At 46.7% G+C, this 70,062-nt stretch overlaps 5 protein-coding genes and 2 pseudogenes across 6 annotated transcripts; 4 read left to right on the forward strand and 3 right to left on the reverse strand.

Annotated features, from left to right (window-relative positions):
* LOC101765604 overlaps positions 1-7,709 on the forward strand; it is a 13,807-nt pseudogene extending 6,098 nt beyond the window's left edge.
* A 1,331-nt stretch (positions 7,710-9,040) lies between these two features.
* LOC101760872 (65-kDa microtubule-associated protein 8) lies at positions 9,041-14,070 on the forward strand. 2 transcript variants are annotated; one of them, XM_004973942.4, is made up of 11 exons: positions 9,042-9,284; positions 9,364-9,567; positions 9,654-9,899; positions 9,994-10,212; positions 10,538-10,693; positions 10,791-10,950; positions 11,055-11,206; positions 11,296-11,383; positions 11,448-11,521; positions 13,280-13,354; positions 13,570-14,070. In XM_004973942.4, the coding sequence occupies exons 1-11, from the start codon at positions 9,201-9,203 to the stop codon at positions 13,597-13,599; spliced, it is 1,488 nt and encodes a 495-aa protein (XP_004973999.1). In that variant the 5' UTR covers positions 9,042-9,200; the 3' UTR covers positions 13,600-14,070. The 2 variants fall into 2 exon arrangements, with proteins under 2 accessions (XP_022683379.1, XP_004973999.1); XM_022827644.1 differs by lacking the exon at positions 13,570-14,070 and having other exon boundaries at positions 9,041-9,284; positions 13,280-13,482.
* On the reverse strand, positions 13,267-23,956 carry LOC101766015. Its single transcript, XM_012846894.2, has 21 exons — positions 23,536-23,956; positions 22,654-22,902; positions 22,434-22,539; positions 22,216-22,348; positions 21,851-22,140; positions 21,095-21,316; positions 20,842-20,969; positions 19,758-19,832; positions 18,632-18,703; positions 18,055-18,120; positions 17,850-17,961; positions 17,237-17,333; positions 16,703-16,862; positions 16,580-16,628; positions 16,410-16,492; positions 16,003-16,211; positions 14,957-15,043; positions 14,802-14,877; positions 14,655-14,711; positions 14,135-14,247; positions 13,267-13,749 (listed from the first exon to the last, which is right to left on the reverse strand). The coding sequence occupies exons 1-20, from the start codon at positions 23,890-23,892 to the stop codon at positions 14,173-14,175; spliced, it is 2,703 nt and encodes a 900-aa protein (XP_012702348.1). The 5' UTR covers positions 23,893-23,956; the 3' UTR covers positions 13,267-13,749; positions 14,135-14,172.
* A 1,395-nt stretch (positions 23,957-25,351) lies between these two features.
* Positions 25,352-31,613, reverse strand: LOC101766423 (annotated as a pseudogene).
* A 1,957-nt stretch (positions 31,614-33,570) lies between these two features.
* Positions 33,571-38,676, reverse strand: LOC101761275 (serine/threonine-protein kinase RIO1). The gene is made up of 12 exons (XM_004973943.4): positions 38,185-38,676; positions 37,752-37,880; positions 37,111-37,203; positions 36,827-36,906; positions 36,545-36,658; positions 36,190-36,263; positions 35,939-36,015; positions 35,258-35,341; positions 35,055-35,147; positions 34,863-34,970; positions 34,649-34,723; positions 33,571-34,419 (listed from the first exon to the last, which is right to left on the reverse strand). The coding sequence occupies exons 1-12, from the start codon at positions 38,515-38,517 to the stop codon at positions 33,949-33,951; spliced, it is 1,731 nt and encodes a 576-aa protein (XP_004974000.1). The 5' UTR covers positions 38,518-38,676; the 3' UTR covers positions 33,571-33,948.
* A 142-nt stretch (positions 38,677-38,818) lies between these two features.
* Positions 38,819-42,056, forward strand: LOC101761666 (uncharacterized protein YciO). The gene is made up of 9 exons (XM_004973944.3): positions 38,819-39,101; positions 39,233-39,354; positions 39,667-39,720; positions 39,842-39,866; positions 39,992-40,114; positions 40,199-40,362; positions 40,774-40,843; positions 41,395-41,493; positions 41,777-42,056. Exons 1-9 carry the CDS (start codon positions 38,907-38,909, stop codon positions 41,846-41,848), a joined length of 924 nt encoding a protein of 307 aa, XP_004974001.1. The 5' UTR covers positions 38,819-38,906; the 3' UTR covers positions 41,849-42,056.
* Positions 42,057-63,880: 21,824 nt separating this feature from the next.
* Positions 63,881-68,753, forward strand: LOC101762082 (teosinte glume architecture 1). Its single transcript, XM_004973945.3, has 3 exons — positions 63,881-64,510; positions 66,968-67,098; positions 67,855-68,753. The coding sequence occupies exons 1-3, from the start codon at positions 64,011-64,013 to the stop codon at positions 68,556-68,558; spliced, it is 1,335 nt and encodes a 444-aa protein (XP_004974002.1). The 5' UTR covers positions 63,881-64,010; the 3' UTR covers positions 68,559-68,753.
* Positions 68,754-70,062: the final 1,309 nt, after the last annotated feature.

Here is a 70,062-nt window from a genome sequence, read left to right on the forward strand (position 1 = left end):
CGGCGTCCAAGCGTGCGGCGGAATTCCGTCGAGGCAGAGCCGCACCCTGTAGAAGATGCGGAAGCCGAGGGCGTGCGTGAGGCTCCTCCATGTGCGCAGGCAGATGTCGATGCCGGCTCCGGTGAATCGCCCTCGACGACGTGCCTCCGCCGCGTGTTCCGCGTGCTCGAACTTGATGAGGTATGGCTCAGGTTGATGAAGCGTGACGGTGACGTCGCCCGGGCGCAGGCGGAGCTCGCGGATGAGGAGGTTGGCGATGTCTCTGGCTCCGGCGTCGGAAGGCAGGTGCAGTGCCCATGGCACTAGTGCGCAGGCTTCCCAATCTCTCGCATCATGTTCAAGGTGGAAGGAGCTGGAGACGAAAACGGTTTCAACATCTGGCCGTGTGTGCGGATCTCCGATAGCCATTGTGGATGTGGTAGTTCTTGGTGCAGGTGGATTTTGTTTTCCAGCGGTGGCTACGCGGCGCGGGGTTGCAGGGTGGTGGCGGCGTGTGGAGGATTGGGGATGTCTGGCCGATGGATGGCTGGCGCGGGCTCTGGATCTGTGCAGAGGAGCGGCGGCTGTTGGCGTGGCACGGTGGTGCTTATCGCGTCTCGCCGTCCGGCAGTCGCGTTCCCGGTGGCCGAAGCGTCGGCACCGGAAGCAACGCACGGGGTCTCGGCACGCGGAGGCGGAGTGGTCAGTGGCGAGGCATCGGAAGCACCTACCTGCGGTCTCCCGTTTGAAGGCGAGCAGCGCCATGGTTGGTGCTCGCCTTGAATTGCTTCTGGCTCGCCGGTCACTTCCGCCATCGCGTCGCCGTGCCTCGGGGCGCGCCTGCCGCCGCGTCCTGCGGCTCGTCACCGGCTGCCAGGCATGGCACTCCGAATTGTGCTGCTGTATCGTCTTTACTTCGCCGTACCGTGACTTGATGCGTAGCGTCGCTGACGTCGGGTCTTCAATGCGCCGCGTGGCCGTCCTGTCGTCGGGGTAATGCCGGCTTCCATGAGCTGGAGGACGCGCTTCACCGTGGTGTCGCTGGGTCGTTGGGGGTGTGAAGCGCCCCTCCCTGACGACTGCGGCATAGGACCGCGTCTTGTCCGTGTGGGCGTAGTTGGAGGCGGAGCGTCCAGGGAGCAGATCTTGCAGTGGATTCCGCAGATCCGGCGAAAGGACCGGCGGATTCGGCGAATCCGGCACCCAATCGGCCTCGGGCGGCGGCGAGTAGTGGATCCGTGGGGGCGGCGGCGGGGAGGCGGTGATGAACTGCTCCCAGGCTCTCCTCGTGAGCGGGGATTGTGGGAGTGGCAGGCTATGGGTCGGGTTTGGTAGCAGGTTCGCAAGGGGTCTTCGGTTGGGGAGGAGGTGGTGGCTGGTCGGTGGCGGCGGCGGCGGCGGGTGGGAGAGGAAGGGGGCTGGGGGAGGAGAGCGTGGAGCTCTCATTTTCGGCATTTAACTGTGCATGCACTGTATAATCTTTAGTTTTTACTGTCAGATGTGGCCAACTGTTTTCTTTAGGAAGTGAAAACCAAAAAAAAAAAAAAAATCATTCACATCTTGGTACCACTCAGACGTGGTTGCAAGAAATCTTCTTGGGGAAAAAAAAAACTAAAGACTACCATGCAATCTGGCCCAGCACTGCCATGGGAGGATCCGGCCGGCAGCAAAAGTGAGGCAAGACGGCCGGTGACGGCGGCAGCCGGCCTGGTGGTGGTGCTGTGCGCTGCCGCAGCCATGTTGCCGGAGATGGCGGCGGGGGCGTCGTCGCCGGCGGAAGGGTTCGAGCCGCTGTCCAAGATCGCCATCCACAAGGCCACCGTCGAGCTGCAGCCGTCGGCGTTCGTGCAGGCGACGCCGTCGTTGCTCGGGGACAAGGTGAGCACCCATCCTTGAACCGTCGTTGCTCGGGGACAAGGTGAGCACCCATCCTTGAACCGTGGCTGTATCGTCTCTTGCACTGCATGTCCTTGTTGCTTCTTCTTCCGTTCTTTATCCGATCCCAGGCAAAGCTTTGGACTGTTCTTTCTTCTCATCGAAAGACAGTCATCCTGCAATTTTTTTCCTTTTAAATACGTGATTTCGAATCATTGTGTTCGAGTTTGAAACTGGAAGTAGGACGAGGATTCATCAAGAAATGGGCGTGTTAGTTGTAGCAAGTTCCCAAAAATTCAAAAGAAAAGATGACAAAGAAAAGCTAGATTCAGAACACTTGAACGATTACCCCCCCAAACAAAAACGACTACCCAAAAGAGGCAGCTGCAATCTGGAATTGCAGGCACGTGAGGGGGCCCGGCAAGGGCGCATGGGCATGACTAGAGTCTCCGAAATGGGCAGCATATATTCAGTTATTCACCATGAAATATTCTTCGACAGCGCGATTTTTTGGCTCCTCTTGCTTGTTCCCTGATCGGACTTGGCAGAATGGCAGCAGCCACAAGTTGCAACAATCATGCCCCTTCTAGATCGGGCAAATAAGGACTTTATGTACTCCCTTCGTTCCAAATTATATATTTTTTTAATTTTTTATAGATGCATAGTATTATACATCTAGACATAGGGTATATCTAAGTGCATAACAAAATCTATGAATCTAATAAAATCAAAATAATCTATAATTGGGACGGAGGAAGTATTCTGTTTCTCCTGGTCGCCTAACTTTCCCATCTTCTTTACTGATCGCGCAATCATGGCGTCGCCTCAATCGTCTCATGCTTCAGATTCCAGTTCATAAAAACAACGATCATGCTCATGCTTCAGATTCCAGTTCGTAAGCCAACTATCATGATTGTCTTTGCACGAACTGTAATCAGGGGAATTTGGGCAATTTATCGCTTTTTATTGAAATTTCCTTTTGGAAGTACCGAGGCAAACTCTGCAGATAAAATGTGCGCAAAGAGGAACGAATCGGGGGGTTGTAATCACATTGAACTTTGGGGTTTGGCGCACATGCGTAGTACTACTTGCCTCTCAAAATTTGCAGTCGCTGACAGGGAGAAGACACTGACAGGGTGACCGTGAAATACGGCCGGACAAAACGGTCTGTCGACGACTGGATCGCCGTTTTCTCCCCAGCTGATTTCAAGTAAGCTCCAACGGTAGTTCTTCATCTCTTGTACATTTCAAACTCTAATGGTTGACGCTTGCATCCTGGTCACACTGTGGTAGCTCGGGTAAGTGCCCCAACCCTGCGAGTTACCCCGGAGAACCGCTGCTCTGCACGGCTCCGATGAAGGTAATCCTTTGGATGAAGTTCAGAGTAAAAATCTTGGTCATTTTCATCTTTACTCGCATAAGTTATAAGTATAGATAGTACGTTCTGGAATGCTACGGCATGTGACTCCTGAAAGTGAAACATTATCTGGCGTTGCATGCTTGGATGCAGTATCAGTACGCCAACTACTCGGCGCGCTACACCAACCCCGGCGACGGCAGCATCCGGTTCCAGCTCATCGACCAGCGCGCTGACTTCGCCTTCGCCCTCTTCACCGGCGGCCTCGAGAACGTACGTGAGCTGACCTCCCTGAGCACGACGCCGACCGCCAACAAACCAGCCAGTGCAGCTGCGCAGGATGGCCTTTTCTAACGGTTAATTTTAATTTGCAATGTCCATGCAGGCGAGGCTGGTGGCGGTGTCGAAGCCGGTGGCGTTCCGGAACCCCAAGGCGCCCGTGTTCCCGCGCCTCGCCCATGGCAAGATCCATGACGAGATAGCGGTGACGTGGACCAGTGGCTACGACATCGCACCAGTAGAGAAGAGCAGGGCCGAGCCGGCAAATATCGAGGTCATGTACCGAATTCATACTTTCTAGACCGGTTTGCAGAAGATATGATTATAATCTTAGAACACTAGATAATTTAGAACCAAAACAAAGATAACTGAACCCCTAGATGGATCAATATTATATTAGTCATCACCCATCAAAATTGATTAAAATATTGAAAATTAACTGGACCTGATTAGTATACCTGGAGACTCGATCGATCACAATTCACAAAGTGTTAAATCCGGACGTTCCATTCTTCTAAATTGCCAGACCGATTGCCCCTCACCCTGTGCCAGCGCTTCAATGTCGCTGGGGCTGCGCAATCGGCCAGCGAAAATCGAAAAGCAAGTTGGCGCAATCGGCCGGGGCTGCGCCTGACGCCCTGTCGCCCTGACGTGGTGGCGCCTCGTTCGCTCGTCGCTTCGATCCCAGTGCCACGTCAAGGGCTGAAGCCTGAAGGGCGCGTGCGCACGCCTGATGCGGTGAGTCGGTGACGCGTCGATCCCGCTGCAGCGCTGCCGCGTACATGGCTGAACCGCTGAAGCCTGAAGGATCAAAAGCCGCTGCTGAGTGCTGAGTGCTGATGGATGGACTGAATGATGGATGGATCATGATGGAGGACAACCAGTCTGGTGGACCCCTAAAATTTGGAGGCCCTGTGCCATCGCACAGGCCGCACTCCCCTGCGCTCGGCCTGGAGAAGAGACCTTCCGTCCAACATTTTTAGTCCCGATCGTTTTTAACCCGGGACTAAAGGGCTTTTAGTCCCGAGTCAAATGGCCATCACCGACGGCCACCAACGAGGGGAGTTTTAGTCCCAGTTGTAACGGCCAGTGGGACGAGGGAATCTGGTGGAGCATTTAGTCCCGTTGGAATTACCAACTGGGACTAAAAACTAATCTTTAGTCCCAGTTTGGTGGCTCCAACCGGGACTAAAAGGCCTATTTCCACGCGCTCCCCTCTCTCTCCATCTTATCTTCTCCTCCTCCCCCTTTCTCCCTTATCTTCTCCTCCTCTCCCTTTCTCCCTTATCTTCTTCTTTATCTTCTCTCCTCCTACTCTCCCTTTCTTCCAGGCGGGCGGGCGGCGTGGGCGAGCGGCGCGGGGCTAGCATGGGGCTGACGGGTGGCGTGGGCGAGCGGTGCGGGGCCAGCATGGGACCGACATGGGCGGCTGGCACTTTTTTTATTTTATAAGTACCAATCGGGACTAAAAAGAGAGGTCCTTAGTCTCGAAAGATTATTCCTGTTGTGTCGGCGAGACATACCCGTTCGTGGAGCGGGGCGCGGTGGGCTGCGGCACCCAGCCCTCGCTCGCGGCCGCCCGCGGGACGCTCACCTTCAACCGCGGCAGCATGTGCGGCGAGCCGGCGCGCACGGTCGGGTGGAGGGACCCCGGCTTCATCCACACTGCGTTCATGAAGGGCCTGTGGCCCAACAAGGAGTGAGTACTGCTCGCATATGCCTTGTGCTTTGCAGTGTTTGTAGAATTGTAGCAGCAGTATAGTGTCAGCTTTACGCATTGTTTTCTATCAAGATAACCTGCTGTTCACGGCCAGCGTGCTAGCACGTGTCACAAAGTGTTCTCTGTCCGTTGGGCCTGTGTGATCCAGGTACTACTACAAGATCGGGCACGAGCTGCAGGACGGGTCTGTCGTGTGGGGCAAGCCCTACACGTTCCGTGCTCCGCCGTCGACGGGGCAGAACTCGCTGCAGCGCGTCATCGTCTTCGGCGACATGGGAAAGGTACGGTGAGTTTCCGATGATGAAGGCTTGAATGGTTGATCCACTGCTGGTAACACCAAAGCGAAATGGTAATGGAAAACCTTTGGCAGGCGGAGAGGGACGGATCGAACGAGTTCGCGAACTACCAGCCGGGATCACTGAACACGACGGACGCGCTGGTCAGGGATCTGGACAACTACGCCCACGGCTACATTTCACAGTGGGACCAGTTCACTGCGCAGGTCGCGCCCATCACCGCTACGAACTGCATGATCGCAAGCACCGGTAGAAAATCGAGCATTAGTATTAGTCTTATTGGGAATCCTCATATGTTTCGATTTTCTCAACCGGAACTAATTATTCACCTAGAACAAAAGTCATACTAACCGAGACTAAAGGGTTTTATGCTAAAAATATATCAGAAATTTCTAGAAGACCCCTCACACATGCCGTCTAAATCACGTGATTTTTCACGCAAAATATGCGCATGCGCGGTGCGTGAAATTCTAACCCACGACCTCAAACCTTACGCGTAGCTTCCTTACCATCTCACCTACACAGCACATCTAACTAAGTAGAGGATGCAATCCTTTTGTGATAACTCATGGGAGGATCCTTTTGTTGCGGTGGGTAACCAAGCAGGATTAAAGCTCTCGGAGGCTTTAGTCCGGATTTGTAACACTAACCGGGACTAAAGGATCATCTTTAGTTCTGGTTAGTGTTACCAATCAGGATTAAAGGTGTCTCCATTGATGAGTTTCTTTATTGAGGATTATCTTTAGTCCTGGGTAAAAATAACTAAGATTTTTTTAGGATGAAAAGTCGTTTTTCTACTTACATGCTGACTGAATGCCAAAGTCTCCACATTCTTCTTCTCTGAACTCGCATCTCAATCTGTCGTCATCACGTCCAGTGGTAACCACGAGAGGGACTGGCCCAACACCGGCGGGTTCTTCGACGTCAAGGACTCCAGCGGCGAGTGCGGCGTGCTGGCCGGGCCGAGACCATGTACTACTACCCGGCAGAGAACAGAGCCAACTTCTGGTAGCAACAACATCTATGCTCTTCCAGATGAATCAATCATCAGTCTGATGAATCGATACTACAGAAGAACACTTGTTCAGGACATGAAATTCATCGATGACGGCATGTGTGCGGGTACAAGGTGGACTACGGGATGTTTCGGTTCTGCATCACCGACTCAGAGCACGATTGGCGGGAGGGCACGGAGCAGTACAAGTTCATCAAGCACTGCCTCTTGACGGTGGACCGGAAGCACCAGCCTTGGCTCATCTTCGCGGCGCACCGCGTCCTGGGCTACTCCTCCAACGCCCGGTACGCCATGAAGGGCTCCTCGAAGGAGCCCGAGGACAGCGAGAGCATGCAGAAGCTGCGGTAGAAGTACCGCGTCGACATCACTTTCTTCGGCCACGTCCATAACTATGAGCGGATTTGTCCTATCTAGTACTTCCTCCGTTCTTGAATACATAACATCTCAAGCTTTGAATAATAGTTTTTATTTATGAATTAGTTAAACAAAGTAAAATGATACCACTATGTCTATTTAAAAAAATTCTTAACATTTAACTGATAGATTTATCTATTTATATAAATATTTGTAGAAAAAGTAAATCTATTTATATAAATATTTGTAGAAAAAGATGAATAATAAGGAAAAAAGTCAATGATATTATATATTATCTAGAATCCATGGAAATTTCTCGATTATTTATATACCTATACCCTGCAACGAGCAGAGCCAGTGCATGACCAACGAAAAGAGCCACTACTCGGGGCACGATGAACGGCACCATCTTCGTGGTGGCCGGCGGCGGTGGCAGCCACCTGTCGGACTACACGACGGCGATCCCCAAGTAGAGCATCTTCCGCGACCGGGACTTCGGGTTCGTGAAGCTCACGGCGTTCAACCACTCGTCGCTGCTGTTCGAGTACAAGAAGAGCAGCGACGGCAAGGTCTACGACTCCTTCACCATCGACAGGGACTACCGGGACGTCCTCAGCTGCGTGCACGACAGCTGCTTCCCCACCACGCTGGCCACGTAAGGGGATGATTGCTAGCAGGAGCTGAGCGTGAGAAATTGTGTTAGGTGCAGAGACGTGCAGGAACTTGTGCGGTCACGGCAGACCAATCAGCCATGTTCTTGTGCGCCCTAACCTGTGTTTGGTACCTTCGATTTTCGTGTATTGCGCAATAAAATGCTCCGAAAATGGCAGGTCATTCAAATGTTTACATTGTCAGATGCTTGAAAAATGCGGACGTTTTGCAACGGACGGCTTCTTCATCATTGGCAACTCGTCAGGGTTTGAGACAGAAGGAACGCCAGTGCGAACGTGTGACTGATTCCTGTGACGATTCCTGGGCGTCGGAGGGAAATTGGGGGAGCCGACCATTTACTGCCGTTTTCACCACGGTTTCGGTAGGAGAAATTGCCCTGCATTTTGGCTCCAAATCACAGATCGGTCAGTGCCGGCTAGCACAAGTCAGTCTCGACCTGTTGTTGTCATGGCAGTATAGGGCAGTTAGGTGTCAGCTGAAAAAACTTTCACCGGCAGGCAGGGAGAGGTACGGCGGCAATGCATAAGGATTAATGGATATTGGCCTTCCACTAACAAATGGTAGACTAATTTTCTCCCATCTGAGCTTATGCCTGGGGTAAAAAAAAAAAAAACCAGAAGATGCCCTGGAGCACTAGAGCTCAATCTGGTTGGTGAAAGACCTGGACCAATGCATACGGCACCGGCAACCTTCTTCCTGCTTGTTTGACGTTCCGGATGGCCAGTCTCTAACTCCCTTGCAAGTTGCAACGTGCGATGCGATCCCTGAACTGGGACCTGGTGTTGCGGCAAGATGGGAGGTGGCTGTACCTCTCGCTGACCGCAAGTTCCGCAAAAGTGACATGCCAACGCAAGCACCGCGTGATAAGATGCCGAATTACCATATTGAATTCACTTAAACAACTTCGATGCCCAAAAAAGCACAACCAGCTAAAAATAGCCTGCTTTGAGTTCAGCAAAACTGCAGGTCGTTGATAGCCTGAAAAGATATCTCGTGGTTAGAAACAAATAAGAGCGGCAAAATTTTAAGCTCAGTTAACTGAAGTCTGCAGCTAATCGTCAGCAAGCAAGCAAGCAATTGTTCAGTTGCTTTCTGATCTACCATCCAGTGGCCACAAAAGTGACATTTCGCTCTCCAAAGGGTGCACATGTCCAACAAAGTTAAAGCAGCAACCACTAATGTGGGGCTTCAGCTGTAAGCTCTGCTCACATATGAAGCCTCCAGAATTCAATCAAATGAAGATGCAGCGCAGCTATCAACGTGATATAACACACTCATCTTTTTGTTTCATTAGACGATCATGAAAAGGAGAAACGTCAGAATAGACGAGGCTTTCTCAACTTTTTGAATTTTTTTAGAAGGCTACTCTTAATAAAATTTTAAAAGGCCACCAGATCAGCTAGGACCCTTCTTCCTAAAGCTTCAGGCTCGTTTGCAGCTCTCATGGCGACACCAACCACACCACAAATATGCTACGTGTCTTGCAAGCAAAACCAGCATCTAAAGCCACTCACAGCAGCCACCACTGTGTTTCACAGCTTTTCTGTCATACACTTGCTAAATCTGTGCCCTCCAGGGCCAGCTCAAAGCATGCACCGCGCAAAACTGAATTCATCCCAGCAGTATCTGCTCTGAGTTTGTCAGATCCTTGAGATGGGATCACTCAAGATGACTGAAAAAGCTCCTGGTGCTGCACTGCCTGAGTCTTCATGTGCCTACTTGCTTCAAGAACTCAAGGTACACAGATTTCTTTCAACAAAGCATCTATATATGTTACATTCCAGCTAAAATGCTTACTGAACTCTATGGTACTTAGATGATATGGGATGAAGTTGGGCAAGACAAAAATGAGAGGGAACGAATACTGGAAGAGCTCGAGCAGGAGTGCCAAGAAGTTTACAGAAGAAAAGTTAATAGTGCAAATATGTCTCGGATTCAGCTGCATCAAGCATTAGCTGAATCTGAAGCTGAATTTACCAACCTGCTCCTATCCCTTGGAGAAAGATCATTCCCAGGCCGAGTAAACATCTGCTTTTTACACATGTCATCATTTAACCATATCAAACAAGAAACCGTTGGAGGCTAACCTGAAATCCTTTTATGAAGCCTGAGAAAATGGCAGGCACTCTAAAGGAGCAGCTGAATTCCATTACACCAGCCCTACAGGAAATGCAGATGAGAAAAGAAGCCAGAGTAAAGCAGTTCATGGAGGTTCAAACTGAAATACAAAGAATTGCTTCTGAAATTGCAGGACGCTTGGGGAACGAAGCTGTCACTCTGAATGAAGAAGATCTGTCACTGAAGAAACTCGAGGAATTCCAAAGCGAATTGCAAAGACTGAAAAGAGAAAAGGTAGACATGTATCCTTGACTTGATGAGAAATCTATACTATAATAAATGTATTATAACAGGCCTGGATCTGATTTTGGAATTTTATTTTCTCCAGAGTGATCGTCTCTGCAAAGTTGAAGAATACAAAGTTCTAATTCACAATTTTGCAAAAGTCATGGGAATGGATCCTTCAAAGATACTTGCTAATGTTCACCCAAGGTTGCTAGATGGACCAAATGAGCAACAGACAAAGAATATCAGTGATGACATCCTCAAAAAGCTCAACATGACTGTTCAGCAGCTTAAAGAAGAGAAGAACAATAGGAGGGAGAAGGTGATCTATCATACTTCTGGTACCAACCAATGTAGCCACACTTTGCTTGGTTAGGTTAATACATTCAGGCTCTCAGGGAGTGATACATATAAAAATAATTATTATACTTAGTTCAAGAATACCAGAAAGCAAACTGGCTTAATGCATTAACCAGACACTCCATTAGTCTTCTTACAAAATATCACCTTTGAAGTTATAAACAACTTTAGCATTACCAAGTTATTGCTGTTGCTAGTTCCAACAGGAAATATACTGTGAGAATATTAAAGAGAGAAACTTGGAACTGCATACATTTTTGCCTACTGATGCAGGTATTGTTTTGTAGCTCCAAAACCTTGTAAAAGCATTAACAAACTTATGGGATACTCTCGATACTACCATGGAGGAGCGCCAACCATATGGGCAAATTAAGATACTCGCAATGACTTCAGTAAATGGTATGTTAGGTCCTGGAAGCCTCACACTTGAGACAATTCAACAGGTAAAGCCCAGATATGAAACTAAAATAAAAACATGAAGTACATCAGTAACTTCTTGAAGCTGATAAGTAATTAATTTTACCATATTGAATGAAATAGGTTGAATCTGAAGTCCAGCGACTGAATCAGTTGAAGGCAAGCAAAATGAAAGAGTTATTCCTAAAAAAGAGAGCAGAAGTCGACGAAATTTGCAAGAGATCACACATGGACATGCCTTACCAAAAAGAAATGGACAAAATAATGAATCTGATAATGTCAGGTGAGTCCAGCCATTAGATGCCATAATCTTGTTTCAGTGCTGGGGTATAATTTCCAGTTTCCATTGCATTGACTAATATGGCTATTTGGGGAATAAATGAACAGGAGATGTTGTCCACGATGATCTATTAAAGACAATGGATGAATATATATACAAAGCAAAAGAGGAGGCCACAAGCCGGAAAGACATAATGGACAAGGTTGAGAAATGGATGGCTTCATGTGATGAAGAGCGATGGCTAGAAGAATACAGCAGGGTGCGATGGCTGCTTGATGACCATAGCCATAGACATATGCCTTCTGTACAAGTTTAATTTTTATTAAGGTGATTATAATTTTTCTACAGGATGAGAGAAGGTATTCAATAAGCAGAGGAGCCCACAAGCACTTGAAAAGGGCAGAGCGTGCCAGAATCATAGTTAACAAAATTCCAGGTATGTATGCTACAGAGTAACATGGAAATTGAAATGCGACATATATTTACTAGAAATGGTGCAGGCTTGGTAGAACAGTTAATAGCCAAGACACAATTCTGGGAAGAGGAGAGAAACAAGATCTTCTACTATGATGAGGTGCGACCTCATGAACTCCAAACAGAATTGTCTGATCTAAAATCATTCATTCAAAATTTGGAGTTCAGAACAAAAGCATTCATAGTTCATAAAATATTTGGATTTAAAAAGATACTTATCCCAGACTGACCTAGATGGCCTAAATGTATAGTTCGGTATGTTATTTTTACTGTAATTAGTAACTTCTCGGCTTGCTTCAGCCCATCTTTGAACTATGATGAACAAGATTTATAAAGCTCACAAAGCGTCAAACTTTCATACTTGAACAAAGCCAAAATACTGAACAAATGTGGCATGCGCACTATACAATTTTGGTATTGTAGTGGCACAGCATTGACGCCATTTTGAATTGGCACCTTTACAATTTATGGAAAGTGAGGCTAGGTATCTTTGGTAGTTTGGATAAGGTGGGCAACAAGTAAATGTTACCTTAATCAACTCATAGCCTTCACCTATTTAAGCAACCTTGTGAATGTGCTTATTTGTAACAGCAAGCTAAATAATAGCATAAGTTTGTGCATGCGACGTTGAATAGATGCAATAAAGTAAAATTAAAAACTCACAACCCAGCACACCACTCAAGAGAGTATTAATTAGCATGCAAAATACTAGTGCTTTTTACCCAAAGAAAAAAGCATAGGCAGCAAAATACCTGAAGGGAGGCTCTATGCTCGATTTTTTTAGTTTGTAATTATGCTACAGCATCTGTGACGGGGGCATTCTTCCAAGACCATCATTTGAGAAAACTCAGTGCAATAAAGAATAGGCCAGTTAGTCTTGAAAGTAAAAATGACTATGAAGCGAGCATACGTGTATGCTGGTGCTAAGAAGTATGAAGTGTCTTGTGCAGACAACAAGGCATGAAAGGAACTCTATCATATCCAAACAGGCAAAGCCACATATGCAATGCCTGTACATAGAGAAAGCAAAAGGCGGTTTACTTGGAGAAACCTATTCCTTAGCATTAAAACCTGCGACGATATTAAAAGAAAATCAGAAGTTCTTGGAGGGGAATGCATGAGGGATATAGGTGCCCACCGCAAGTCAAGATGAATAGGAATGTGCACTCAACTATGGAAAACCAACCAATACCAGGGCAAAGCCTACACCAATATTGAGAAAGAGATTCAATAAACAAAATAATTGGGATTCTCATAGGAAAGTGCAAAAATCTGTCCATAAAATCTAAGCATTCTTTGTGTTAAAGAGTCAAATTGTGCAAATTTTGACCAAAGATTACTCAAATATGTGTGTTTAGTCTACAAAGGTTGCAGGAATAGATTTGTATTGAAATTAATTTTCCAATGATATTGATTTTGTTCCAACTGACGATATATAGTTTCCGAGAAATCAATGGTCAATATCTACATTTGAATACTTTCTTCTTTTAAAATATGCCCTGCATTGATGTATAGAGGGAGCCCTCCACAACCAAAAGGACCTTATGTTACCTTAAACCAAGAAGTTATTCGCCAAATGATTGTTCTATAATTATTGGCAAATTAACATATACAGTTTATATTCAGAAGTAAATGTTATAGAAACAACCTTGCAAAAAATACCATTGCCTGCATTTGAATGGCTAACTCTTACCTATAAAAATAACATTAACAACAAATTTCTTGTATTAAATTATTAATTGAAAGATTTTATTAAAAAATCCAAACAACCATGCATTTTCAGCTAGACTGATTGTCATGTAATGATAGAAAGTCTTAATAATTTCTTGAACAGAAATGCTAATATAAGCTTTTGCAGCTTCCGCTTCTGGCAATGCTGAAAGACTACATGTTGACACTCAAAGAAAAAGAAGAAGAGAAATACAGGGAACGGGTGAGTTCTCAACTGGTTGATGGTATTGGTACAGGGAATCACCTAACCTGGCTCATACAGGGGTGGTTGGATAAGGGGGTTGCTCTAGGAATTTAGTTTAAACTTCGAACTAGATCCTAAGGGTTTGGATTCCAACCCCCCTATCCAAACAGGATCTACGAATTTCACCTATTACCAGTCGAGATAATGTTGGTTTCATAAACATTTCTTTACAGGAGAATAAAAAGATACAGACTCTACTGTAAAGAGGCATGAGAATACATTAATGTTAAGGCCTAACACAAGCTTCAGTCGTCCATCAAGCAGAGGCTTCAATAGTCATGGCTCCACATCCATGTGGAGCAGCCAAGTTTCTGCCAAAGTTCAACTACTACCTGACTCAGAGAACTCACCAGCTGAAAAAGATATGCATGCAAAAAGAATTAGGAACAGAGTTATGCAGAGTGCGTTGGGGAATAACAGAAGCTGTTCAATCCCTCAAGAAGATAAAACATCAGTCTCCAAAGTGAAGCAAGGCCTTTCACCAATATGATTTTCCTTCTTTTTTTACCCCTTTAAATGTCTACAGCAGGTTCTCTGTCCGATATGTGAAGTTACAGCTATTGCCTAATGCTATTAGAAAAAAATGAATAGCAGCATGTTTGTATGCACCTTACACCATATTCATATATTTATTGACATATCATCAGGAAAGTATGCTATTTTAGCTTTATGTATGCTGAACAGCTGGTAGTTCATGAGATTGTATTGCACGGAAGCACAGAAGAAAAGGTGACTTACCACATTAGTGGAACAATTCTATGATTTCTGGCAGCATATCAATCATTCCCTTGCAGAGGATGAGAGAGACGCCAATTAAGATGTGTGCGCCCACTTCTATTATGGTATAAAACCTGTCCAGTAGTAAAGAAGAAGACTAGCTAAACATAAAAAGTTACGGCAAAGAATCACGGTACTGCCCAAAGCCATAATGGGAATAATTTAACATACATCGGTCACAGTCATTCCCTCTTCGGAGACCACATTAGTCAGTTGTGTACATCAAGGCGAAAACTCATACACATGTTATGATGAATAGAAGTATGGCGATAGCATCTTCAAACCATGCTAAATTCAAGTAAAATACTAGCTAAGTTATTTTACTTTCCTAATTGTTACTATTCAGTAGACCACAAGAATATGATTGTATTGCCTTTCTATTCATTTCTGTTGTTGTAGAACGACAAAACAATCCAAACAATAATCTTCCAAGGCAACATAAAGCAACATAAGAAACTAAAAGGCCAAATAAGCAACTCACAACTTTCTGATCACTTCCTCCTGTGGAGATGTATTCGTCATTCGGGGCTACAGCAACCTGGAATTTATTCCACGAAAAAAAAAATCAATGCATCAAAAGAGGTAAGCTAAAGGACCAATTGAGTATAATATCACAATATAGGCTCACCGCATTAGCACATCGAGTATGAGTGACGATATGTCTGACGCAAGGTTGACCTAGAGTAACATCCCACATTCCAACGCTGCAGGCAGAGTACTAGTAGTTAAGCACTTTTGTAATAACTTAAATACAGATTGATGAATGACACCTTGTGTACTCACCTGCCATCTCCACTTACAGTAACAAGTACAGGTTCACCATGCAGCCACTGTGTGGCATTTACCCCCTGATCACCCTCGTCAACATGACTGGAACAGAGAATCTACTCAAAAGTCTATACAAAGTTGGGAAACAAAACAAACAAGAAAAGCTAATGCCTAATGATACATTGGAAGATTCGAACATAGAGTATTATTTAATATTTACAGCCTTAATCTGCAAATCATATGTTATAGCTCAAGGATTCAAGTTGGCAGGACATGTCTATCACCGTATTAGCAGGGGTTATCTAGTGGCTAAAGAACATAATCTTTTAGTCACGAGCAGGGTATTAGCAGGGTGGGATAGGATAGAGATGAAACCCAACAAAAGCCACGGGTACAAAAGTAAAAGTTATTGGTAATAGTAAAAGTAGCAATAGTTATCATAGTAAAAGGGGATATACGCATCCAACCTTTCTAAACTTTGCCTAGTGATACTTTTTTGAATATTTAGATTTGACATGTAAAATCAATATGAAAAGATTTGTCTCGAGAAGTACTTTCATAACATTACAAATTTTTTGGTTTGTATAAAAACATCACATAATCAACTTGAGCACAGGAATGAGGAACATCTAACAGAATGGAACGTCATTAGCCTACTAGTGATATGCCTTAATGCTGTCATTAATGTTTCTCCTAAAGAGAGAAGTTTGAATACAAGTATAAAACTCTGCCATTATGTTTTCTACTTGTGAAGATTATACTTCAACAACAACAACAACATAGCCTTTCAGTCCCAAGCAAGTTGGGGTAGGCTAGAGGTGAAACCCAACAGGAGCCACAAAGAAGATTATACTTCATTAGACTAAATAAAACAGACGACAACAATCTATGTCAGATAACTAGAAGCAGCACATCATGAATCCAGTGAAAAACTAAATTTCAATTCATAATATAAATGACTTCCACTAGGTTCGCCATTAAAGTTCCTAAATTTCCACCAACATTTCAGGCATAGAACTAATCACTAGATGCAATATTGATCAGTGCAACATTCACATTACCCTGGCAGTTGGCTTGTAAATTCTGCAGTAGGCATCTGATTCCCATGGCTCAGGCAATGTAAAGGCCGAAAAAACCGCATGTCTCTGCTTTGCGAAACATCCTTGCTTTGATTTATTGGGACTAATCTTGTATCCCAAACCAAAGTATTATTTGATGTGCTAGAAGCAGAAAAATAGGTGCCACAGTTGCTAAATGAAACAGATGTAACCTGTCGAGAAACAACATATCTACTATCAGTTCTCAGAGAAAGAATAACTAAGAGATCAGAGTTAATAAAGAAAGTTTCACTATCAGAAGGTGGATGCACCCTTCATTCTTAGATGACAATCAACACAAGAAATCACATAACATAATCAATCAAACTACAGCCCTTAATCCAAACATCTATGGGAAAAAAAAACAATACCTCACAACCAGATCCCACTGACAAATGGTTAGTTGCAGAACAAGTACGGATGTCAAATATGCCAATAGTACCATCACCAGAACCTGCATATTGGAGGTAACAATAACTATACAGTCTTTACTACGGCTGCAATTGCAAGGGATTCCATGAGACAGAAAAGGGTAAATAACCTGTAATGATAGTGTTGCCAGCAGGGTTGACTTTAAGGGAAGTAATATACTGTGGCAGAGATAAGTTAGTGCTTCGTTAACCTCTAAAAGTCTCACATAGAAACAAAAGGAGAAGGTACATACAGAATCACTTGCAGAGAAAGATAAGTAAGACTCTGGAGAATCAATATCCCATAATTGTACCACAGCTGAGCCACCATAGTCACAGTCACTTCCACATGCCAGATGATTTTCACTATAGAACTCCATTGTATCAACTGAAGGATAAACCATATCCTGGGACCTACATTAACATGGATTCACAGGGTTTGAGGATGATTCAAGAATATTGGGATTTTGCAGCTTTAAGTGACAATATAAAATAGATGCCAACAAAGCACTAATAAACTTGCACCATATATCCTACAAATTAACAGATTGCATAGTTGACATAGTTTTAAACATAGACTGTTTAGATTGGAGACCGTGTCGATGTACTAATGGACCTATATTTGTGATCAGAGGAAGTACATAATTTACGAGGGATGCATATGCAGCACGGCAAAATATAAGACATGTAACCTCTAGTTTGGTCATGCAGTCCATTTTATGATACAATATGTTGCTTAATTTTTTTAACACTGTTGTAACATTTCAGTTACCAAAAGCGGGTGGTACCTCAAATTCGAATTTAGATCAGAAGCAAGTTCGCCTCTTAAAGCATTCCATAGTAGAAGCTTCCCATCACCTTTCGCTCCGCTAGTGACAACAAGACCTGTAAATGAACACTATGTTGAGATCAAATAATAAAGATAAATGAAGTACAAAATAGAGATAATATATTATTGATTTAAGAGAAGCAGAAGATTATGCAAATGAGCAAACCAATAGAGTTAACATAATTACAGTAAACAGACTACAATAAACGGATGAATAAAAAAGCTATTCACTGGCCATCCATTGTACTGATCTTTCAAAACACAGCGATCCCCATCCCCATTATCTGCAATAACTATATCCTAATATTCTGTAGAGGTTCCACACATCAACAACAAAATCGCTATTCTAAAGAGAGATAAGCACAAAATCTTGAACATGGTGAATCACTCAATCAGCACAGAAATAGAAACAATCATGAGGTTGCTGTCTGTTCTTTGCTCTGGAAAATCTGCCTCATTCAGCATCAAATGAAAGCTTGCAACTCAAAAAAGGTTAAAAAAAAAGGACACCCAGAAATATAACAGATGTAGGAATTTGTGTGCATAAAAAGATAAGGTAAGAGCAAACGTACAGGATTGCCATTTATTCACTGCCATAGCACTAATTTTTTGAGTATGCCCCACTGAATTTTGGTTATCACCACCCAGCGTATAGAGGCAAGACCCTGTAATGCAGTCCCATACCTATCCTCCAATTACAGGAAGAGAAGCGATGAATAGTGTTGTTCTCACAATAGTTGCAGTAATCAGCACAGAACAAAAAAAAAAGCCAGGTACCTTCAATAAATTAGAAGCACAAGATACGATACTTGCTCCTTTGACTGCAAACCCGACAGACTGGATCTGAGAACATTAAGTAGAACCAAGTAAAAATACTAATCAGCGTTATAAAAGCAAGCGTAAGCATGTCAAATAATAGAAACCAAAGCATAATAGCCAAAAATCACAGAATTCTAATATAATGTGTAATTCAGATTGGTTATTACTTGCGCAACAAAGACTCGTAACTGGCAGTATCACAATTCAAAATTACCAAAAATATGCTTATGAAAGCGGTCAGTTTCTCATTGTATAGGGCATGCTTAGAACGTAGAAGCAATGTGTCAAAGAATTGAGCGTGAAGCATGAAACAGAAATATTGCAAGAGAAAGGCTCAAGCATGCTGCATCCACATGATTATCTTTATCATTATTTCCATCTCACATACTCACATCACATGATAGTGAGCATTTTATCCAGCTAGGAATGGGTACCATCATGCAATCAACAAAGGAAAGGGACGAAGGGGTTATGGATGAACTAGCTCAAAACGTACTGAATGTGTAGATGCAACAAGAAAACTTATTTGGCATACCTTGGTATTGTGGCCTCTGAGCTGAATTGCCCTTCCAGAAAGAAGATTGAAAAGCAATAACTCGTTGGGTGCCTGAATTAATGAAATATTAAATAATATTACATAAATAAAAAAAGACGTACCCACTACTAAAAGCACCAAACAAGGTACAATATATTAAAATATGGAGATCTAAATTGATGAAAGCCGAGCAGGAGTAAATAGGAAACTGGAGTTGTGGCGGGAGACCCTAGAGTCAAAAGGTTTTAGTCCCAGCAGAACTAAAACTGAATATATGAGATGTGACTTCGGCACTACTACACATGAGGAGGGAGATGTCAGTTCGGAAAGCCAAGTAGTGCTCAGGAAGGATACATTTCGATATTTGGGATCAATGCTACAACGAGATGGGGATATTGATGAGGATGTTAGTCATAGAATCAAAGCGGGGTGGATGAAGTGGCGCCAAGCATCGGGAGTTTTATATGACGAGGGTACCATTGAAGCTAAAAGGCAAGTTTTATAGGACGACGATTAGACTTGCAATGTTGTATGGTGCAGAATGTTGGCCTACAAAAAGACGACATGTCCAGTAGATAAGTGTTGCGAAAATGTGTATGCTGCGTTGGATTGTGGTCATACGAGAAGGGATCGAGTCCGGAACGAGGATATACATGATAGGTTAGGGGTAGCACCAATTGAAGAAAAGCTTATCCAACACCGGATGAGATGGTTTGGACATGTCCAACGAAAGCCTCCAGAGGCACCGGTACATAGTGGAACCCTAAGGCGTGACAGTAATGTGAAGAGAGGTTGAGGAAGACCAAAATTGACATGGGAAGAGGCAATAAAAGGAGATTTGAAGGGATGGAATATAACTAAAGATTTAGCCCTGGATAGGGTGCTTGGAAAACAGCTATTCATGTGCTCGAACCCTGATTTGTGGCTCTTGTTGGGTTTCTACTCTAGCCTACCCCAACTTGCTTGGGACTGAAAGGCTATGTTGTTGTTGTTGTTGATGGAGATCTAAATTCTTACACAAAGATAAAGGAACTTTAAGACATTGCAATGATGATTTTTACAGTACCAGGAAAAGACAAGGTATTATTGAATAGAAAATGTAATGTGAATCATAAACAGCACTAACCTCATTAGAGCTAGAAACAAGCTGAGGCAACCCTTCTGGATGAAATTTTACATCAAGAACTTTGCGGACACCTTGCTGGGGCAACGCAACAGTAAAAACATCAGATAGGAGTGCATAGATGCAACAATAACAAAAAAGACAACGCAAAACCTTCTTGTCCCAAGCTTCTTTTTTTTTGAGAAATCGTCCCAAGAAAATTGCGTAGGCTAAATGAAACTTTGAGCCGCTCCCAAGAAGGGGGGGAAGTTTATAAAAAAATATGAAATGCATCAATAATAGTGATATTTCTGGAAACATTCAAGTTTTGTCCTTTAAGACCTCTACCAACAATTTGTCAATCCAGTCCTCCCTCTTGCTGATTGACTTTTGGATAAAAATTCCTTAGAGAAATAGTTATGGTTGCCTGGTGGACCATGTGGTGTCACAGCAGTAACAACATTTTTGAATCTGGAATTCTTTCTTTAGCTACATGGGAAGGTATGTTCAGAGAGGATTTGGCTCTATTCTTGCATAGAGCAAAACCTACCCTAAGGGTATTGTTAGAAAAGTGGTCGTTTAATTTCTAACAGTCGACTGGGTGGGGTTTACTTTGGGCTTACAGCTGATGTAACAAATTGTACAGACTCCCTCCAGTTCACAATGTTTGTCCATAGCACACCATGTGCACTAACCAAGGAAGTATGATCCAAGAAAAGGTCATAGTGATTGATCATTGATGCCCCAATTAAATAACATCAAACAACCACTTCTCTTCTTTCAAAGCATTTAATTAGGGGAATGCAGTGGAAATATTGCAATAACTACACTCTCAATATCCTCAATGGACAAACATTGTAAAATTTATTCTCCCAAGGCCATGGACAAACATAGTTAAACAGAATAGTTAAATTTATTTTACTTGAGACAGGAACCAAATATGTATGGGTTTCAGTTACAAGCAGAAACAAGTGTGAACGTAATAAAAAAATGTACACGAGAAGAGTGCTTAACATTGCATAAAGAGATGATAGTCAAAGCAAACCATCAGATATCAAAAATATGAACTTGCACAAATTCCACTGTCAAATGCGTAAGAGATCCATACCCTGTCATGGGGCTGAGCAGAAGGAGCGCTTGATGTATAAGCACATGAAGTTGGACACCAAGACAGGTAATTTTTTCTCACAAGAGGTACTGCAGGCCCTTCAAATTGGACTGCAGGTGAATTCCATCCTAATTGAAAATCAAGAAATAACTCATTACAAATTCACAAAAAATGAAAAAGGTAGACAGAATTGTTTAGGAAGGGGGAAAAAGCAACTGAGCAGTGAGCACTAATCTTTAGAGAACAAACTTGCCTTCAAGAAATGGAGTCCATCTTTCAGAATTTCGTCCAGCATAACCTCCACAAGAAGAAGCTTGAGACCAACTGGCACCAGTTTCACGTCCCTCAAGACAGAACAATATATTCTTCTTATTATCTCTATGTGAGAACAGTGGATTAGCATGTCCTTTCCAAATATTGAAATTTCTTGCAGTGTCACTATTTGAACTAGAATTTTGTTCATTCCGCACGGTTTCTGCATGGTGTCACCACACTTGGTCAGTTGATACAGATCTGTTGAACATATTTGCAATTTATAATAGCTTAAAAAGCAATATTTAATTAAAAATCGGATAATTATGGATTAACATTATTATTTTTTTTAAAACAAAGTGTAACACGCCAGCATTCCTGGGTGCATCTCAGCATGCTTAGAACATTGTAGCCTAATCTACAAACTACATTAAAATATCCAAGATTGACAGGAATCATAACTATCTTACAAAGTCGATGTCATTTTGTAAGGTGAGCAGTCAACCTTGCAAAAAGTTAAGACAGACATAAACGAAGATTTTCATTTATGGATCGATGATGTTATGGATTTTTCACCAAAAGTACCTCCAAAATATAGTAGAAAGCTGAAAAAGTACTGCTCAAAGGCTTGCATATAAAAAACAACTATTTTGGAACAGAAACAGCATGAATGAGGCAAACCAAAAAGGGTGTATTTAAGATCAACTTGCACCGGCTATAACAGATGATTAATCCTACATCAGGCAAAATGACAAACCTGTCGATGCTTCACTATAACACCATGCAGGTGTAACAATGATAGGGTTTCTCTTCCTCTTTTGCCCAAGTTCACTTTCTGTGGCTCCTGCTGGTATTGACTTTTCATTGACAAAAACCTCTGTTGCCTCTGAAGGGGCTGATGGACTTGCAATAGTGGCACCTTCTTGTACAGTCATGTTAGCCTCTGGATTTTGAAATTCCACATATGATGAATCTGCTTCTTTAATGGCAACGGTACGGCATTGCTTTAACAGCACAGCAGTCAATTGGTTCTGCAAGTCTGTCAAACTGAAACACATAAAAGAATATGTGAGCAAGAACTATTTACAACTTAACAGACATAGTTCAGAGTTAGCTGCCTACAGTTCATATTTGAGCAAAGCTTCTTTCTTTTTGGACAATGATGTCTTCTTGTCCCTAAGAGTTGCATTTCCACCTTGAAATCTGCCTGTGGCACCACTGTGTTGTCTGCCTGCACTGCTACTTGGTATCCTACCTGCAATTTGCCAGAATACTAACTTATTATGGAGACACTTAAAGTATCACTTCAAAAAAAATATGCAAAAATATCAAAAGTATACCTGTTACTGGAGGTGTTGTTTTCTGCAATGGCGCTATGTTTTCTACTGGAGCGACTGGAGCAGCACTCGGTTGAGCTGTGGCTCTAGCCGCAGAAAGCTGTAGTGTCTGCAAATCAAGAATCAGCTTTTGTACTCCTTGGCAGTTTAGCTCTTACAAAGAATAGGGAGAGAAAACATTTCTTGCAGCAATCGATCAAACAGTTAAGAAATCCCAATGTACCTTTGGCAACTTCCCCTTCTTTTTTAGCATCTTCAAATGCATCCTCTGGGTATAATGAATCAAATGGTATTTTGAATGCTTCTCAACCAGCCTGTCCATTATCTTCGGGTTCGATGTAAGCCAGTCAGATATTTGCTGTGTTGCAACTAGTGAGTCCATCTCAAGAGATTCCAACCACTGGTACACAGGCTTCCATAGATCAGTTCGCTGGAACCTGTAGGGGAATGCACTCTGGTCTGCATCTAAAACCTGACAAAAAGGACAAAACAAAAGTTAACTGTGACTCAGTTTTGTTGAACGATTATGGGGAATCTAAAAGACAGGATTTGTATCCAACAGATATGGAGAAGGATAGTTCCATCAAAGCTATTGCGCAGAAGCAGCAGACAGAATATGGGGAATATAGAAGACAGGCAGATATGGAGAAGGATTGTTCCATTGGAATTACCACACAGAAGCAGCAGACTACATGAAATACAGAGAGCTGATAAAACATTTCAGTTAAGGGACCAATGTGCTCAATGAGCTCCGAACTGAACTGATCGCCACAGTAGTTCAACCATTCCCACAAACTCTGCATAATCAGGAAACCAAACTAACCATACTAACACAGAGCAACTCCAAATTCCAAGGTCTGGTAGCCTTTCTATTAAAAACCCATAGAAACTAAACAAGCTCAACATCTACAACAGAGCATTAGAGTAAACCCAGCTCAGTGGTCATTGGATTGATTCAGAAATAAACCACATCCATACTCATCAGATTCGATGCCCAAAAAATGACACAGACGAAGCACGCCACCCAATCAATCCCATCAACTGGACAATCTGGGAGTCACATAATGATTCGCAAGCAGGTGAGGCGTAGTCGGGGTTGGTTTACCTGGTCACCGCGGAGGGCGAGGAGGCGCTGGTGTAGCTGGGAGCGGGGGAGGGATGGGAGCTCGGGGCGGTGGGCGTCGATGTAGACGTCGACCTCGGGCTCGGTGGGCGGCCGTCCGTCGGGGAAGGACTCGAGCCAGGCGCGGGCGGCGATCTCCCATGGGTGCGGAGGTCGCGTCGAGGAGGGAGGCGGCGCGGCGGGGGTCTGGGGTTGGGGAGGGGTCGGGTTCGGGGGCGTGGCCGGGGCGGCCGACGCGGGGGTAGGGGTTTGGGGGTGGAACGGCGCGGGGACGGGGAGGGGGAGCGGCGCGTCCGGCGGGAGCGCGCGGAGCGGGAGGATGGCCTGCGGCTCCGGCATTCGTGGCGGAGTCGGAGGCCGGAGACGAAGAGGGGGACGCGACGGGGCCTGCCGACCTGGTATGGTGGGTTTTGGGGGGTTTGCTTGTGCTTGTGCTCGATGGCACGTTAAAGTAGGAAACTAGGAAATGAGGAGAATTAGGGTGCGCTTAGTGATTCAATGTGAGAATTTGATTATCCGGTGAAAGTGATTTTCTATCAAATTGTTTGGAGACATATGACAAATTGTGCATTTAAAATATTTGTAGAGTTTATCAAAGTCCATGATCTCTTTTACATTATTATAGCCTACAACCAAAACTTTAAATGAGAGCAAAAGATGCCCGGATATGCATAAATTCAGAAATCTTTCTAGCAAAGTCATCATGAAACATATCTATGTTCTTATCACTTGAATGTAAAGGTAGGTGTATTGGGTATTGGTATGGAGGCTATGTAACCTATATCCTAATCATATCGTTGGGAAAAAATCCTGTGATCTCACCAGCCCGTGTGATCTCTCCTCTAACATGGAACATGGTACCTACCCTTGTATGGTGCCAAATAATCTGGCTTATTAAAATATTCAGAATCAACAATATAACTTTTCCTTAGCACTTTGCACATAACTTGCATGGAAAGCATAAATGAAAAATAGTGGAGCAAGATCTACCTAGGTGAGGATGTGGAAAGATCTTATTATCCGCAATAATAGTGCGATAGAGTACGATAGTATTATGCATGGAGCTTAGCTGACCGATAGATATATATAGTTCAAACACATATCAACATATACCATTTCTATCACATTTTGGCTTGATTTACCTGATTTACCAGTACATGTGAGAGAATCCTTTGGAGGTGGCGTTGCACCGATACGACTCCTATCAATAGCTCCAATGCAATTTTTAAAGTATGGATACATTCATGTGCCATTTCTAATCCTTGCATGTTGTATATGTAAGCTTGATCCTTTGGCTGAATCTAGTCTAAAAAATTCTAGTAATTGTCTCTCCAATCCGATCGATTGCTAACCTTCACTTGCTCAGCAAACAACTCATGAACCATCCTAAGGTTTCAACACTCAAATCCGCACTATCGATCATTGTGTTGTCCAAGAAATATATCATGAATTCCAGAATATACAACAAACAAGCAAGATTTATACAACAATATAATCAATTTGCATAGGAACAAACTTGAGGGGAAAGTGTGAAACTTGTTGACTGAGAATTAGCTTTCAGAGCTGGGGGAGCAGTTTTTATTTTTGGATTCACAAGTTCAGTACAAAAATGGTGAATTGCTCCCATAAACCCAAAAACCCGTTTGGTACTGCCATCCAAACATACCCTTAGAATTGAAGCATTTCAGCAAACGCGTCACACAATAAAATGCTCGCATAAAATTTCAACGAAGCAAATATTTGGAGATTATTATTTCAAAGAAAAATCCAACATGTTTGGCACATTTTTTTTCAGTTTTCAATATGCCAGAATGCTAGGTTTATTTGTATGATTAGTCACAATAAGTTCTGATTCCATGTCCAAGGTCAATAACACGTCAACATGGTACTTCTCGTAAATTTGAGCAATTAAGAAAGAAATCTCAACAAAAGTAAATATCCACATGACCGATATCCGCTTCTGAGCATAGGAGCATCCGTGTGTCTCATGCCTACATTCAGGCATTCTGGCTCTTTGGATCTGACCATTTTTTGAGTCTATGAGATGGTACTTTTCATGAATCCACTTGTTGTTGATCACGTCCGCAAGGCTGACATCACTATAGCCCAAAGTTTCCTGGATCAAGAAAATACAGGTATCACATTTCACGATACAAGGTATTTGATATTTTCCTTTTCAAACAACCCACCGTTATGTATTCAACATACTATTGGACAGAAGAGGTTCCAGAAAAAAGGCTAATACAAAAACTAGTGATCTTAAAGCTAACGATGACCAACTACAATCATAATCCCAGGTATTACTATAACCATCTCCAATCATCCCATAACGGAGCTACCAAGAGAATGCAGTGGATCGGTAAATTAAATAGAGGGCAAGAATTCCGTTCTACCTTGCCGTATATCAGCCCTTTCTTCGAGGCTTTACTTAGGACTACAGCATGTATTTTATCATTCGCGGAGGCTCCTCACACACAAACTCGAATTCGTCCTCCCATCGTGGATCCCTGTTCTTCTTGATGACCTAGTCAACAGGGGTGAAGGGTAAATAAAGAGATCAGTCAATCATAGCCATTCCATGAAGTTTTCTTAATAAAGATAATTTGTATGAATACTACCTTTGTTTTCTTCTCCTCGCCTATAAAACTTATTTTTGCATACGGGTTTGTATGGTGCTTCCCCTTAAGATCTTGAGCTTCATGAACAATAACATAAAGCAGCCCACCACCATCTGGAGTGACAGAGCTTTCTCTATCACATCTGTACCCTTTGTGCCTTCGTTCTCCATATCTTCTTCCTTGAAAGGCTTGTATGTAAGCTCTAGAGTAAGCTGACCCAACTTCTCATTTTGTACATCATTTGGATCCATAGTCTTAAGCAAGTCGAGGGTAGTAACTTTAGTCTCCTCTGCTGGGAGGTCTTTCAATAGGACCCTGTTCATGCTCATCTTTTCATGTTTTCCAACCTATATATGTCAATAAAAATAACTGCATATTCTTGGGTAGTATGTCACCAAAAAAAGGTACTGCAGAGTTGAAAAAGAAAGCATCCATACCTGTTCCCAGTCAAAGACATTAAATTCAAGAGCCTGAGTTTCTGGATCTGTCACAACAAATTTGAAATCTTCATTCCACTCCGGATTGAGATTGCTACGCTTTACTGTTGTTTTTTTGGATGGAAGCTTGTCATCTGACATCTTAAGTTTTACATATGGATCTGATTTACCCAGCAGATCCTTCTTTCGCAGATTTTGAGCTCTTACAACCTTCACAAGTAGAATTCCAACAGGCTTTTTGGATGCTCTGGAAATCAAAACCGTTAGAGATACTCATTTGCTATCATATCTATGGTTTAATGTATACAAACCCAAAATAGGGAAGGTGTTAAAGAATTTACTTTGAGGGGTCTATTATAGGTACTTCCAATGTCTTCGGCAACAAATACATGCTCGCTACTTGCTTCTTCTTGATGGTCTCCTGTAAATGCAGGAAAGATAGTATAACAAAATGAGTTTTTTTTTCGAGAATTCACAGGAGAGCTGCGTATCTTTGTACTAAGAAGAAGAAGATATGTAATAAAACATTTTTACAATGCGGACCATCTGGGCACACGCACACGGTTGAAAACAAGGAGCCGCATTACAGCAAGAAAGCAACAACTTGAACTAAGACTGACGAACGCTCGTAGACTATTAGCCCCTAGCTCCTACAACTACAGCCGGCCATCCCAAAACGATCATGTGTTTAGTGCCGGCTTCCATCCAAAGTTGAGCCTGATGAAGGATCACATTCGTCAGTTGAGCCACAGTTTTGGCTGACGATCTGCTGAAAACTCTATCATTTCTTTCCTTCCAAATTGTCCAGGAGATCAACATGAATGAGGAATCTAATCCTCTCTTCTTGCATTTGGTCATTCCCAATCTCATCTGCAGCCACCGGTCTATTGCTGAGCCCAGGACTTGGAACTAGGATGCCCAGAATCCTGCTGATTGCGTGCCAAATCTCCTAGGTATAGCAGCATGTGGCAAAGAGGTGGTCAGATGTCTCTATACCTTGATCACATAGAGCACATTCAGTATTGTCCTGCAGCCCCCGCCTGTGCCTTCTTTCAGCAGTCCATAACCTGTCTCTAATGGCTAACCACATGAAGAACTTTACTTTTAGCGGCGCCCACGTCCTCCAGATAGCATCAGCTGCAGGGAAAGTTGTGGCTCCCTGGAATAAGAATTGGTAGGCCGATTTTGCCGTGTATGTGCCTGATGGGTCCCATTTCCAGGAGACGATGTCCTCGGTTCTAGGTACGATGTCCTCGGTTCCAGGCTGAAGAAGAATGTTTTCAGTTATGTGCCAGAGCTGGATATACTGTAACAAGACGTTTACTGTTAGTCGTCCGACAATATCAGCTATCCACCGTCGTTCCTGAATAGCTTCAGCTACCGTCCTCGTCTTTGCAATCTTTGGCCTAATCAATCGGCAGAGATCAGGTGCAATGTCACATGGAGATACCCCGTCATTCCATCTGTCCTTCCAGAATAATGCTAAGTTGCCGTCCCCCAATTGCACAGTAATTGGAGCGAATTTTAGATAGCCCGCAGTACATCCACTTTAAAGGGCAAGCTATACGCGCAGAAGGATAGCTGGAGTCTAAATCTAGGTGATGAAGTATCAAATTGAAGCAAGGCTACTTTCAGTACACAGATGCATAAGCATTTGAACATATACAAGCCAATAAACGCAACAAGCCAAATAAGTGTGTTACAAGTTTGATGTGAATAGTAAAAGGGATGCATTTTGACATTCATGGTTTCTCATTGTTACAGTGCAACTTAAGCCAATACCAGTTTAGAAAAAAAATAATGAAAGTTCAGCATATAGTTCACAACAAGGTGTAGCAAACAAGTAAACTTTCACATGATAATGTTCAGAATAGCAGTCCAGAATACCTGAACAAATCTGTAAAGACCAGGAATAATCGTTACATCTGCTCCGAGAAGTTTTAGCCCAAAGTCAACATGTGGCTGCAAAACCATTAGCAATTAGCAAAGAGTCGTGCAGCAAGATAATGCAGACGTGGGTAATCAGTCGTCATACCTTCTCCACGAGAGAGACAAGGATTTTTGCAAAGGAAATGTAGGGACCAATGGCTTCAGAGTAATACGTGGTGATGCAAAGACTTGTAGATCCACAACCTGAAATATCTCAGGAAAAAACAGATTTAGTTTGCTCGATATATTTCAGGAAAAAACAGATTTAGTTTGCTCGATTCAACATATCACTAAGTAAATATTGAATCAATAATCCAGCTTATGGCATAACAATTTATACCTGGATAGTAGCTTTCAAACCATAAGCTTTTACAACAACAGTGACATTTGGATTTGCAGCCCATTTAAGGGGGTGTTTGGATAACACCTCCTAAACTTTAGTACCTGTCACATCGGATGTTTAGATACTAATTAGGAGTATTAAATATAGTCTAATTACAAAACTAATTACACAGATGGAGTCTAATTCGCGAGACGAATCTATTAAGCCTAATTAGTCCATGATTTGACAATGTGATGCTACAGTAACCATTTGCTAATAATGGATTAATTAGGCTTAATAGATTCGTCTCGCGAATTAGTATAGGGGTTCCGCAGTTAGTTTTATAACGCTCATGTTTAGTCCTCCTAATTAGCATCCGAACATCCGATGTGACTCACCTAAAGTTTAGGACCTCGTATCCAAACACCCCCTAAGAGATGGTTCCATTATCAGCTCATGCTCTTCTGTGACATAGACTTTCATCCTTGAGAGGAAAGGCACAACTGATCAAGATACATTTTGCAGCACCAGTTGTAAAAGAATTAGCATCACATATAGTCAAAATCTAATGTAAGCCCGTGCGAAAACAGGGTTCTCACACATTATTATATGCTATATATGGGAAAGTTAATATATGAACGTGACCAGTTGTACATAAAAGAGATGCTGACTGTGATGTATCTAGTGAATGAAATGTCCAATTCTAAACCCAACATAAAGTAGTTTTGGAACACAGATGTAACAATGTCTCCATGTGACCACAACAATTTTACCAATAAGGGTAAATTGGCTACTCATGAACTTATGAATGGTAACTCAAGATACAGAAAACAAAAGCAGCATAAAGGAAAACATAAAGTAAAGTCACAACTTTTATCTTAAGAATTAAAACATAAAATTAAACCAAAAAAAACTAGTTCAAAGTAAGGCATAAAGCCATCTGAAATACATATGCACATTGTTCGCCTAAATGGCCGTTTAGTCTGTTTAAACAGCGTTTAAATGCTAAACAGACGCCTCCCGTGTTGTTTAGGCCCTAAATGGTGAATTAAACGGTTGGACCGTTTAAATTTTAAACCGTTAAAAACCGTCTAAACATAATCGAGTTAAACATGATTAGATGAGCTAAATGACCATTTAATTTATAATTTAGTCAATAGGAGGATTACAACTACCACAATCAACACTAAACTAATTAGCATCGTAAGTATATGAAGTGTTGTGGGATTTAGATTTCTTCCAAAAAGATTATTTGGTAGAATACTTACATTTTACATTTGTAAATATGTAGACTTTCTAGCATATTTGAATTTTATATACATAAATATGTATATTTTAGTGTTATTATACAAAACCGTTTAGGTCGTTTAATCCCGTTTAAACACCATTTAAACGGCCTAAACGCTAAACAAAGGGTGACCGACTGTTTACCGTTTAGCGTTTAGGATAACATTGATATGCATGCATGTAAGGGAAGATAAGAATGCAACACTACTGACCTTGAAAGGTGGGCGGTAAGCTACCAAGAGTAAGTGTTTCAAACTCAACAGAGTCTATCTTATATTGTGAAGTATTCTCAGCAATAATTGGCTTTGTGATATCTTCTGCAGTTCTGCAGATAGCCTGCATGATAAAAAAAAAACACAAAGCGCAAAAAATTCAATGTCAATCCGAGATAATGATTTCAAGCTCAGAGCCTCAAGGCAAACGTAAAGATAGAGTACCTTGTTAAGATAAGGCCACATCAACTCCAGAAACCTGTTCAGCCAATCAATCTAGAGACGAGGAAGAAAATAAGGACCTAAAAGTACAACTAGGATTAATATAGTTTCTTGCTAGGTCATTACTGAAGGAGGAGCATACTCTATCATAGTCAGGATTCTTGACCCACAAAGGAATTTCGGGAAGGATGCCTCCAAAGATTTCAAATCGTATTCCACGAGTGGGCAAACTTTGACATCCTGACAGCCAAGTAGGGAGAATGAAAATTACATCCATGACCCCATTTATTGGGTTCAACCTCAAACATATAGATCCATTGCAAGCAGAAGCAAGAGAAAAAAATATAATGTATCACAAAATCCATTAGATTAAACTGCTTGACTCACCCTTGCCAGCATTGCTCAAACCAGAATGATGCAAATTTAATGGAACACTACTAAACACATGATTTCTCTAGGTTATTTCTCCTTCATCAAATGGCCCTTTGCTGGGGACGTGCAAGTGCAACATGTGCCATCACCAAGCAATGCATTAGTTTGGGAAGAAACGCACCATGGTCCCGCGCTCCCAAGAGTGTTATTTCAGAACATAATGAAAGGCGCATTGGACATGCAAATGTAGAGTTCTATGGCATACATCACAACTAAACATAATCAACAAACAATATAATACTCGTGGCTTAGGTCAACAATGCTGATCAGAAGGAACTAAATAGTAATGTGATGTACATAAAACGTAAATGAGTTCAACAGTGACCACATGCCTCTTTGTTTTGTCTTAGCTGCAAGATCTCAAATTATCCCTAAAACTATTTTGGAAGCAAAATGGTAAAGCAGCTATCAACAATCCATCTATTCATTATACAGCAGCCAAGAAAAAGTATATAGTAAGAAGGAATGAAGAAAAAAGGAAAGTCCCCACCTTAACATCATTTGGCTGGACGTTGACAAAGAGGAAGTACCCAATAACAATACCAGCCGCGAACTCAAAGCCAAATCCAGAGAAACCAAACACTATGCTGATTACACCCATCTTGGATCCTTTCAGAACCTTCAAACAAACACCAGATTTCAACCAAAAGTTGCAAACCAAACACAAAAAGGATATAATCAATTAATATTTGCACTCATGAAAAACAATAAACCAAAAGCATTTCACTCTGCTTAATTGCAAGGAAACAACTAGACTGACCTGACCTCCTAGAAGTGTAATGATCCTATTCAATTTGTTGCACAAGACAGGATAAAGCAACACCAATATCATAAATCCTTAGTCAAACAAATTCAAATTTTCCACGTTAGTAACTTTTAGGACCTCATCAATCATGGTTCTCACGAGCTATGAAAGTAATGCTTTAAGCCACATCATAAAAGAATATCATCAAACGTGTTCAAAAATTCGGTGAAAGTGACAGACAGCTAGCCAATAATTAAACAATAACAAAAAAGTATAGCTCAGCTGATGCAAATTGGTTCGATAACACGACTACAGGGACCTTCGGGGCAAGGAGAATACTTGTAACTTTCAAGCTGATCACGTGGGTTTCAGAACAATGTAGTGGCACCACATTACAGCGTGCTATTAAATATTAGCTGAGAAGACAAAAGGCGAATACAAATAGTGGAGGAAAAGAACATGAAGGGTGGCATTCTGAAATCTTTAATGGTTGTTCTTGCTTGAGGGTCATGGTGGTGCTTTAACCTTTGCTGGTGGACTAAGTAAATGAGAAAGGGTGCAACAGTTCTCGGGGAAATTCAACATAATGGAAAGGGGTACCTTCAGGTTTAACCAAAATGTAAGTATGTTTCAGAAACAAAACGTTAAACTCGGTTCAGTTGAAGGACCGGAAACACCAATCAGATTACAACAATTTCAAGAGGGCGGGTTCAAGAAGTACAGGTTGCATGCACTCCTCAAACAGTTACAGAAAGTTCATACTGCTAACGGAAACTTGTTGAAATGGAGAGCAAAACAGATGCATCGCATACATTTGATCATGCTTAACCTGTGGCTAAATATGACTTGATCACTGCGTTGAAAATCAAGTTACAACGCCTCCAAAATTTTCAAAAAAAAAACGCAGAGAACCGCACCGTTATTCCATCGACGCATCAGGAATTTTCAAAAAAATTTAAAAAAAACGCATACAAATGCACTACCAAAGCGAGGAACGGAGGAACAACAGGCTCTCTCTCTCGGCCTCCTGCCCTTTGTTCTCGTGAGAAACCTCTATAGAAAAATCCACGGAATAGTCGATCCCATGAACCAATCATCAAGGTCCTAAACTCCGAACAACGGAGAAACCTGGATCGCGCGAACTCGAAGGGAGAACCGAATCGGAGGGGGGCGAGTAAGAGACAATACGAACCACCAAGGCGTCGCGGGGCGATCGCAACGCTGGCTAATCTCTCACTGATTCGGGGGCGAGTCCATGGAACGCTCGTCAGGTTCGGGGATCGGTCGGCGACGCAGGGAGCGGCACGGCCGGCGAATGCTGACTGCTGAGGGGGCGCGATCCCTGCACGGCAGGTGTCGGGAGCGGAGGGGTGCGGTCGTGCACTCGTGCCTGCGGAGGGGGCGAGGGGTGGCGCGGACCGGCTGCGATCGGGAGCGAAGGGGTGCGAGCCGCGCCGGAAAATTTGGCAAACGGGGAGCGTCTGACCGTCTGTTATGGGTTTTCAATTAAAAAGATTGGGAATTTGAAAATTTCATAACGTTTCATACATTTTTTTAAACGAAGTTTCGTTCATACATTATATGTGCTATTCAAGACTTTGTTAAGATGTTTTCATCCGGAATGTCTCTGCGTCCGCTTTAGAATCGGTCAAAAAACTTCAGAACATTTGGAACGGACTGGCAAATTGCATCAAGCTGAAGAACCGAGTGGCACAAACCAGGAAGCACCATTTTCCACTCCGTCAGATTTTGACAAGTAGGAGTACTCTCTTCACTGAATGATAGGCAGTTTCGTTCGTGATACAGGTAGAGCTTCAAATCGAGGACGTTACATAGCAGTAGTTTTTTAGTGATACATTAGAAACTAATCAAAAAAGTTTGCAACAACGGGAAGATATGTACCTGAGGGCACCTCCAAGGCCACCTCAGCTAGCAACATGTCCATGTCAGAATTGTCTATGTAGACATGAGTTACATGGACCGAAAAAAAAGTAGCTAGTCTATACGGTATTACAAGATGCATGAAACTTTTAGTACTCTATTACAAGTGGGTCCACAACAAAATTGTAGATAATGCAATAGCTAGTCCATTTGGAGGACTGCATATTAAGATAGCTATAGATGACACGGACAAGGATTGTAGCTATTAGTAATTAACTATTGCTGGAGGTTTACTACCCACAGAGGTTTACTACCGCTTGCACTTTGCTTTCGCCAATTTCTTCCTCTTCTTTTTCTCAGCCTTCGGTTTCTTGCTCTTGCGAGCTTCCCTCTTCTCTTCCTTCACTTTCTTCTTGTTTGCCTTCCGAGCAGCTTTTCTTTCCTCGGGTCCCAACTTCGGATCAGCCTCGTGCCATGAGTCGTCTTCATCTGAACTGGAGCAAGATTCACTATCATCTTCTTCACCTTCCGCTAGGTTCTCCAATGAGCACCTGTTTTGAAGCTCCAATGCGCATTTGTTCTGCAGATCCAAGTGCGCTTCTGCTGTGTTTTGAGGTAATCGATCTTGCTGCTTTTCAGTGTGCACATTTTTAGTCCGCACAAACCCTAACAGTGGCTGATCATAAAGCTTATCTGCCGGTGGCTCGTAGCCAGAGGATGAACGTTGCATCATTGACATGTTGACAATATCTGCCTCGCATTGCTTCATGTAATCCAATGTCTATGAAATCAAGTACATTAGTTGTACACATGATAGTAGAAATATCACAAGGAACAAAATAAGACAGTTGCAAACTAGTTTGTGACATCTGAGAGATATCACAGTATCACACCATGTGCCACAACATAGCAAGTGCAATCATGCTCTATCAGCAGGATCTTCCACTTAAGATGTTAATAATTGAAACCAAATTCATGGAACAGCTGTGGAGATGACAAATTAATCTTACCTGAACCATGACTGTGGGAGTAATTTCATCATCATTTGGAACTGCACCTCCATTTTCCACAATCTTTTGCTGAACCTGTGATTAAAACACAATATTGTTAAACAATCAGATGTCCGTCAATCATGCAGCAAGAATCCTTATGGGAACATTCAAAAGGTAATGATAACAATGAAGGATTGAAAGGTAATGTCTTGTACTCAAACATGCAAGATACCTTCTCCAGGTAAGCATCAACATCTTCATCAGCAATGTTTTGATCAACAACAAAATTAAATAAATCTATTACTGGCATGACAGGAACACCTCGCTTTTTAAAAAAATCCTGCAGACAATTTTGAACATATCAATCATTCAATCGCATCAATGTATGAGTGTATATGTGGTGATCATTTTAACTTCCACTTACAGAAACGTGCAAGCAATCTTCCTTCAAAAAGTCCAATGCTGAAGGATGATCAAGATCAACGGATTGTGAAACATCAATAATATACAAGTGGCCCTGCACGATAGGCAAATCAGGATGGAGTATGGGGATAAGAACCGGTTGACATTTAAAAATGAAAGATGGTTAGAAAAAAACATCAAATAGGACTATAGGAGTTTAATTACCTCAAAATAAAGAACGTTGTATTCACTCAAATCACCATGGACCAGTTTGCACTTTTGGTAAAGAGTCCGCATTATTGTAATTATCTGAAAACAATGTGCTACTAAGTAATATGGGGAAACTAAAAATGATACATGTACACTGAAATCTAGCAATGGGAACTTCTATTTCTTGACTCAAGATTCTCTTCACCCCAATCTAGTGTAAGACAATAGCTGCAAAATATTTAACAGTATTGATGCATTTGGCAAGCAATGGAAAGGCCATGGGAATTAGAGGTGGGAGTTGAAAGGAGGGAATTCACGTGGGAGTTGATAAGAGGGAATTCACGTGGGAGTTGGACCAAACCCTTGTTTGGCTTGTGATGAGAGTTAAGATGGGGAGTTAAGAGAGAATTCTTGTCCCTTCATTCCCAAATAACAAGTTCTAGACTAATATTATGATCAATTTCCTAAGATGATCAATACTACAACTGGTAATGATCCGGATCTGTCCTTAGGTTTCCTATTGTTACTCCTTTGAGAGAGAATTATTTTTACTAAACCTATTGTTACTCTTTCGAGGGAGAATTATTTCAACTAGCATTTAGTTCAAATTTGCAGACATAAACTCCCTATAAACCATCTTTGGTCATACTTGCATGGCATACGCATCGATACAATGTTTTCTCGCATGACAAGTACCTCAAAGTAACTTTCTCGCAACTTGTCATCTGACAAAGCAGCATCCTTGAGACGAGGAGCAGCCCAACCTCCTTTCCCTGATAGATAACCAAGTCAACTTATCATAACATGTTCCAAGAATCGAATTGAAAGTACTCTTGCACAGCAAACTGGTTGCATGCCGCAACCTAAAGGGTTATTAAGTAAAAATGTACCATTGTTAAAGAGAAAGTTGACAGGTTCCTAGAAGTCAAACACTAACACAAATTTACCTATGAATTCCATCACCAGTACATGAAGCCTCAGGAGCAACGGTTTTGGGCATCGGATATCAGCTGCTCGCACTCTGAAACAAGGGTAACAAAGATAAGGATGGATTCAAATATCAGAATTAATGCATTACCTATTCGCCTGACTAGCGAGGGTGTTGAACCTTGAAAGTAAGTTCATTCTTCGGCAAAAAAAAGAAGAAAAAGAAGCTTTTTTGGCAAAGTTTTACAGAAGAAAGAAATATAAGGAATACAAAAGATTAACAGACTGAACAATAGATTCAAGACAGCAGCTACAGCTTGCCAAGTTGTTAAGAGTAATATATGAATAAGACATGCCATCAAAAACACATCCCACCGCATAAGATTCCTCATTTCCTTTTCAGCCCAGGTCTTAACCATTTTCCGAGGATTGTGCTTGCAGTAACCGTATCTAAAACGATAATCTCCTTGAACATATCGGTCTCGATCCCTGCAAATCAAACAATACAGTTTCTTCACATGCATACTTTTTCAGAAAAAAAAAGAAGCATGCAAGTACTTAAACAATAAAGAGCATAACTACATAATCAGCATTTCTGCAGAAAGTTTCAACAAGTATCCAAAGTTGGAACAGATAACCATTGAAATTTGATCTTACTTAAAAACAAGGACAGAGGTTTTGTAGACTTTAATTGCTAGCTCCTGGCCATCTGTCTTTGTTGCATGATAGACATTTGCCTGCACATTGATAAGGTTAATGATGTTTATGTTAATATTTAATAATAATACTGAATCAGGATCCAGGAAAACAAAGATCTGTTAATGGCTGGTCAAAGTGAATTCTACTTCTATCGAACACATCTCATTTAATATTCTTGTAATGTTTCTAGGTAAGCAAATAGAAGAAGCCGTTACAATAGCATGTACTGTATCTTAAATTACCTCTTTCCCTGTAGAAATGCAGCCGTTTATATTATCAAAAACACCACGGTTTAACATCTTGAATAAAACCATGCGTGTTCTTGGGTCAATAGCCTGGACAAAAAAAAAATCAGTGTTCAGAAAATCATTCCAGTACAATAGCCTTCATTAGATATAACCAACTCATACTCTTAATGCACTAAGCGTCAAGAAGGGCACACTTAATATTTCTATAAGAGAATAAACTTCTGCATCGCGATTGTACTTGTACAGCAGGCAACAAATAGTTAAAAAAAGAAGTTAGATCTGATAAAAAATTATACGACAGTTAAGATTACTACAACTATAAAATTTAGCCAAACCTCACCTGCTACACAATTCTTTTGACTCTTAGTGCCATTTGGATCAAATACATAATCATAAATGGAATGGGTTTTGGAAATGTTGCCATGCAAGGTAGTACTCAGATGAGCTGATACAAATTCTTATCCTGTACAGCGTACATCCAAGGGAAACATTATATGATAAATTTTTATTTCTAGCAAAGCTAGATTGAGTGATAGAATAGTACAACAGGATTATGCGAGTGCAAGAAGAACAACTTCAATTCCACAAGGTACAGGACAAAACAAACATTACCCAAATGAGAAACATCCACAAACCTGCTCCACTGTAGCACGATCAGCCTTCTCAGTGTTCCTTATCTTCCCAATTGCTGTGCCCCTTATGCTATCCCTGATTGCAGTGGTGACTGAATTTGACATTCCCACGTTCATCCTACCCTCCCACTCCTGAATCATTCCAAACACGTCACAAGATTCATTCACCACAAACTAAATCAGTACTCCAATGCAGATATGCTGCATTCACGCATACCTCCCATAACATCAAGTGCTCTATTTATGTTTACCATAACCATAATTTTAGACATGCTCCAAACTGATACATATATAGAATCTAAACTTGGAACTGATAGGTTATCAAGTCAGGCCAGGATGACCACCATATTTCAGTGGACCCAGCCTCTAGCTCTCTCAGATAAACATGCTCTCTCAGATATTATGCACTACTCTGAAGCGAGTTCAAGCTACATACCTCCAGGGGGGCAGCACGAATGTGCGAGGCCAGCTTCTGGGTGCGGTTGGAGAGCGGCTGGAATGGGCGGGAGAGCACGCCGCCGTGAGCGTTAGGCCTGCGCGCCACGGCCCCGCATCCGGAGGCCGAGAAGGCGCCGGCGGGACGGGCGGAGCCGTCGGGGCCCTCGACCGCGTCAAGCCAATCGAGTGCATCGCCCACCTCGGAGTCCGAAGCATCGTCCAGGTCGGAGTCGGACCACTCCTCAGCGTCGGACTTCACGTGCTCCACAGCGTCGGACTTCACGTGGGCCATCGGGATATAGCTCGAGGGCGGGGAGGAGGTGAGCTGCATGGCCTGCCGGCGCGGGGAGAGACGACGGTGAAAGGAGGCCCGCCTTGCCGTGTCCCGTCGCCGGCGGTGGGGCGGATTGTGGCGGCGGTAGAAGGGAGAGGGAGAGGGGCAACGGGAAACCCTTGAACCTCGCGAGAGTACTTCTGTTGAGCCGTAATCTCCTATGGTAGAATGTTGGGCCCAACTTCTTGAAAGTATCTCAACCCCGTTCAGAATAAAAGATTGGGTCCGCCAGGCCGGGTTTGTCTTTGGGCCGGGCCTATTTTTAATCAGGTCTGCCTGGCTCTGGATTGATCTCTTCTCGACGAGAGGAAAGGAATCATCCATCTTCCTGCGGGCACATTCCTCCGAGCACCGAGAGCTTCAGAGCTCGAACCCCAACGGCTTCCATGGCCGCCGCCGACCCCGCCACCGCGGCCTCCTTCTCGCAGCTCTCCTTCCGCCGCGCCGTTTGTCCCTCCCCGCTCCGGCTCCCCTTATCGCGGGCCTCTCCGCCCGGTCGCCTCCGCGTCTCCTCCACCGTGGTGGCTCTCCACAAGCGCAACCCCAAGCAGCTCAAGTACGCCGCCGAGCGCCAGTTCACGGTACTTTCTGCCTCCAGCGCCTCCCTCTTATTCTTCTTCCGCAATCATACTCGCTTTCCGCGGGCGTTCTGGACTTCTGGTGCGGACTGCTAAGAACATCTCTCTGGTGACTGGGTTTTGCGCTTACGAAGAGAGGGGATGCCGGGATGTTGCGGGTGGAGGTGGAGCCTTCCGGTGAGGATTTCTGGAAGCTGGACCCGATTATCGACCTTATCAATCGAGGCGCCGTTGGGGTGATCCCTACTGACACCGTGTATGTTGTTCTGCTTCACTTGGCCAGTTGGCCTTCTTTTAGTTTCGAATGACCAAAAAAATCAGATCCCTACCTAAATGGCTAAATGTTTGTAACAGTAGCAACATCAACAATTTGGGAAGTTGCAAATAATTTATATGCATATGTTTTTGCTACATGTACTTTGTTTTGGGGTAGCTTTGGTTCCACTGAATTTGAGTCTGCGAAAGCATAGCACGGGGGAGATTGATAAGTTACATATGGGCATTTTCTATTTTCTATTTGATCTATGCTCTGCTGGACAAAAATAACATGTAGTGATACTTTTTACAGCTACTCCATCGTCTGTGATCTGAGTAACAATGAATCTATTGAGCGCCTTCGCAGGTAAATTCATTTCTTTGGTCATTTTGGTATGAGTGATCAAATCCAATATTTTCTCACTCTTTTAGACATGAAGTAAATCATTTCAGCTCTAACTGGTATTATATGCTTGTTCTCAATGCAGAGTGAAAGGCATTGGAGACTCAAAGGCATGAATAACAGAGCTATAAAGTCAATTTGAGTCAAGATTTTTCCGTGACAAGATATTACTTGTAGAGTGTAGTTTCCCATCTGCATATGCACCATTTTCTTATACTAATTCTGAGTTATGCAGCCTCTCAGCATCCTGTGCCGCTCATTACGTGATATCGATACCTACACCACAGGATTTCCTCGAGGTACCAACCAAGGGCAAGCTAACATTTTCCGTGCTGTCAAGCGTGTAATACCTGGGCCTGTAAGGATATCTTCTTATTCACCTTGTACTGTAGTTTGTACTTGATTACTTCACAAGTAACTTGGTTATTTTAATCATCTGCAGTACACCTTCATTTTACCTGCAACCAAGCAATTTCCCAAACAGTTGATTAAGCATGGTTCTTCCACGAGGTATGCCAAAAGGAGACAGGTTGGTGTCCGAATTCCAGATGATCCCATCTGCCAGGCAATATTGCAAAATCTGGATGAACCTTTGATCTGCACAAGGTCTGTAGTATAACCCAAGTCTTCTCTTACTTTTGCTTACTGAAAATGCCACATGGTAGTATGTCTGCCGTATTGCTGGATGTGGATTTGATCAAACCGTTAGGACAAAGTACCTGATGCTGTGCTTGCACGTATGAGCATTCTCATTTCTCAATACTTCATTATGTATGCCACATGGCTCTCTGTCTCTCTGTATTGTGGTGTAGCTCCATTAAGAAAAGAAGAAAGTATTTTACTTGAAATTATAGAAAAAATTCGAGTACTCTTCACCATTGATTTTGTTAGTATTTGTAATAAATCACATATTTCCTTAGCATTTTTGAGGAATTGGTTATTATAAATAATAAGTATCATGTTGTCAGTTTGTCGTTGTTGAGTTCTATAATTATTCTTCGTTTCCTTTATTTACAGTGTCAAATATCTATCGGAGGATGAATGGATACTTGATCCAGTAATCATTGCTGATCTTTATGAGCCACTGGTATCTTCTTAAATGTTAACATTGTACCTGAAACTCTGTATTCTTACTTTTTGGTACCACCATCATAGTTCTAGTTCCACTTCTCTTAGAGCATGTTAGCCTGTATCTTTACCGTTATCTACAATTCCCTTCTATGGAGTACAAGACATGGTGTTCGTTTAGGGATTATTACTGAAAAAAGATGTGGTGTTCGTTTAGGGATTATTACTGAAAAAGTTTTTGATCTGACACCTCTTTCTATCAGTTGCCATATTGTTCATTATATTTATAAACAATTGCTTGCCTGGAGAAGTGGAGAGTACCAGCCACTTAGTTTATGGATGTATTGTAGAAAAAAAATTGTTTTCCAGTAGCTGCAGTTACAAACAAATGCATATTAATGTAGTTTTTATTTTTATACATTCATAAAACAGTAACAGATCACTGCAAGCGGCTAGTTAAACCATTGTCGAACATTTTGATGCCACTGTATCCCTAATCGTGCTTGGACAAGAGGAGGTCTGAAAGATGCCTTAGCAAGCATTATATGCTTCAATGTTTCAAATTTTCAGGGCCTTGATTTCATTGTTGATGGTGGTCCTAGAATTGCTGATCCTTCTACTGTGGTAGATATGACGGGAACAAACCCTACCATAATTCGTCAGGGAAAGGTTTGCAATTTATACATTGCCTTTTGACTGTTTATTCTTTAGTCCCTCTACTTATCTAGCATAGTGAACCATGTCATCCCTAATGCGCGTCGTTCTGTTATATATGGCCTTTTGACTGTCATCCTTTGGTCCTCTACTTATCTAGCATATTGAACCATATCATCCCTAATGCGTGCGGTTCTGTTTAATATTTGATTCTAGTGCAGAGATCGTGTCAGTCAGTAGATCCTGTGAACTCAATTCTGTGCATTCATTTGTTTGACGCATTCTTCTTTTGCTTTAGGGTCCAAAGCTGGATTGGATGGTAGCAGAAGATGAAGAGGCGCAATCAATGTTCGCTTTTAAAGCGGCTTGAAATTTGCTTCGCCTGTCCTATTCTATGGGTTTGCAGTGCCCCAACCGAAACACCATCTTTTGACTGCATAGATGTTAGTAGTTGTATATACTGAACGTGACAGTATACTGCATGTGTAAATATGAAGGCAATGTAACGAGTTCGCAGAATTTGCCAGCAGCGACACCTTTGCTGGAGAGTTGGAGCTGGGTGCTAATTCTCTTTCTGATACCGTGTGATCCTAGCGATGTTTCCATCCTACATGGTACATTCCTAGAACGTTTCATCTTTGCTTAGGCATTCTTAGCTTCACTCGTGAAGAAACGATTAGATATATGAAGCATATCTGGTGGAAACGGGCAAATCATTGAATGCGATGACGTAAACCTTAGCACGTTCATAGATGTAATTCTATCTAAAAAGTTGAGACTCAAATTCTTTCTTCTAGATTAATTCATATGAAAATGTCGATTTTATGGTGTATTGCACTAGGTAATTAATCTAGAGCGAGTTTATTAAACCTCGACTTTCGTGGCAAATCGTCACATGAGATGTGCCAAGTTCCAAATTTTTTAAAACGCCAAAGTGTTTTTCTCCTGTTGAATTTTCACTTTTTTCAGTTGCTTATATCTAGACCTCAGGCTTCTGCGTTTAACAACACGAAGGATCTAAGAGATATGCTTAACTCTAGTGCAGGCTCCAAATTGGCTCGCGAGTGGTGCAAGGCGTGCTAGTCAATTTGACCTAAAAATTGATAAGGTAAACATTAAATTCTTAAGCCAATCTGCGGCGAAGCCTTTCGAACTTATGGGTAGGCGTTCTTGGAATAAACACCACAGCAGGCGGATATTCAATGTAATCATGCGGTGTAAATAAATAAAATATTAATAAGTGTAATTGAACTTAGACAAGGTAACATGAATGAGATAGCATTGGCATCAATCTATTAACCTAACAGATTAGAGCATAGCAAACAAGGATCTCTTGCCTACTACTTATAAGCTAATTAAGCTAATAAAATCTAATCAATGTCATGACCGTGTAATTGAACTTAGACAAGATAACACGGTGAGAGGGCATTAATTTCGGCCCATTAACTTAATCAAGTTCACGGCAACAAGGCCTCGTACGCCCCTATTGGCTCAATGACATCATCATGCTACCATGAGAAACGGATAAGACCCGACCGAAGCATCGGCTCTCAACAATAGCGTGCTGACATCAAAGGCTTGACGGTTAGCAATACGAGGGGCAGGGTAAAGATCTATCAGACCTAGCATATATAAAGTGATAAAAGCATGCAAGGTCTACCAGCCAATACGATTAAATAACTGTGAACGTTTAAACAAGGCAAGGAAGCTGATGAAGACAACCCAACCAAATCTAAGTTGTTCGATAACTGTGAGCGCTTAAGAACAACCAAGGAGTTGATAAAAACAACCTAGATAGATTAATCAAACTCGATAAACCATCAAAGATAAGCAGAACATTGGTCAAAGCCTATGAACTTCTACTTGCAATCTAAAATACCTTGATAACTAGCCACACAACCGAATATCAGAATATAAGACTTAACTTAGAAAATTCTGATAGAGGTCATAATGACCGGGTAACGGAACTTACAAGCTCTCACCTATGATCGAAACTAATGCAGCCGTGCGCGTAGGAAGAAATTTGTCGAAACTACTCTACTTCTACTCCTAGAGTTTTGTAGCGTGGTGCCTAAAGGTTGTATTGATTGATCAGTTATTACGACAATTGGCCGTCGTCCGGGCAGCGCAGACTTCACGTACAGAAACAAAACCCTAAGCCTAAACCGAATATGCCTTGACTACCTTAATTCATATTCTATATCTAGCCTACTAGCCATGCGTATCATATACAGGATCCGTTGATCTCCGATGGAAATAATAAAATATCCCAGCCATGGTGCTAATCTTCGTCATTCTTTCCTTCCATAATCCTTATAGATTTCCCTGACCGCACGTACTGCCCTTTCCTTCTTAACGCCATCCTTGCCCCTTTCTTTATTCTAATTACCTTTGCTTGACCAATCCGATGAAGCCGATCTCTGCATTAGAGCTCCTGGACAGCTGGACTTCAATGAACCTGTTCGCTTCAGCTTATAAACCGGCTGAAAAGTTGAAACGGCTGATTTGTTGTGAGAGGAAAACACTATCTCGCACGAGAAGTCTCTTTTGCTCACGTAGCCTCATGTACGCAGGCAAATGATCTTCTTCCATCTCTATATTATTCTTGACCATGATTTACCTGGCAGCTTCTGCACATCGGATCAAAACCAAAACGGGGGTTTGGAACTATCTGGAACGAGCAGGCAGTCGGCCGACAAGCCACTGTTTGAACCACCGCCGAAAGATGTCTGCAGTCACGAACTTGCCGATCACCGTCTGTATGCATGCATCGTTGCGTATGATTGCTGTAGATGTATACCATTAGCCGACTCTCGTACTCTGGATTATCTGGATTTTATCGGCCAAATCCGGTGTCAACAAATTGTTCGTTTGTTTTCAGAACAGATATTGTGCACTGTCCAGTCGCCTCTGAACCACCCGAAGTCCCGAACCGTGCGCTCATGTCGGTGTGGGGCCGCCGCCGGTGCCCCGCCCTGCGTTGTGCTCCTTGGTGCACGCCGCCACCTGCGAGACCATGCTCACCATGGTTCGTTTGTGCTGTCGCGCCGGATCAGCGCTTAGCTTTCCTGGGCGGCTGCACCAGCAGCCACCATCTTCCTCCACGAGGTGGACACGGTCGCTACTCACGACGGACGGCACGCGCTTATTTGCTAGGACCCGCGCCGACGACGAGTCGCCTCGCGCGCTGGCCCTGATGGACGGGTTCGACGGCCGAGAATCATGGTGATCTGATCATGCATGGAGATTAGGCATTTCGATCGGCGCCACTTCGGCCGGGGACGGATCGCAAGCACGCACGGCCGTTGAGCTCCCGTGATGCAGAGATGAAGCGCGCGGCTCGTGGCCCGTGCGCTTGCGGACGAGCTTGGACGGCTCCATTGATCTTGGGTTCTTGGCTCTTGAGGAGATGCCTTCTTTCATTGGGCTGTGCCGCACCGCGACTCACCGGCGACGCCGTCGAGCGGAACGGCGGGCGGGTGGGGGAGGAAGACGGAAAGGATATCGGCATCTCTCTATCTGATAAATCGAGTGGAAATATAAGCGTCGACCTCAGCCGCACAACTGCGATCCAACGGCCGAGGGAGGCCCAGAGGGTGGACGGTATTTCATTTACCGTCCACCCTGGGCTCCGCGCGCGCCGCCCAGCAGGCCGGCGTCCTCAACGACAAAGCAGCGCCGTGCCGCCGTTCAGACCTCCGCCGCGCGCGAGGTCAGGCAGCTGCGGCTGGGCAAACCCGACCTCGCGTCAGCAGTACGGAGGAACACCGGCCACGCCCAACACCCGCCGTGTCCCTCCCCGACCGGCAGCAAGACCATGCTCGCCAGTCGCCACAGCAACCGTCGTCTCCGCCGTCGTCAGACCTCGCGCGCTCAGCCACGTTCATCCGCCGGCCCGATCCGGAGCTGTATGCGTAGTCGATTCCGTCGAGGCTGTGCGTTTCGAGGGAGCCGGATGCTCTAGTTCCATCCAGGCGGCGCGGCATCATCTTGGCTGCTCGAATCAAGAACCGACGAGCGACAATGAGTGGCGCCGCCGGGCGAGGCGCCCGACCGTACCGTACGTGCTGCCGTGGCATCATGCCTGCACGGCTGCACTCATGTAGTCATGGCAACTCGATCTACTTCGGTTCTTCTCCAATAAACAACATGCGTCCTCCTCCCCCTGGCAAAGAGACGCCACTGTACAGGAATTGCGCGTCTGCGCCGACCGTACCGATAACGACGGCCACGCCGGCTCTAGCCGCGTCCGGTGCACACCGACTCACCGACGCCGTCGAGCAGAACGGCGGCGGGTGGGGAAGGAAGACGGAAAGGATCTCGCCATCTGACAAATCGAGTGGAAATATACGCGCCGACCTCAGCCGCTTAAATGCGATCCGACGGCCGTGGGAGGCCCAGGGGTGGACGGTATTTCATTTACGGTCCACCCTGGGCTCGCGCGCTCCCGCCCAGCAGGCCAAGTCCCCGACGAAAAGCAGCACCGTCCTGAGTCCAGATGTCCGTCGGGAGGTCCGGCTCCGGCAGCTGCGGCTGGACAACCCCGACCTCGCGCCAGCACGGAGCCGCCGGCCGTCCACTCAACGTCGTGTTCCTCGATCGCCGGCGGCGAGACCATGCATGGTCGCCACAGCCGCGTTCATCCGCCGGCTCGATCCGGAGCTGCATTGCATGTGTCATCGAGTCCGTCGAGGCTCTGCATTTCGAGGACGCTGGCTGCTCGATCTACTTCAATCCAGGCGCGGCATCATCTTGCCCGCTTGAGTCCAGAAGACCGTACGGTGCGTGCTTCGCTGTCTTCACCTACAGTTAAGCTCCTCCTCCTCCTCCTCCTCCTCCTCTTCCCCTGGCAAGAGACGCGACCGTCCAGGAACCGCGTCTGCAACGCCCGGCCGGGCTCTAGCAGCGTCCGGTGCACGCCGAATCTATCCGCCCGGACGCACTAGATCTGCACGTCTCTCTCCTCCGTGACGACCCAACCTTCAGAAGTCTATGCTTCGCAAAGCTGTCACGACTCACGAGTCACGGCCTTACAGCCAGTACAGTGTTGTCTCTGTGACTCGGTGACGTCCATCTCCAGGGAACACGGTCAAAGGGCTCGGGCGTACGTGGCCCATGTCGGCCGTGCCGTGGCGTCCGGGCACCCCGTCGCGCACGCGCAGCGGCCATCGTCGTCGCCCGCCGCAACCAACGGCCCGGCGGCGCTGGCGCCGCGCGGTGACCATTGCCCGTTCGCCGCGCGGCTCTCGACCTCCTCTGTTCGCACCAAAACACGCGTTTCACAGCTTCATTTGGTTCTCTCAGCTGCAGCCAGTCCCTGGCATTAGCATGCATTGGGTACCCAAAAAAACACGAAGAAATCGCAACGCGCATGTATGGCTGTGTGCCTGTGTCTGCTACTCTGCTGACAACACTTTTGGCGCTCCGTTTCAGCGTTTCTGATCTGTGGTCACTGCTGAGGGTGCAGTCCAGGCTCTTCTGCAGACACCTGAACCGGTCGCTTTCGTTGTTTCCGGCGGACCACTAGGGGTCTGATTGGTTTCCTTCGGGTCGCAGCCTGGCTCGCACAGGTCATGCAGGCCCCCGAGGTGCGATAACGGGCTGATTGGTTTGCGTTTCAATGCAGCCAGGCCAACAAGAGAAATTGATTGGTTGCATGCACGGCCAGCCGCTTTCTCTCCCTGACATGCTGCCCATGTGCTCGTCCATGCACCCCGGGAGCCAGGCTCCACGACTCTTTTTCCACGCAGCAAGCCAGACCCAGCACCTAGTCCAGGTAACCAATCAGCTCGAGATCGCATGCGGGGGGCTCGTATCCAGGGTGGTGCAGGGAACCAATCAGACCACAGAGGAATAGGAGATGCAGCTTCAGAACACACATATGAAACAAAGCGTACCTGCGTTATTTCAAAAAAAAAGCATACCTGATCGACAGTCAATGATTATGCGGTGTATATGTACGTATTCACATGCATGGAATTACCAGACGTGTCTCGCTCGATTCAATTGGACACGAGCCATGGAATTGCCGTCAGAAAGCATGGTATGATGGTATCACAAATTGTCCGAACATACATGGCAAAAAGTTCGGTAAGAACACTTCACCGGCTCACAGTTCTGTTATACGTCATCACAATTCTCGGGTAAGAACACTTCACCGGCTCACAGTTCTGATGTAACTGCGAGTTCGCAGAATTTGCCAGCAGCGACCTTTGCTGGAGAGTTGGAGCTGGGTGCCAATTCTCTTTCTGTTACCGTGTGAAACTAGCGATGTTTCCATCCTGGAACATTTCATCTTTGCTTAGACATGCTAATTATGCTTCTTTGCTTAAACATAGCTTCACTCGTGAAGAAACGATCAGATACATGGGAGCATATCTGGTGGAAATGGGCAAATCATCGAAAACGTTGACGGAAAAAATTAAAAACTTGGCACATTCATAGATGTAATTCTATCTCAAAAGTTGAGATTCAAAGTCTTTCTAGATTAATTCATATGAAAATGTCAATTTATGGTGTTGTTTGCACTTACAGATAATCTAGAGCGAGTTTGAACCTCGACTTTTGTGGCAAGTCGTCACGTGAAATATATCTGACAAATCGAGTGAAAATATAAGCGTCGACCTCAGCCGCACAACTGCGATCCAACGGCTGCGAGAGGCCCAGAGGGTAGACGGTATTTCATTTACCGTCCACCCGGCCGGTATTTGAAATACCACCCCCCTGGGTTCGCACGCGCCGCCCAGCAGGCCGGCGTCCTCAACGACAAAGCAGCGTGCCAGCGTCGTGCCGCCGTCCAGACGTCTGCCGCGCGCGAGGTATGGCAGCTGCGGCTGGGCAAAGGCAAACCCGACCTCGCGTCAGCAGTACGGAGGCACACCGGCCGGCCACGCCCCATGCCGTGTCCCTCACCGACCGGCAGCAAGACCATGCTCGCAAGTCGCCACAGCCGTCGTCACCTCCGCCGCCGTCAGACCTCGCGCGCTCAGCCGCGTTCATCCGCCGGCCCGATCCGGATTCCGGAGTTGTATGTGTAGTCGATTCCGTCGAGGCTGTGCGTTTCGAGGGAGCCGGATGCTCTGGTTCAATCCAGGTGGCGCGGCATCATCTTGGCCTGCTCGATCGAATCCAGAACCGGCGAGCGACAATGAGTGGCGCCGCCGGGCGCGGCGCCCGACCGTACCGTACCGGTTCTTCTCCAATAAACAACCAGCGTCGTCCTCCCCCTGGTAAGAGACGCGACTGTCCAGGAACTGCGCGTCTGCACCGCCCGTACTGGTAACGACGGCCACGCCGGCTCTAGCAGCGTCCGGTGCACAGCGACTCACCGACGCCGTCGAGCGGAACGGCGGGCAGGTGGGGGAGGAAGACGGAAAGGATCTCGTTATCTGACAAATCGAGTGGAAATACACGCACCGACCTCAGCCGCACAACTGCGATCCAACGGATGCGGGAGGCCCAGGGGCTGCCACGGTATTTCATTTACCGTCCACCCTGGGCTCGCGCGCTCCCGCCCAGCAGGCCAAGTCCCCGACGAAAAGCAGCGCCGTCCTTAAGTCCTGACGTCCGCCGGGAGGTCCGGCTCCGGCAGCTAAGGCTGGACAACCCCGACCTCACGCCAGCACGGAGCCGCCGGCCGTCCACTCCACGTCGTGTTCCTCGATCGCCGGCGGCGAGACCATGCTCGCCACAGCCGCGCGTTCATCCGCCGGCTCGATCCGGAGCTGCATTGCATCATGTGTCGTCGAGTCCGTCGAGGCTCTACGTTTCGAGGACGCCGGCCGGCTGCTCGATCTAGTTCAATCTAGGCGCGGCACCATCTTGCCGACTCGAGTCCAGAAGACCGTACCGTACGTGCTTCGTTGTCTTCAACTACCGGTGGAAAACGTGGCATTAGTCCTAGTTGGTAGGAGTCAAAGATCTCGAAAATCCATCCGGCTTAAATTTTCAAGACAAAAGGGGATTCTTTAGTCCCGGGTCAATGACAAAAGGTTAAAAAAAACAACCCGTTCCGCCCATTTTGGACCCGCTCGCCCCGCTCCGTGCTAGGCCCTCGCCCGCCGGCGCCGCTCCCGCCGGCACTGCGGCGGCGCCGCTCCGCGCCAGGAATACATCTCCTGCCGTGAGTACATTTGCCCGCCGGTGAGTACATCTGCCCGTCGGTACTGCTCCGCCCGCGCTGGGCTCGCGCCCGTCAGCGCCATGGCGGCGCCGCTCCGCTCGTGCAGGGCCCACACCGTCCTCGCTCGCCTGCGCGGTGCCGCGCTCGCCCGTGCCACGCCGCACCGCCCGCCCGCCCTCCCTCTGCTCCCCGGCCTCCTCCTCCCTGCAGGCAAGGGCGAGGTGGTGTGGGCGGGTGAGGGAGGGAGGGAGAGGAGGGAGAGGAGCACGGGGAGGAAGGGAGCTGAGGGAGAAGGAGAGGAGCGCTAGGAGACAAGGAGAGAGAGAGAGAGGGGCGAGCTAGAGGGCCGGGTGCAGGTCGTTGGACATAATGGTGGGCGCGGGTCGCTAGACAAGAGAGAGAGAGGGAAGTCGGAGAGGTGGATAAATCCCAGTTGTGGCTCCAACCGGGACTAAAAGGACCCTTTTACTTCCGTTGGAGCTACCAACCGGAACTAATCATTTTATCTCGGTTGGTGGCTCCAATTGGGACTAAAAAGGGTCCTTTTAGTTCTGGTTGGAGCCACCAACCGGGACAAATTCATTTTATCCCGGCTGGTGGCTCCAATCGGGATTAAAAGTTCCACTTTTATCCCGGTTGGAACCACCAACCGGGGTTAAAAGGGTTCCGTCAGTCTACAAAATTTAGACCCGGGATTAAAGGTTATTTAGTCCCGAGTCCAAAATCATCCGGAACAAAAGCTACTGGATGGAAGATCAATTCTCCACTGATGAGTTGACTCCTCCTCATCTTCTTCGATTCAACCAGCAACCACCTTCAGTCCTTCCCATGGCAAGAGACACGACTGTCCAGGAACCGCGTCTGCAACGCCCGGCCGGGCTCTAGCAGCATGAGATTGCCCTTGAATCTATCCTCCCTGACGCACTATGCACGTCTCTCTCCTCCGTGAAGACGACCCAACCTTCAGAAGTCCATGCTCCACAGACCACAGAGCTGTCACGACCCTGCAGGTCAGTACAGTATAGTAGTACCGGTTGTCTCGGTGGCGTCCATCTCCAGGGAACACGGTCAAAGGGCTCGTACGTACGTAACGAGGCCCGTGTAAACTGTCGAGGTCACGGTTCGCCGTGTCTGTCGTTGCTCCATGTGCAGAGGACACACGATCGAGCCGAGCAGCAAGGTCGTCGGCCGTGGCGCCCGGGCGGGCACGCCGTCACGCACGAAACACACTGCCACACCGGTAAGTGTTGCCGCACGCATGCGGGCAACACCGGTAAGTGTTGCCATCTCCAGGAAACATTGAAATCAACACCATGCCACGTTGCGTGCCTACAAGAGACGAAACTCCAAAACGTCGACTCCGCATTGGCTCATTTTCTGGGGGCTTACAAGCTAAATAACTTTGCGTACAAGCCTGCAGTAGGCACAAAAGTAGGAATCCTCCTGTTATGGAATGCCACGGCAGTAGATATTCAAAACCTGAAGATCAGACGGTACTCAATTTCGGTAGATGTAACGATTATACACTGCATGATCACCTTCACACTCACCATGGTCTACGGCCCGCCGAGACGACTAGAAAAAGAAGCCTTCCTACGACACATGCGTGTGCTGAAACCATCCGACGACTCAAAATGGATGATACTAGGGGATTTCAACCTAATCTACCATGCAAGAGATAAGAACAACAGAAACCTCAACCGGTGGCTAATGAGAAGATTTAGAGATGCAATAAACTACTGCAGCCTAAAGGAAATAAACCTACAAAATAGAAAATTCACATGGAGTAACAAAAGGCGGGCACCGATGCTTGTCCGTCTTGATGGAGTTTTCTGCAACGAAAGTTGGGACATTGAGTTCGACAATTGCCTCCTCCACACGCTATCATCCTCACACTCGAACCACTCTCCTTTGCTGCTAACTAACCATGTAGGCCGCAGATGCTTGACACCGTTCAAATTCGAAAACTTCTGGGTGCGTCTGCCTCATTTCCAAGAGGTGGTCTCCACTGCTTGGAACACTCCCACCCAACACATAGAACCATTCCACAGACTAGGCTACAAACTACACACAACGTCTAAGGCTTTGAAACAATGGAGCACGTCAATGCTATTCGGTGGCTAGAATGAAGATGCACATGGCCCAAGAGGTCATTATGCGCCTTGATAAGGCTCAAGATGTCAGGACAGTGTCAACGGTAGAAACATGGTTGATGGGAAAATTAAAATAGCGACTCATAGGCTGGGCAGCCATCGAAAAGACAAGAAAAAAATAATGCTCCAGGATAACATACCTCAAGGAAGGGGACGCCAACACGAGGTTCTTCCATCTAAAAGCTAATGGAAGACGTAGGAAGAACTTCATTTAGAGGTTATGCAAAGACAACGAATGGGTTTTCTCCCTAGGACTCTATGCCAGGACAAGGAAGAAAAAAAGAACGGTGCATGAAGCGCTACAAAACAATAAATGGATTAGAGACCTCAACCACACCTTTGGCTTCACTACAACACACCTAAGCGAATTCGCAACACTATGGAGCCTAATACGATCATGCGAGCTACAACCTGGGTAGGAGGATAGAATTACTTGGAAATTCACGTAGAGCAGTCAATACACAGCGGCTTCAGCATACAGAGCACAATTCATCGGATGCACAAGGACACCCAACCTGGCAACCGTCTTGCATACACGGGCCCCTCCAAAATGCAAACTCTTCGCGTGGCTAATTTTACAAAACAGGCTCTGGTCATCAGACAGACTAGCAAAATGAGGATGGGACCACGCCCCGACTTGTTCCCTATGCAGATGCACCATGGAGACGGCACACCATCTACTAGCAAAATGTAGATTCACAAGACGAATATATACACATGTGGCCTTGTGGTTATCACAGGAAAGGCTAGACCCAGAGGAATGGCTGCAAAGCACGACGTGCTTGGAATGGTGGACTAACATCACTTCGACGCCAGGAATTTCATGAAACACGACACGAAGCATAATGCTACTAATCATGTGGGAGGTATGGAACGAAAGGAACTCCAAAATTTTCCGACACCAAGAATCATCAGTACCGTCAATGTTGGCAAAAATCAAGTACTCGGTGAAGTTGTGGATTACAGCGGGGCAAAAAGCCTTGCGAGACTTGTAGCACAAGTGTAGCAGCAGAACTTGTATAGCCGTTTTGTTTTTGTTTTTTGTTTTTCCGGTTAGCCGGTTGTGACTATCCCTCTTTATCAATAAAATAGGCACAGTCTCGTGCCGCTTTCATTCAAAAAAAAAACTTCATCGGCTCGCAATTCTGATACGCCATCACAACCGTTGCCCGTTATATCCCCTATCCAAAACTACTCCATCCATTTCAAGATATAAAATACTTTAGTTTTATCTAAACCAAACATTTCTAACTTTTAATTAAATTTGTAGGAAAAGATATATTAATATATACGATACCAAATAAATACACCATAAAAATAAATATAGGAAAAAGCTATAGCTCACTTGGGTGAAACAGAGGTCTTACCCAAATTTTTCTTCCTCCCCATCCGCACACCATTTCCCCTTTCTTCTCCAACTCCAGCGAGATTTGGGGCGTTGAGGTTAGGGGTTCGGGGTTTCCGGGGTTAGGGGCTTAGGGTTTCCGGGATGGATGCTCACTGACAGCCCTAGAGGAAAGGCCGACGGCGGTAGGCCAGCCCGGCAGAGGTGGCGGGCGTGGGGCGCTGAGGCGCGGTGGCGCCGCTGGCCGGGCGATGGTGGACAACGGTTGGGCGGTGTCGGGGCGGGGGCAACGTAGCCGACGACGGCAGAGGGAGGGGCGGTGGCGGTAGAGACGGCGGTGGTGTCTCCGGCGGCACCAGCCGCTGGAGACGGATAGGGTGGTGGTGGACGGCGGGGCAGATGAGGAGGGAGGGGCGGCGGTAGGAGGGCGGGCCTCATCGGCACCGGTGACGCAGCGGGGAGGATGAGGGTGGCAGGGGCAGACGAGGAGGGAGGGGCGGCGGTGGGAGGGCGGGCCTCGCTGGCGTCGGGGACGGCGCCAGGGAGGCAACAGGCGGCGTCGGGGTTGGTGGGGAGAGTCGGGGGGGGGGGGAGATAAGATAGAGAGAGAGGGAGTTGATCCGTGCTGTCGATTTTAGATCTAATGGTTGAGAAATTCGAGTGAGGAAGCACTTCATTTCACTTGGGTGAGGGATGGACATCCCTAAATATATGTCACCATGATCAAAACTAATTTGATGTTGTAGGTGTTGCTATAGTTTTCAGAAACTATATCATAATTAGAGAAATTTGATTTAGAATATACAGTTTTAAGAGCGAATGCTGAATAGCCACTGAATTCAGAACTAAAATAAGATAGATTTCAAAAACAACATTACATGAGAATTCCATATGACTTCAACAATCTAAGACAAATATGATATTACATGAGAATTCCATATGACTTCAACAATCTAAGACAAATCTGATATTGACCGAGACAACACTAGACCGTACAAGAAAACATGCCAGAGGGCATCCTCATCCTCCAAGTGCTAATAACTACCAACAATAGGCAAGTGGTGGGAGAGCGCAGGAGCGGATCCATCAGGGAGGGGAGCTTGAGCCCCCTACTTCCCCGTAAACAAGAACAGGGAAATCCCCTTCTATTTTCTAACTTTTGAGGTGAAAGAAGGGGGAAGAAGAGAAGGGGAAAAAGAGATCATTGTTATTGAATCATTCATAAGTCCTATATCTTCACACCACCCACCGACCCACGCTATCAATGCCAACCTATCATTTTCCGTTTCTCCCTCTACTAACCAAATTACAAAATGAAATTTTGTTCTCAAGAATCAGCGGGAGCCGAGAGAGGCCACGAACCATCGGAGTTTCCAAGCAAAGGTAGAGCTGCATAGAATGGATAAGCTAGTAACCGCACGAGTTACATATAATATTTTAGTTATATTTCTACTATCTTTATCCGATCCTAGAAAAGTCTTGGGCCCATATATATACTACAATTAAACAAAAAATATTTTCTATATTTTCCTCTAACAGAAACTCAAAAATTATTGATCAATTGAGTTCAGGAAAATTCAAACATTACGTTCATTTGGAGATAGAATTGGCGACAAAGGAAAAGTCACGATAAAGACCTATTGATAAACTCGTACTCGTGACGATCGGACAGTGCATATAGGTTGTTTGCTCGGCCGCCTGAAATCCTGACTCTGCCACTGCTCGCAAGTGACACACAAGAGTATGATCGAGATACCGCAAAATTTTCCTGCTAGCTGCCACGGGCAAGCACGAGTCGTATCACGGCATCAGGATCCGGCAAGGTAAAACGCAGACTAACGCGACGAGCCAGAAGGCATAACTGCTCTCGTAGGAAGGTAGCGGTGGCGCGCAACTATGCGAGACAAAAGCAAACAGTGCCTCCCTCCTCGCAAAAGCGCGCAGCAGCAAAGCCGTAACCACTAGGGCATTCAAGTGCCGTGGGCTAGCGGCATTGAACGCGGCGGGGCAGCGCTGGACCCTGGAGCCCCGGCCGCCGGCCCCGCCCCCCGACACGAGCAGCCCCTCGTACGCCCGCCTCTGCCCCTGTACTTGCAAGCCAAGCAGCGTGGCAACTAGTCCTCTTTCTAGTTTAGCCTCGGCACAGATCTACCTCCTGTACACGCCGGGGTCTTACCGTGCGAAGCCACGCCGTAACGCCGATTCCGAGCTCGTCGTCGTCAATGTCATTGCCTCTGTCGCCGGCCGGCGGCCTGGACCGGCGGGGGAGGCAGCTGGCCGCCACGACGGCATGCCCCCGCGCCCGCTGGCCGTTGTCCAGATGCGCCGCGCGCGGCCCGCGGCCGGGCGGCAGGGCAGAGAGCACGGGGGCGGGCGCGCGCCCGGCGCACGTGGACCGGGGCTCCCCCGTGGCAGGCGCCAAATAGCCCATCCGCCCGTGTCGCGGCGGAACGGGACAGGACACGGGAGCGGGGAGCGGGGAGCGGCGGGAGCGCGGTAGCTAGCCCTGGACCAGCACGGCGCACCGCCACATGGCCTCTCTGCAATCTGGATGTGTTGAAGAATTGCAATGGAGGCGGGCGCGCGCGGGCGTGGGCGTGGGCGCGGCCTCCGTGGACCACACCGGGCCGGCCGGCCGGCTGGATTGGCTGCGCGGAGGAGGTAGGTACTACTACGAGCCAGCCACAGCCAGCCAGCCCCAGCCACGCCGCCGCGTGGGGGCACGGCACCGGGACCCCCCGCTCCGAGCCTGGGTGCGCCTCACGTGCGCATGGAGCCGTGGTGGAGGCCGTACGTGGGCCGCGGGCGCCGGGAACACGACGGCCGCATGGTAACTTCCACGGCGGCAGGCGTACGGACAACGTAGACGCAGCGCCCTGTACCCCTGTCTCCTGTGCGGAACGCATGGGCATCGGATCCCGGCCGGCCGGCCGGCCGCCCGCCAGATCTGCCTGCGTACAATCATACGTACGGTACGTAGACATACGTGGTCCGACTCCAACACCCACGCTCATACTCCCCCCACCGATACGTCGACATTCCGTCGCTGGCCTGCCTGGCGGCAGACGGCATGTCGACCGTCGCCGTCCGATCGAGGATGATCGACTACGTGCGTGCCTGCCGCCGCCGCGCTCATCATGCGCCATGACGACACCACCATGGCTCCACGAGACCATGACCATGAGCTCGCCGTTCGCGTAGCTAGCGCGATTCCTCGATCGTGTCGTTGTCCAGCTAGGCATGCCGCATGCGCGTGCTCGATGTTCAAATCAAGGCGGTACCGGTACGGCACGATCTGTGCAGGCGGTCGAGTTTTCATTTCTAGTTTTTTGTATCTACCTCTGCTTTTACTACGCGAGGGCCGTCGAGTTTTAATTTCCACTTTTCTACCTCTGCTTTTACTGTTTCAGTAAGAATTTACAGCGGCCTCCTAGCTCTAGCTACAAGCTACCTTTGCACAATCAGGCACAGTAAGCCGGGGACGGGGGATGGGCCGATACTGGTAGCTGCAGGACCACGCTAGCTCGGTAACGTAGCTGTTGTTGCCATCGTTTTCAGTTTCTCACCCGTGGTGGCCTGCTTGGGGGATCCCATCAACGCAATGTCTTCTTGGAGCCCGCCGCCGCCAGTGTAGCTACCTACAGCTCTTCGATATATTTTCTTTTCTGTAGTTTTTTACCGATCTACTGCAAGTCCTAGGTCGTCTTCTATGCTGTTTATAAGGTACATGACACGTCATATCTCTTTTATCTATATGGAAGAGAGAAAGGATGAGGGGAGAGAAATGCTGGCTGTTTATAACAAAGAGTAATGCTATAGTCTGCAAATCATTGATAAAAGATGCAGGCGACCAACAAAGAAGCATGCATGGATAGCGGGAATAGTTTGATTATTGGAGAAGTTATCTAGAAAGACTGTATGACATGAACATACATAAAGTTAGCAAGTTGACTCCGCTAAAGGGGGCACTCTAGTTCACTGCTCCCTGCGTCCAAAAAAAAAAACAATTCTGACTACCATCTCAGAATATAGCCATGTTTAATTAGATTTTTTTTTCAAAGTTAAACATCAATTATGAATAGCGAAATAATTATAAAGACTAGTACCATAAAAAATGATGTTAGACTGTTATAATATGTAACTTCTTTATTTCAAATAAATTACTTTTAGAGATATTATTGATTAAAGTTAAAAGGTTAATTTTAGAAAACTCTTGGTTTAGAGACAAGGTGGGAAGGGATGGTCCTGCCCCTATTTTTTGGAATGGGATGGTCTCATTTCGTGTTTGGTTCAGAATGAGAAAATGGGATGGGTTCATCCCAGTTCTATGTTTGGTACAAGAAATTGAGAAAATGGGATGGATGGTGAATTTAACACCGTTAACCCTACATGTCATCTAAAAATAGACCCCACATGTCATTTCAAGAGCCTTATCCTTTCTTCTTCCTGCTTGTCCCTGTTCTTCTCCCCAAGCCCCGCCATGGAGCTCTGTCGCCCCCTCTTCTCCTAGCGGCCAGGGGGAGCTGGCCCCGCGGCGGAGATACCGACCGGCCGCGCTGGCCTCGTCCCGGTGGCCGTGCTGGCTCGCTTAGCCTGGTCTCTCGCAGACGAAGGGAGATGACAGGCGTGATGGGGGCGAAGTGGGATGGCCCCATCCGCTCGTTTTGGTGGGACGGGGGCATCCCTCATTTGGAGGGTATATTTCCTCGTAGGGATGTCTCCGTCCCACCCATCTCCAAATCAAATATGGGACGAAGCGGGATCATCCCGTCCCGTCTCACTTCGTCTCTAGAACCAAACACACCCTAAATGTAGCTATTTCTGGGACGGGGAATATACATGGGAGGTGTTTTATGACAATGACACTATAGTGATTATCACTAGAAGGTTGTGTACATCTTTTGCAGTCCACAAGCTAGAAAAGGCTAGAGGGAGAAAGCATGTGTAATTGTTACGATCTGGATTGGTATGAACTATATGGAGATTGAGATTGCAGTAAAACCTAAATTCCACGGTCCTAACCTCCTAGGTGGATCCAAAGGGACCTAGTAGATCTCAAATCACAAACAGCTAATCACGCTCACAATTTATTACCCTAGCGTACTATAGCTACTGTACCAGCCCTACTAGCTAGGTGTCTACCCAAGGCCGTGTTTAGTTGGGGAATTTGGGAGGTGCCAAATTACTGTTACAGCACTGTAGCACACTGTAGCGTTTCGTTTGTATTTGTGAATTATTGTCCAAATATTGACTAATTAGGCTCAAAAGATTCGTCTCGTAAAGTACAACAAAACTGTGCAATTAGTTTTTAATTTCATCTACATTTAGTACTCCATGCATGTACCGCAAGTTTGATGTGATGGGGAATCTTCTTTTTGCATAGTGTCAAAGTTGGGAGTTGGGAGTAACTAAACATGACCCAAAACGAGAGAGCGATGGAGGAGCCATTAACTGCCCAGACTTTCCTTCATCTGCAGGTCGGCCAATCAGCTGGGGCGCAGTCACACAACCCCCCTCCCTCTTCCCCTGTCGCGTCACGCCCGTGGGGGGGTCCGAACGAAAGTGACCAAGTGAAGCGTCGTTGTCCCGGCGCTGTCGCCGCCAGCGAGGTCGAGGCCGGCACGCAACAGGGAATTGAAGGCTCGATCCGTCCGTCTGGGCCGGCGAGCGCGAGGCTGTGCCGGCCATGAGTGCCGAGATCTTTTCGAGCTATGCCATGTAGATCTAGACGTTGGCCAGCGGCTTCTTCACCATTCGCTCTCTTGCCGAAAAGGTCTGGAGAGAAGAGTTGGGTGTCGTCGTCGATTTTTTTGTCAAAAAGATCTCAACTCCGTCGTACGCGCAGACGGAGTACCTTTCTTTTCGGTGCGTGCAGCATGATTGCAGGTCCCGGTAAGGACCTTCTTCTTCTCTCCCAAGAGATTTTACCAGAACCCTATAGGAACATATGCTCTTTCAGTTCAATTTTCTTACTGATGAATGGCAAGGAATTGGTTGATTGGATCAAATACAGCTCCGCCGCCTATCGATACCTGCCGGCAGAGGGATCGAAGCCGCCATCGCTGTTTAGTTCATCGATCTCCCACACTCTCTGGGCAAAGCAATGCAACAATCAGATGTGGATAATCATCCATGGATGGACACATCATGGTTTTGTGTCATCTCAACGTGCGGTGCCTGTCATCGATCTCAACCGCCGCGCTCAGAGCCTGATTGGTTGCTTTGCTAAAACTTTGGACATGTCAAAGTTTGGCAAAAAACTTGCCAATATTTTGGTAAGATAAATAGGAGAAGTTGTCAAATTTTGTTAACAAATCAAACGGTGGGAAAAAAATAGCTCGCCAAAACTCTGGCATGCCAAAATTTTGGCAGCAAATCAATCACGTTCTCAACCTCAGCGCCACACGTGACAAGAAAACCACACAGTGTTCCTGTTAGAAGTCAGAACAAAGACATCACCCTGCAAGATGGTTCGTTTTCAGTAAGCTTTAGCTACACGCGCTTGACGATCGAGGTCTTCAGATTCGCTTTGCTGAGGGTTTTAACTGTCCCAACCAGCATAAGATTACACCACGCAAACAAAGATCCTTAGCTTCACTGCACGCATAGGTTACTTACCCCATGGATTCTTGTACGTAGGATCTCACATCTACTTTTCACGTAGTCCCATGCAAAACATTGGGGACGCATGCAGCTGCCAAAACCAGCGAGATGATCTGATCCGACGACGAGCTTGATTGATTGCGCACAAGGATCGGAGGGCATGCAATTAAGGACCACAGAAAAGGGGGCAGTACAGTCGCAACAGCAGCAGGAGGCAGGAGCTGCTGACCCTAGTGCGTGTACTGTACGTGTGTCGATGTTGTTGGATGGATCGCATGTAATGCCGCCGGGCAGGGCTTGATCGATCGGGACCGGCGTCGAGGTACGTACGGCGGCGTGGTACTGACTGCCCGTGGATTCGCATTTCTTGCGAGCGTCGTTGGTGGTGTTGATGGTGGCGTGTTGTTTCTAGATCCGGGAAAGCGCCCGTACGCGTACCTTGTTCCATCTCAGGCAAGGTGGTTTATGGTGCTCCTCCACGGACTGTAGTAGCCTGGCCACCGGACTGTACGTGTGTGTTTTTTATTGTTGAGTGTCAGAGTGGTGCTCATGGGCCATGGTTTTGTATCAACTGAGTTCTCGAGTCACAAACATCTCTGTCAAAACGTTATTACTAGTAACACACTCCAATGTAGTAGTAAAAAAGTTTTTTTTTTTTACCTCAGGCAGGCATCCTTTTCGTTTTTTTTACACCGTGATCTGAGAACCGTTTTCCACTGCTGAACTTCGAGGCTGAAGGCCACCGCATGCGTAGCAGGCGCTGCTAGCCTCCTGTGAGGCTGTCAGCCTGTGCTTCTTGGCGCACCTGCCTCCTAGTCTAGTAGGCTAGTAGACAGTAGCCAGGCTAAACACGTTGACTCTTCGACGGTGACGTCACGGGAAGTACGGTGTACGGCGGCCGGGGTCCGCCACGGCGCCACACCGTTCCACGGGACACGGCCGGCCAGAGCCCCACGCATCACGCATTCACGCGCCCGAGCTCGAACTGGCCGGTAGCGCAGCTCGTCATTCTCGTTCACGGCGCCTGTTCGTGCGGTCGGTCGGCGACCGCGACGAAGGCGGCCGGCGGCGAGCCCCGCCGGAAGCCGGGATCCTCGGCCGTGAAGTCAGCCCCGGGCGCCGCGCCGCTGTTCCCTTTCCTAGCTTCGCACGGCGGCAACGGCGTCGAGGTGGCAGACCTCGGCACCTCGCTACGCTAGGCTACACAGCCCAAGTCGCTACATACGAGCTCCTGGCCTCTACTAGCTCGTTGGCCCATGCCCATGCAGTCGAGCTGAGGTATTTTCACACTGTTCGGGGGGAAGCCCACCTGAATGATAGCATGGCGGCACACAATGACACAGCAGTGACTCCACTCTCCACACAGTCCGCAGCTCCTCGTCGCCACGTGCCACCTTCATTTTTGGCAAAAAAGCTGGGAGCGGCCGGCTAGCCGTTCCGGCCTCCTTTTTCACACTGAAACGCATGGAAAAGGGGGAGCGCCGGGCCGCCGGCCGATCCATCACATGGCCTCACCGTCACGAACCCACGACGCCATGCACGCACGCAGGCATTATCGCCGGTTCTGAAAACAAAAAGGCCTACGGGCCGGGAGAGCTAGAAAGAGCAAGCGGACGCGCGCCACGTCACTCAGGGGTCTTGTTTCCCCCGCTCCCATCCAAACCCCACCCACCACCACCCTCACCAAACCCAAACCAAGCCATACCTATCTCCCTTTTCCTCCCATTTTCCCAATTCTTTTTTTTTCTTTTTTCCCAGTAGTGCCATACTGCCATGGAACATCATCACATGAAACCCTCAACTAGCCCTCTCTTTCTATTGCAAGAGAAGAAACAAAATATACAATAACAATAGACTAGGACTATGAGGAGCAAAGCCAATAAACAATGGGCTCCAAGTGCAGTTCGGCGGCATAAAAAAACCCGAGATCTTTTGTAGTGGGGGCAGAAATGCAGAATGTGTGGTTCATGCGCGGCCAAACTCGGAAACATTCATCCCCAATCAGTACTTCAGCACCGGTGACCGGGCTTTTGGTGATGTAGGGATTATTCTAAGCTGCCCAAGACCAAAAGTGGGGTTAGTAGGCTGATGAGGCCAGCAAATGGTGCTGCACTGCTGCTGCTGATAAACATAAACCCGTCCTGATCAGACGGCACTCAGAGCAATTTTATATGATTTTGCGAGCTGCAAATGCAACTATTGCAATGCAATAATCCACTTCTTTTTGGGACAAAAAAAAATGGGTTGCAATCTCAGTAGCAGTAGGGAGCTAGAGAGGAAAAAAAGAGTTGTCTACGGGTGTGTTTGGTTACTGGGTCGAGGTGGGTTGGAATGGGTCGGACCCTCATCATCCCGTGTTTGGTTAGGAATGAAGTGGGTTGGGTTCGACCCCCGTAGGGAATATACCGTATAGATGCGGGTTAGAACGATCCCCTCAAAACGAGCGGACCATTCCAACCCAGTGAGCGAGCGTGTAACGCCGTGAGGGGCGCGGTGGGGGGCGTAGGCCGGCGGGGCGCAGGCCGGCGCCGGGAGGGTAGGGGGGTGGGGGGAGCATGCGCAGCGCGGCGCAGGCCGGCGGCGAGGTGGAGCACGCGGCGGCGGGGCGGAGCAGGAGCACGCGGCGGCGGGGCGGAGCAGGAGCGCGGCGACGGGGCGGAGCAGGAGGCGTGGCGGTGGGGCAGAGGCGCGGCGGGGCGGAGTGGTAGGCGGGGCGGAGCGGGAGGCGGGCCGCGGTGGAGGAAGCCGGCGGCGGGGCGGAGCAGGAGGCCGGCGGCAGGGTGCGGCGCAGGCCAACGGCGGCGGGGCGGAGCAGGCGGGGCGCGGTGGAGGAAGCCGGTGGGGCGGAGCAGGAGGAGGAGGTCGGCGGCGCGTAGGGAGGAGGAGGCGGCCGGCGGCGCGTGGGCGCCGGGAGGCTCGGAGGAGCCGGAGAAGTCGGGGGCGTCGGGGATGAGAGGAGGCTGGGCGGCCCCAGGAAGAAGAAGGAGGAGGAAGGGAGGGAGGAGAGAGAGGCTGACAGGTGGGCCCCGCAACTGACAGGCGGGGCCCACAGCTAACGGTGTTAAAAGGACATCATCCCAACCCTCTCAACTTTTTCAACCAAACAAAAAACTGGGTCGGCTCCAACCCACTCATCCAAACACGAGCTGGGTTGGCTCCAACCCACAAAAGTGGGTCGGCTCCGACCCGACCCACGTCGTTCCAAAACCAAACACACCTGCCGTAAGGCAAGCCAAGCGCCACCCCCCTCCCCCCCCCCAACCCCAATAATTGTGGCGCGACGCCACCTTGCATGGCAGTGTGAACATGGCGGTGGGGCCCCTCCCCACTGTTCCTCCTTTAGAATACCTGTCAGGGATGGAAAGGTTGCGGCCCCACCGTGGTGCCAAGTAATAATATCGCTGCCCTCCTCCTCGACTCCTCTCCTCGTCCTCCTCCTCTCTCCCTCCCTCTCCGTCTCTTTTCATGCACACACTCCCTTGCTACAGTCGCAGTTGTCTCTGCAAGTACTGACTGCTACCCTCTCCCCTCCCCCAGTTCCTGGCCTCTCGGGCCTCGCTTTTGTTGCTGCAAATCTTTGTTGGCTGCTGCTATCTATACACTGCACCTTCCATTTCTTCTCGGCTCAGCGGCAGCTTCACCTCACGCCTCAGTTCTCTCTCACTCCTATCACAGCCTCCCGTCTCTCTCTTTCTCAATCACTTGTTGCATTTGCTGAATTGCAGCGTGTGTTTGGGTTGGGAGCTTGTGCTTCTTCGATCTGGACGCGCTCGTTTCGTACGCCAATTCGGGGGTGTTTGGATACGAGGTGCTAAACTTTAACAGTGTCACATCGGATGTTCGGATGCTAATTAGGAGAACTAAACATGAGCTAATTATAAACTAATTGCAGAACCCTGTGCTAATTCGCGAGACGAATCTATTAAGCCTAATTAATCCATCATTAGCAAATGGTTACTGTAGCACCACATTGTCAAATCATGGATTAATTAGGCTTAATAGATTCGTCTCGCAAATTACACTCCATCTATGCAATTAATTTTGTAATTAGTCTATATTTAATACTCCTAATTAGCATCCAAACATCCGATGTGACGGGTGTTAAATTTTAACACCCGATAGCCAAACAGCCCCTAACAAGTAGATCCAGTGTCCTGCCACTGCCACTTGCAAGAAAATGCCCGCGGAATGAGAGGGACAGGAGCTGCCGGAGGTAGCCGCCCACTCGAGCGCGTGTGAGAAGCACTGGACGGCGACAGCTTAGGCAGGCAGTAGCTAAGCTAGAGGAGAGCTTGAGCTGAGCAGAGGCATGGACTGGGATCTCAAGGCGCCGGGCGCGTGGGACCTCGCGGAGCTGGAGCACGACCACGCGGGCGGCGCGGCGGCGGCGGCGGTGGGGCCGTCTGGCGGGCACGGCAATGCGGCCGCCACGGCGTACCGCCCGCCCGGGGCGGCCGAGTGCTCGGTGGACCTGAAGCTGGGCGGGCTGGGCGAGTGCGAGCTCGGCGCGGCGCCGAGCAGCAGGGAGCGCGCCGCCGCGGCGGGGAAGGCCCCCGTGGCGCCGGCGGCGGGCTCGTCGTCGCCCGGGCCCGGCGCGCCGGCGAAGCGGCCGCGCCCGGGGGGCGGCGCGGGGCCGCAGCACCACCACCACCAGCAGCAGTGCCCGTCGTGCGCGGTGGAGGGGTGCACGGCGGACCTGAGCAAGTGCCGCGACTACCACCGGCGGCACAAGGTGTGCGAGGCGCACTCCAAGACCCCCGTCGTCGTCGTCGCCGGCCGCGAGATGCGCTTCTGCCAGCAGTGCAGCAGGTAACTAACCCCACCACAAGCTGACGCCTCCATCAATTTAGCCACCCCGTACGTTCACAATCGATCAGACAAAATGCATATACTATCCGATTGCTTCCAACCCGTTAAAATTCATCAGTAGCCGGGGATCAGCATCTTCTTCTTCCTCGCTCGCTTCCCCACGGGAGGAGGAGAGGAGCCTGTCTAGCAGCAGAGCTCTCGCTCTCTCTCCCTGTCTCGTTTCAAGGATGCACAACTTTACCTTTTCCGGCATGCCTTTTCCAGTATTTTTTGGTTCCAAGAAAATTCCTTCGATCCCTACCACCACTGTAGCCGCCCCGGCCAGGAGTTTTCGTTTCCTCCTGTTACGCTTTAGCTTGGCAACTCGCGTTACCTGAATTATTGCCACGGCTTTTCCTTTTTCCTCCGGCCTCCCCTGCGCTGCTCCTGCACTGCGTGCTCAGCTCTTCACTTTCTGACGCGCTGATGACTGATGAGACTTAACGCTGCTGGCAAAGTAGGCAGCTGCTCCCCAAACGTCTGCCCGGCCAAGATCACAGTGCCCAGTCGACGACGCGACGCTCTCCCCTGAGTCCCTGAGCATGATTGCCTGACTGACGAGCTGCGCTTTGGCGGGTGGAAACGAGCGGATCGACGTGAGCTCCTGAGTCCTGAGGCTTTTCTTTCCGTCGTCGATGCTATGGCGGCGACAGGGTGCTCATTTTTTTTTCTCCCTCTCCCTCTCCGCGTGGGCCTGCCAAGCAATCCCTTTGGAGATGGCGCTGAATCTGAACCCGCGTACAGCCGGCTTTGGTTTACCATCATTTCAGGCGGCAGCTGCTGGCCTACCACATCTGCTACTGCCTACTCCTGTTTGAGTGGAAGGGCAAAGGCGCTATACTAGTATCTCTTATCTCTGCAGATATTGTGCCCATGCCCATACACAGAAAGCTAGTACTAGTACTGCTGAAAGAGGTTTATGATGGACCTCGCCTATACCCAAAGCATTTTCTGGGCCATTTCTGTGCTCTGAAAGGACCATGTATGAATATGAATCCACAGTTTCATTCACGGCTACCTTGTTCGAGTCAGTACCACTGTACAGGGCCTCCCAAAATGAGGTTTCTCTTATTCTCAGGTGTTTTAGGGCCGCCTGGCCCTGCCTTGTGCTTTCACCTTGTTCCACTTTGGCATTTGTGCTTCTGAGCTAGCAACGGCAGTAAACATGGTTTTTCTGGGCATGCACTGTTATATTCACAGAGGCTTCATGAACCATGACCACAAATTTCAGCTACATTTCTGAGCATTCATATAACAAAAAAATTCCCAGTTCATTTGTTCAATCTTCAAACGGTGTTGTGTCACTGGCTGTATTCTTTTATTTCAGCCTGAACCATCCGGCTCTTTTTGTCTCATAGTAATTGAATTTTGGCATTATGAAGTATCACTACATTCGCGATCTTAGCTCCGTCAACTTTATAGTACAGCTGTGTTGGTGCCCAATTTTGTCTTGCTGATCCATGGCAGACGGTCCCTCTCTGTTGTGGTGGACCTTAACACTATAACATGATGGAGGGTGCTAATGTGATACTCCCGTCATATATTCTGCTTATTATCTGCGAATATTTTACTCGGTGGGGACAATTCTCAATCATTGATTACTTTGTCTTTTGGTGCAAATTGCAGACTTTATAGATTATAAGTGACAGTCAGTGTGCAAACAAAATTTCCAGCGTTCTTATCCCTTTGGAGAATGAAACCGTCAGTCTCTATCTATGTAGTTTGACTGCACTATATTGTGGTCCAAGTTCAAACAGGTCTTTCAATATTTCCTGGCTTGGACAGTTCTTTGGTCCAATAGATAATATCGAAGACAAGTCTCTCAGCACTGAATGGATTCATTGACATAGGAACATTGGTCCCTGGTGTGCTGTGTATTAACTATTACAAGCATATGTGCACAGTACATTAAACCTTCTGACAATAATTATCTTGATGATTCTTTATAGTAAGGAGCATTGTCATATACCATTAGATCATGTGCCTAACTATGCAGGACCATCTTATCCGCCCCACTTGAAAAATCCAAACTAGGAGTATCTTCTTTGTTTATAAATTAAAAAAAGTACAGGTATATTATAATTCATATTGTCGATGACAATCCTGTGGTCCTGATCAATTATGTCGTATTCAAGGTCATATGTTTATGAAAGCGGCAAACTACACTGCCACAAAATCTGCAATGGCTGTAGAATAACTGGCACCATGTCATCAAGGTTTTACATGAATTAGGCACTTATCACGTTGATTATTTTCATATCCTTGTGTGTTGATGAGGTGCTGGTCCTTAATAGACAAGCATCTTGTCAAGAGAGATGCTGTTAGCATATTTTTTCCACTAAGTTTTTTCCCCCACTAAGAGCAACTTTCTCATTTGCCTAACTCAATTCAGTAGTCTCATCAGGAGTTTATGTTCAGGTTTCACTTACTTGCGGAGTTTGATGACACCAAGCGCAGCTGTAGAAAGCGCCTAGATGGGCACAATCGCCGCCGCAGGAAGCCACAACCAGATACCATGGCTTCTGCAAGCTTCATGGCGAGTCAACAAGGTTTTCTTCTTCTTCTTTTTTTACCAATTTTCTCTGTTTCTTGAGTCTGCACATGGTTCAGATACATCTTCAGAATTTGCATACGTTACTGGAAAGGAAAAGAAAACAAAACTGTAAAATAGGTCTGCACATACATGAAACATGGAAAAAAAACCAGAGGTTCAACTCTGCCCCTCTGCCTCTGCTCTTTTAAACTTTTTGAGGTTGCCTAGCACTTTAACATGTTGCAGAGTTGAAACTTGGTTCATAGGATGCTAGTCCACCATGTGTCCATGTTACACAATTTTTGCTCTATTGAGCCATTTCCCTGCATACACTAATGACTCCATGTTATGAACTACCTTTCACACATTTAAAATTTTGGCTCATTAGGAAGCTCTTTTGTTTCTGCCAATTGCGTCCTCATATTTGATGCAAGATCCTTCTAATGCTTTCAAGATCCTATAGATCCCTACAGCACCACTTTTTATATGTTGCTTTGCTTCAGATTTGTTCTATATACTGACATACTGTTCTTCACTACCTCTGCAGCTTGAAGAACCGCAACTTAATCAACAGTCCATATGAGTTCATACATAAGATAACCAAATTGGCATGTAGAACTACAAGAAGTATCTGATTCGCATTAAATGATCCGAGAACAATATTAATTTACTCATTTATGATTTATTATGTTGCCAAATGTATGTCTAGCTGCTGGCAGCTGCATTACCTCCTTGTCAGTCATCACCTAATCAGCATTTCTTTCATATTCAGGAACACGATTCTCACCGTTTGCAGCACCGAGGCTTGATGCGAACTGGCCGGGCGTAATCAAAACAGAGGAGAGTCCATATTACACTCACCACCAAATCCCTCTGGGCACCAGCAACAGGCAGCATTTCGTCGGCGCGTCGTCTGCTTACGCCAAAGAAGGCCGACGCTTCCCTTTCCTGCAGGAGGGCGAGATAAGCTTCGCCACCGGCGTCGTGCTGGAGGCCCCGGCTTCAGCTCGCCAGCCGGTCCTCAAGGCGGCAGCACCTCCCGAGAGCAGCAGCGGCAGCACCGGCGGCAAGATGTTCTCCGACGGGCTGACCCGTGTGCTCGACTCGGATTGTGCTCTCTCTCTTCTGTCAGCTCCGGCGAACTCCTCCGGTATCGACGTCAGCAGGATGGTCCGGCCCACTGAACACGTGCCCATGGCGCAGCCCGTGGTGTCGGGCCTGCAGTTCGGCAGCTCGTCGTGGTTCTCGCGCCCCCAGGCCTCCGCGGGCGGCGCCGCCGTCGCGGCCACGGCCGGGTTCCCCTCTTGCCCCGTGGTGGAGGGCGAGCATCCGCAGCTGAACACCGTGCTGGGCTCCAACGACAACGAGATGAATTACGGCGGGATGTTTCACGTCGGCGGCGGCGGCGCCAGTGGCGGTGGTGGCGAGGGCTCCTCGGACGGCACCTCCTCGTCTCTGCCCTTCTCGTGGCAGTAGTTCTCAGCGGCTGTTCTTGCGTGCTTCCGATCCCCGGTAGAGCTCCTCGGTTTAGTGAATGATCGCTGATCAGCATTGGTTCCTGTGTTTTCTTTCTGCATTCATTTTCTTGAATCCATTCTACTCGCCAGCATTCGTGTGGACAACAATCTGAGCATAATTCGAGTGCTCATTTTCCTGAAGTTATCTTTGCAATTGTGGTGCCTGCCGACTGCTGAGTGCTGACCTCAGTGTTGCTTTTGCCTCTCTTGTTCCGGTCTTCCTGAGATCACATCTGACACATGTCATCGTCGTGACTGATGCATTCAGTTTCAGGCTTTGGTTAACCATATCGCCTCGTCGTTTTCTTGACCTTCACTTTTCAGCTAGGCACTGTCCGATGCATTAGCAGATCACGATCCAATGCAACGCAGCTGTGGCGTCAAGAATCATTGCTATATCTGCTGAAAAAGATTCGGTTGAGAATTGGAGTTAATTCATTACCCTAGTAAAAAGGGAACAAAAAAAATGCAGCTGTATTCCCTGTTGCAGCATCAGGCTCGTCATGCCGAGCGGCGTATGCAGCAGTTGTCTGTGACCGAGTTGGTGGCCTGGAAGCGTCGTCCATCCGGCCGGCCACGTTCTCGGCGCCGGAGCTGCCGCCTCGGGCACCAGATGGGGGATGCGCCGTGCGCGTCCGATCTCACGGGATGACTGGACGAACGCTCGGCGGCGGCGGCGCTTAGTGGTCTTGCGGCGGGCGGAGCAGGACTGGGCTGGGGCAGGGGACCGCGGGAGGGCCGCGTCGCCAGAGGGAGGGGAGGTGGAGGACCTCTCTCCGCGGCCAGCACGCCTTCCGGAAGCGGGTGATGAATCTATTCCAAAGCAGAAGCGCTTCTCCCGCTCCGATTCGATGGCCGACGCGGGCGGGGATCGCCGGAGCTCCGCCGCCCAATCGATGGGAGGAAAGCGAGGAGGGAGGCCTAGTTAAAAAATGGCGATCCAAGGCTTTTCATTTTAGCCCTTGGATCGCTACTATTTTTCGCGATCTAATATTTTACAAATTGACGGGGGTACGGCCAGGAAGGTTCAAGGCAGCCACACGCAGAAAGACCAAGGATCCAACAGCGAAGAAGCAAACTAAGGGTGGTCCACGGACGCCGTGGTTCACCTCCCAACCTTTCTTGGCTGGGAGCTGAGGGTCATAACTCACCAGTCTAATCAGATCGGAGGCAGGACCTGCAAGGGGGCCCACAGCGCCCTACCCACTCCTTGATTCAGGAAGACCTGCGCCGTATCAGAAGCATTAAATACGGAGCGTGGCCTCCTTGATCACTCCACGTGGGGACATGACCGCCAGAGGGAGCTGACCTTTAACCGAGGGGTCCGAGGGTGATGCTACACCCCTTGAACCGCCCAGTACAGTTTGCAGGACAAGGTCACGTGCGGTCGTACACGCCCACGTGCCCCAACGTCATCATCACCCTCACCGCCAGGGCGACCCGTCAGGATCAAGGTCATACCA

This window comes from Setaria italica, chromosome VI, assembly GCF_000263155.2.
Source record: "Setaria italica strain Yugu1 chromosome VI, Setaria_italica_v2.0, whole genome shotgun sequence".
Classification (NCBI taxonomy): Eukaryota; Viridiplantae; Streptophyta; class Magnoliopsida; order Poales; family Poaceae; genus Setaria; species Setaria italica.

Coding starts and splice junctions, on each gene's coding strand:
- LOC101760872 (XM_022827644.1), top strand. CDS start 9,201: ATGGGATCACTCAAGATGACTGAAAAAGCTCCTGGTGCTGCACTGCCT. Junction 9,285..9,363: donor ACTTGCTTCAAGAACTCAAG/GTACACAGATTT, acceptor TATGGTACTTAG/ATGATATGGGATGAAGTTGG. Junction 11,207..11,295: donor GGCTAGAAGAATACAGCAGG/GTGCGATGGCTG, acceptor ATTTTTCTACAG/GATGAGAGAAGGTATTCAAT.
- LOC101766015 (XM_012846894.2), bottom strand. CDS start 23,892: ATGCCGGAGCCGCAGGCCATCCTCCCGCTCCGCGCGCTCCCGCCGGAC. Junction 20,970..21,094: donor ATGGACTCCATTTCTTGAAG/GCAAGTTTGTTC, acceptor ATTTTCAATTAG/GATGGAATTCACCTGCAGTC. Junction 17,334..17,849: donor AGTGAATAAATGGCAATCCT/GTACGTTTGCTC, acceptor GTTCATTTACAG/GTCTTGTTGTCACTAGCGGA.
- LOC101761275 (XM_004973943.4), bottom strand. CDS start 38,517: ATGCAGCTCACCTCCTCCCCGCCCTCGAGCTATATCCCGATGGCCCAC. Junction 37,881..38,184: donor TTCGTGCTGCCCCCCTGGAG/GTATGTAGCTTG, acceptor GGAATGATTCAG/GAGTGGGAGGGTAGGATGAA. Junction 36,264..36,544: donor GAAATGAGGAATCTTATGCG/GTGGGATGTGTT, acceptor CCCTTGTTTCAG/AGTGCGAGCAGCTGATATCC.
- LOC101761666 (XM_004973944.3), top strand. CDS start 38,907: ATGGCCGCCGCCGACCCCGCCACCGCGGCCTCCTTCTCGCAGCTCTCC. Junction 39,355..39,666: donor GTGATCCCTACTGACACCGT/GTATGTTGTTCT, acceptor TACTTTTTACAG/CTACTCCATCGTCTGTGATC. Junction 40,844..41,394: donor CTGATCTTTATGAGCCACTG/GTATCTTCTTAA, acceptor TCAAATTTTCAG/GGCCTTGATTTCATTGTTGA.
- LOC101762082 (XM_004973945.3), top strand. CDS start 64,011: ATGGACTGGGATCTCAAGGCGCCGGGCGCGTGGGACCTCGCGGAGCTG. Junction 64,511..66,967: donor TTCTGCCAGCAGTGCAGCAG/GTAACTAACCCC, acceptor GTTTATGTTCAG/GTTTCACTTACTTGCGGAGT. Junction 67,099..67,854: donor CTTCATGGCGAGTCAACAAG/GTTTTCTTCTTC, acceptor TTTCATATTCAG/GAACACGATTCTCACCGTTT.